Below are 72,089 nucleotides of genomic sequence, written 5' to 3'. Positions count from 1 at the left end.
TCAGGAGAAAATACATGGTGACTATTAATAAACACAAGATTTCTTCTAAGGTTGGTGGAATGTTGCAAGATTGTGGTAATCTTGTGAAATTGCCCAAAAAGCCCACTGAAATATACACTTTAAATAGTAGATTGTCTGGAATGTAAAAAAACTATTTTTAAAAAGGCTTATGCTTAGGTTACTGTTATTTGGCCATGATACAAAATGTTATCTTTAGTTTTAAAGTATATTATAATCTCATCTGGCATTGGAGCCTACCATGCATTTTTTTCTGCTTATATTTTAATTTCACGAATATCTTATAAATATTCATTTCTTTGCTCCTTAGGGTATAGATGAATGTGTTTGTGGGTTCAATTCATAATCTTAAATAGTTAAAGTGAAGTAATTTACAGCAAATTAGAGGTAGAGTTGGTGACTGAGTGCAAGTGTGTCAAATATATGTGCACATTATCATACAGGTTTGGTGTAGGATGGAGTGGGCAAGAAAGCAATCCAGTTTTACTAGAAGATTGATGCCTTCCATTTACTACTGTGATCCCTTGGGCATTGAGAAATTCAATGTAAGCTATCTTTCTTGTCTATTATAGAGGGCCTAGAAATTGTGATATTAGGTTATGCTTATTTTGCAGTTTACACATATATAAACTATACTAGGATCATATAGTTTTTAAATTTTGATTAATTCCCAGCTATATCAGTTGCTTTTCTCATGGCAATCTGACAAGAAACAATTTAAAAGCAGGAAGGATTTCTTCTTGCTCACTGTTTGTAGGGATACAATCCACCAGGGTTGTGGGAGTATGAGATGACTGGCTCAAGTCTTTCTGGATTAGAAAGCAGAAAACTCTGGTTAAAACTGGAGCTGGTCCATCCCCCACTGACCTACTTCCTTCAATTAGATCCCACCAGTAGAATTTCACAAGCTCCCCAAACAGCACTGCCTGCTGAGGACCAAATTTTCAAATGCAAGAGTCTGTGAGGAATAATTTAACTGCAAATGATATTGATGACTCTAGAGAGTGTTGGTGTGCACAGCACTGGATCAGAGAGACATCTCAATCAACTCAGTAAGCAAGTGCAAATGTTAATGGGGTTGCTGGCTATTTACTGTGAAAAATGTGCATAAAACATATGTACTTCATGATTAGGGAACATCATGGAAGAGAGAATGGAAAGAATGTAAGAGCCAGGAGATGGAGAGAAAGATGTGAAATGCAGTCTTCTGGCACAGCCATTGCAATCATGATCCTACAACATCAGAGCATTTCTTCACTGAGCCTGTGCAAAATTTAGCTTGTCACTAGCCAATCATGGATTGAGGAAGGGCTCACAAGTTCCTCCCCTATCATGCTTAACTATTTGTCTGCCGGTGGGTTTTGGTGGACAAGCAGACATTGTTTTTAGTATACCCATGTGTGGTGGTTTAAATACGCTTGGCCCAGGGAGTAGCACTATTTAGAGCTGTGGTCTTATTGGAGTAGGTGTGGCCTTCTTGCAGAAAGTGTGTCAATGTAGGCATGTGCTTTAAGACCCTCATCTTAACTGCCTAGAAGCCAGTCTTTTCCTATTGGCCTTTAGATGAAGATATAGAATTCTCAGCTCCTTCTCCAGCACCACGCCTGTCTAGACACTGCCAAGCTTTCACTGCTTTGATGATAATGGACTGAGCCTCTGAACCTGTAAGCCAGCCTCAATGAAATGTTGTCCATATAAGAGTTGGCTTGGTCATTGTGTGTGTTCACAGCAGTAAAACCTTACCTAAGACACTATGGTTGAACTTGTCAGGCTCCAATGGTCAGTTCCAAATAAATGATGGTCACACATGAACTTGGTTAAACTCAGTGAGTCACAAAATTAAAAAAAAAAAGACACAAATGTGAGAAAAGGACTATAGGAAGAAGATGGGAGGGAAACAGGAAAAGGTGGGATTATAATGATTAGAATACATTATAGGCATGTATGAAATGATTAAATAGCAAATTTATTTAAAATACAATTTAGACCATAACAATGGCAAAATTTTTCAACTTCCTCCAAATCCCTTCAAAATTCCAAACAAAACATATGTTATAAATTTCACTTGATGCTTTATTCTAAAATCCTACATTTGTCACAGAACTTCTTGAAAGATCAATTAATAACACTGAGTGTGTAACACACAGTGATGAAGCCAAGAAATTGAGTATATGGAAACCAAAAAAATACCCATTTGTGCTTATCATTTGTTCAGAAATTATACATATCAGCTCATAAATATTTATCCAAATAAATGCTCCTAACATATAGATTAAAATGTCTTGGTTTTCTCAGGTCCCCAAAGCCTTCCTAACAAATAATAATATTTAGAAAAAATATCTATCAATATATTAAATTATTGTGTTTTTACTTCAAGGGACTGTCTTCCAAAAATCATTCATGTTTCAAGTTTTTCAATCTCACTTAATTCCCAGCCAGGAAAAAAATAGCAAAGTCAAAACATGCCTCTTAAGAGGTTTAGTTTCCACAGATTGCTTTATGTCCTCATATTTAGGGTTATTTCACTACTTGAGGGACACCCACAGACCGGGCAAGGTCCCCGAAGCTAGAGTTCTTATCCTAAGAATTTGATATTTTATGTGTGGTCTAGGTTGTCCTCTCACTGTCACTTTCAGTTTTATGCAGTGCTGGAGAGCTTTCTGCATGCTAAGCAAACACTCTAACAACTGGGCCCCAAGGGTGGGGGAGGCCCTTAGGAAACGTTATCTACTTCCTTGGGTTGTCTTTTTATTGTATCTCCTTTTAGGACACAGAAATGTGACCTGTAGTCAAAGTAGACAGTTATAACTGGTCAACATGCAGAAAATAAGTGACTAAAAAGTGCTCAGCCTTAAGTGGAACATTTGTATCGACAGCCTTCCCCAAGGCACAGGCAACCTTACAGAAGATGTGAAAGAAAGAGCATAAGGGCAGAAGATGGGGGTGGGGATTTGTGAAATGCTCTCTTCCATACAACATGTGATTATACTAATGAGCTCACTGCATCTATGACTCCCCGAACAACACCAAACAGTACTAATAGGATTTGGTAGGTTAGAAGAAAAAAAAGGAAAGATTATTAATTAATTAAAAGGAGAGAACAAGGAGTGTAAGCAGAATCTGTTGGGGATGCTTAGACTGTTTACATGTATATTTTCACAGAATAAATGAAAGATTTCTGAAAAACCAAATGAATAACTAGAACAAAAAGAAAGGTGGCCTTTAAAGATTCAAGAGTTTGTTTGTAACCTCTTCACGTTGACTTTGCCATAAAGACTTCATTTTTTTCTCCTACTGTAACAAAAGGCTACTCAGACATTTTTTTTCATAGTTCACACTTGTCATCTTCCTGTTAGTTTGGGGTACTTCCTTCTCTTTTCAAAGCCTAACACTTTCCAGTCTCTAACTTCTTCTTATGAAGGATTACATTGGGCCCAGACTGGAAATGCAAGGTCATGTCCTCATCTTAAGTTCTTTAATTTTCTGCAAAGACTTTACCTCTATAAGGTAAGGTATACATGAATATCTTGGGAGACTATTATTCTGCCACACATATGTGATGGAGGAGAGAAGCCTTTTTGATTCTGTGAGCAGAATCATCATCATTTCCATTAAGCATGTCCAGTAGTCTGAACATGGCTAGAAAATGCCTTCCACACGGTGTCAAGGGGAAACAGCCTGTAGATAATGCACACAATGTACAGACAACCACACTAAATGTCTGGAAGGTTTGAGTAACTTGCCAAGAATCATATAGCTGTTAGGCCAGTCCCTTCTTGCAAAGTTCATGCTTTTATTTTTTGTTTGGTACTTTGTTGTTTTTGTTATTGTTGAAACAAGATGTGAGGTTTCTCAATCTGGCTTCAATTAACTTATGTGGTTGTGATGACCTTGAACTCCTGATAATCTTGTCTCCACCTTCTAACTGCTGAGATTATAGGTGCCCATCACCATACTTGACAAAGTTTTATAGTTTTAAACACTACCAGGAAATTTTACTTCTCCTCCTATGGTCACTGTAGCACATACAGTCTGAGACTGGTAACCTTGACCTCCCCTCTGTATGTTCCCTGTGAAACCTGTTCTTGAAGCCCTGTGACAACCTATGGGACCTGTTGCTTACACGATGCCCAACAAGGACTCAGATAGACAAGGCATGGCATCTTGCCTATCTCTCTGCCTTAGTAAACACTGGAGACAGTCATTTGACATTTGTGTAGTGATCACTGTGTAATAGGTATGGTGCCAGACTTGAGAAGTTTGCCAGTTTCATTTTCCAACTATTTGGATTCTGGGGATTAAACTCATGACATCAGGTCTGGTGGCAAGCACCTTAACCCACCTTACTGGCCCTCAGGGTCTTATTTTTTAGAGGTACTGTTTCTCACTGAGCCTGCAGTTCTGATTGGCTGCTCAATAAACCTCTGAGATCAGCTGTCTTGGCCCCCTCCCACGGTTTGCTTTTTTTTTTCAGGGTAATGAGTAGCTGTGAATTCAGGTCCTCATGCTGGCACTTTACTAATGAATTTACCTCCATAGAACTTTATTTTCTTTTTGTGAGAGGGTCACATGTAACCCAGGCTGGTCCGGAACTCACTATGTGACTCAGTTGGTAGAGCACTTGCCTAACATGCAATAATCCCTGGGATTGATTTCTGCACCACTGAAAATTGGTCACGGGGGTTATGACATGCAGGTAATTCCATCACTCGAAAAGCAGAGGTGGAAGATCAGAAGTACAGGGAGACTCGATTTTACAAGTAGCTTTGGGCTCCATTTTGACCACCCTTGAGTGGAGCCAGAAACTGTACCATGTGCCAGACACCACCACCAACACCACCACCACCACCATCACCACCTACTGATGCCTAACTTATGCCTGGGAATAGAAAGGGGGTCACTCTCTAAGATCAACATGGTGAATTGAGATTGTAGGGATATATAGGTGTATGGAAATCACATAAAAGAAACCAGGCACAAGAATTTATCAAACATTCAAGACCAACGAAATGGTCTAATGCCTTCATATGACAAGGCATACTTGAGTTTACTCTCTGCCCATCTACTTGTCTGCTACCAGACTCCAGTTGCAGTCTTTCACCTAGAAGCTGAACTCTGCCATTGCGCTCTCAAACCCTAACTTCAGCAACTCTAGCTGCAGCCTCTCCTGGTTGGTCTCCTTGGTCATCTTAATGGTAAAGGCTCTCAGCCCACAGCCCAGTTCTGTAAGCCTTTGGCACTCTGCTGAAGCCTCTTTAACTTGTATTCATTATGCAAATCATACATGTACATGTAGATGTGTGATGTATGGTATGAGAATTAATAATAGTAATTACAGTCTAAACAAAAGAGCCCGAATTCATTCACTTTGGCCTGGTTTTCAAGATAGGTGAGATAATATGACAAGTTGCTGACATTGAAAACATTAAACTTTGTGATTTTATTGCTATCCAATAAATTCTGATATGTGGAGAGACACACTATTTGCTCATCTTAGTTAACTTCAATTGTCAACTTGATAGAGCCCAGTCATATGAAAGGAGATTGTCAACTGAGCAGTTGCCTAGATTAGAGTGGCCTATAGGCACGTCTACAGGGGATTGTCTTGATCGTTAACTGATTTAGAAAGGCCCAGCGCACTGTGGTCAGCACCATCCCTGGGTCAGTGGTCCTGGGCCATATAAGAAAGTGAGCTAAGCCTGACCATGCAAGGAAACCAGTAATCAGTGCTTCACCATGGTTTCTGCATCAAGTTCCTGCTTACATTCTTGCCCTAACTCACCTCAATGATGGACTGTGACCAGGAAATGCAAGTAAAATAAAGACTTTCACACACACACATACACACACACACACACACACACACCCCGCCCATCCAAGGTGCTTTTGGTCAAGATATTTGTCACAATAACAGGCTGAAACTAGAACAATGTTCATCAACGTTTGTGCATAAGGCCATCACAAAGAAACAATGGTTACAATCGAGAAAGACCTCAGTCAACAGGAAAGCAGAAAAACAAAAGGCTGGGCATGGTGATGCTGCGTCCCTGTAATTTCAGCATTCAGAAGGCAGAAGGAAGACGATCTCTTCTTGAACTCCAGAATTCCAGGCCCATCTGGTTTTTATAGTGAGTCCCAGGCTAGCCAGGGCTGCAACTGTGAGATCTTGTCTCAGGAAACCATTAAAAAGACTAGTCATGTTAGCATATCCCAGTAATCCCATCTCTTAAAAGGTAGAGGCAGAAGGATCAGGAGTTCTAGGTCATTCTTGGTCACACAGCAAGTTTGAAGCCAGCTTCAGATACCTGAGACTTTGTTTCAATAATTCTGAGAATACACACACACACACACACACACACACACACACACACACACGTGCGCGCACAGTGGTGGAGTAGAATTGTAATGTAGACATATAGGAAACTAAGGGAGGGGTTGGAGAGGAAGAGGGAGATAAGGACATGGAAGGAGAATATGCTCAATATATAATATATACTTGTATGAAAATGACTGAAATTACTATAATTGATATGCTTAACACAGCTTAAAATTAATTTCATGTGCCAAAAAAAAAAATCACTTAACTAACCACATGCTTGAAATGGGCGAATTCCGTGGTATGTGAATAACATCTCAATAAATCTCTTTTTCTAATAAAGAGTTGTAAACTTTAGATGGATGTCATTGATTGCACACAAATTAGGCTTCAATAAAGCCAATTTACAAAACAAACAAACAAAAAAGAACCACAAAAGGGTCCAGTGGCTTGGAGGAGGACAAGAAAGAGAAAAGCGTAAGGACAGAGGTGGCTATAGTCCTATCAGCTAATGAGGAACTGTGCAGGGAGAAGAGAGTGATGAGCCACCCCTTGATCCAGATGCTTTCTCCCTCCCTACAAGCATTAGCATCGCAGCCAGGCATGCATTCACTCCCACATCCATGAGGTCACTCTGACATATCTTAATGCAGCATGTGTGCTCACTAGGCAGAATATGGACCAGGACAAACTTTCCCCTTCTGCGGCTAAGCTCAGTCAGCCTTTAGCTTGTTGGTATTCCTGTCACACAGAACCCAGATTGCCTTGGCAGACAACTGGCTGAATGTGTTTTTTTCTCCCCTTTAATCATGGGTAGCTCCATAAACAATAGGAAGGTAGGAATAAAGGCTGAGTCAGAAGGCTTGGGGCTGGGAGGCAGGCCTGAAAGATAGGGATCTGTAAGTACCTCCATAGTTATCAGTTCTTTATTTAACAGCTTACCAGAGGCTATCAGACAGTATTTTGCAACAACAAGACAGAACCATAGCAACCAGACTACAAAAAGAAGCCCAGGCTTTTGGAAAGGGCTTGGAGTCTCTGAAGAAATGTTAGCATTTTGCAGCTTCTAATTCCTTGTGGTTTTTGTTTCTTTTCAGTAGTCACTGGAAATGTGCCATGTTTTCTTTTACACACCCCCAAATGAAGATTTTCTGCAGCAAAAAAATGGGGGGCCCTCAGATTGGAATCCTTTAGCTGAGAGAGGTTTTAAATAGAATTTTTTTCCACTCACAAATTCTTGGGCTGGTATGTAGCTCAACATGCAGAGTGAGGAACGTTGGGTTCTAGTCTAAGCACCTCAAAAACAGGGTGTGGCATTGCTTGCCAGGAATTCCAGCACTCAGGGGATAAAGGCAGGAAGATCAGGAATTTAAGGCCAGTTTCCACGATATGACTAGTTCGAGGCCAACCTGTGCTACAGGAAACGCCTTCTCAAAACAAACAAATAAAAACTGAAACAAAGCTCAAAACAAAACAGAATCTTACTTAAGAATATACTTATATTCTTACTGGGTGAGGGTTGATTAAAAAAAAAATAATGATAATTTCTTCATCTTTCTTAGCTCTCTAGCTTCAGCTCTGCTGGGTCTCCTTATATCCACAAGGCTTCCTCCATTACCTACCTGTTTGCCTGGACAGAGACCTGAACCTGAACCCATTATTTCCTGATCTCAGACCCTAGTACAGCCTTCGGACAAAAACAGGAAGTTGTTATTAAGTAGAGGAGCCAAAGCCTTGCCCCTGCCTACTTAAATGAAAATACTTGGTTCAAGGCCAGTTGAGGTTACAGGGTGCGTTTCAGACCAGCCTGGATTACAAGGTCAGACCCTGTCTCAAAAACAGCACCAAGAACAAAGAATTGAAAGCAGTACTTGTACATGAATGTTCACAGTAGCAGTGTTCATAATAGGCAAATGGAGGAAGCCTAAGTGTCCATCGGGGCATTCGTGTAAGCAAAACATGGCACAGCCACACAATGAAAGATTACTGGGCTATAAAATGCAATGCCACACCAATAAATATTTGAGGTGATGCTCTTATTTTGTCATTATGCATCACACGTGTATATCAGAATATCACACTGTATCCCAAATGTGTATACAATTATCATGTGTCAATTAAAAACAAAGTACCTGGGGGAGAGATAGCTCAGTTGGAAAATTGCTTGCCTTGCAAGCATGATGACCCAATCATTCTCCAGAACCTCTATCAAATAATGAAGAGGAAAAAGCCAAGCACAGTGACACATACTTGTCCAGTGCTGGGAACTGGAGACAGAAGGATCCCTAGGGCTCACGAGTCAGCCAGCCTAGCTTACTTGGTAAGTTCTAGGTTAGTGAGAGACAGCATCATATTACAAAAAGATGCATGGCCCCCGTGGAACTATATTTGAGGTTGTCTTCTACCTGCCACCACATACATGGGTACATGTGAGTGGACATGTTGACTCACCCCTGTAACTCCAGCACTTAGGAGGTAGAGGTAGGACGATCAAGAATTTAAATTTAAGTTCCTCCTTGGTTTGAGAGAGGGCGGGGAAGGGACAGAGAGACAGGGAGACACACATAGAAAAAGTGACAGAGATGGAGACAGAGAGTGAGAAGAAAACAGAAATGTGAACAAGAACAGGTACAGGTAAGGACAGGAACAGGAGTGGTAAGTAAGGTCAGTTGGAAAATTATTTTCCCCCTAAACCTCCAGCCCAATGAGGACAAATATTGACAGCAGCGTAGTTTCTTGCAGGAGCCACTCCTTGAGCCACTCTGAATCACAAGGAAAAGTTACCAAGTAAGGGAAGGTAGAATTTGATTAGGAACCTAAAGGCACGATAAAGAACACAGTAAATATTTACAGGAGTTTAGAAATGGCTTAGCTGTAGAGGCTTCACATGAGGCAATGTGAGATACCTTATAAAGAACATTTGAGTTCATTCAGGAGTCAGGGTTTTTAGCCCCTTGTTGAGTGACTATATGACTGTGTAACTTTCTGGGTCTTGATTTGCTCATCTAAGTACATCCCAGAGGGATATGGCATCCCAAATGTTTGTGGAACATTTAATACATAACGATTGATTCCCTTAGGGCAAAAAGAAGGTAACTTTGAGATGAGCCTAGTGTTTCTCAGACTGGTATCCCCTGAGACTTGTTACTAAACCCTTCTGTTTAACTGTAGATCCTCCGGCACTTCTGGACCAGGAACTATTCTTTCTATTGCTGTGATAAAGATCACGGCCAAAAACAAGTCAGGCAAGAAATGCTTTATATGGCCTACGCTTTTACATCACAGTGCATTTCAAGGTTAAGTCAGGGCGGGAGCTCAAGGCAGGGACCTAGAGATAGGAATGGAAGCAAAGAGCATAGAGGAGCACTGCTTACTAGCCTGCTCTCTCCCGGATTTGCTCACCCTGCTTGCATTCTCATAGCGCTCAAAACCACCTGCCCAGGGGTGGGACCTCTCACAGCGTGGTGGGCCCTTCCACATCAATCATTAATCAAGAAAATACACTGCAGGCTTGCCTACAGACAAATCTGATGAAGGCATTTTTTCTCAATTGAGGTTCCCTCTTCCCAAATGACTAGATTGTATCAAGTTGATTAAAAAAAAAAAAAAAAAGCTAACCAGCTCAGGGACAGAGGTTGTGTCCTCCAGGCTGTGTCCTCGATGAGTGAGATTTGGAGAGGAAGATGCTAGAATAAGCAATCGGGAAGCACCTGTGATATAAATCAACAGGTCGCGATGACAGTCACGGGAACCATGACATGGTTCATCTTGGACAATGTCTGTTACTTAAAGTCCTAATTTAGCACTAAAGAGCCAAAGGGGAAGATCCAGGGGGAATGCAAAAGCAATTTCTGTATAGACATGCTTTTGAAAGGACTGAGCCTCTCTGGGAACTCCACATTAGAATTCCTGCTAGTGTCCATACTTGTCGGCCAGAATGCATTTCACTCTTTTTATTCCCCTAGATTTAAGTTTAACTAATAAGAACATTTCAAACTAAAATATCACAGCACACATTCGTAAGGACTGCAATTCATGCAATCCATCCCTAGATGCCATGCCATGGAGCACCCGAGTACCTACTTGGTAGAACAGAAGGCAGAACTATTTTTGTCCCTTCTGGTTGTTATTTCCTAGTCCAGCAGGATGCAGCACAAGGGCAGGGCTCCGTCACTGATCTCATTTAGAGTAAATCCTGCCAATTATTCTGATATTTGATTTACTTTACATTATTTGCTCAAACAAATAACAGGCTTTCATTTGGGTTTCAGAGACAGGATGCCATCACATAGCCCGGAGTGGCCTGATATGCACTATGCTTTCCTAGCCTGTCAGCTTGTGGTGATCCTCCTGCCTCAGCCTCTGAAAGTTCTTGAATTATATATGTGCATTCCCATGCCTGGCTGCAATATACATTTTTAATGTTTTCCTAACAGTTTACGTACCTTGGGATAACCTTCTTGTGTCTAACTTTGTAAAGAACTAAATCTCCTTTGATGTTTTCTACACTACTGCTTCTAGGGGAATTCTTCCTGGCAGCTGACATTGGCTTCCGAAACCTCAATCAAGAAGAATGTAAAATCGTTGAGGTCTAATTCTTAAATACTCCTTCTCCTCCTAGCAACACCTAGCATGATGTTAAATACTGAATGCATTCATAATTGTTTTCTTATTATTATACATGTATCTGAGATTAATGTTAATAATATGAGAAACATATGCATTATATAATAAATGTAAGCTTTAGAAGGAAGTTGTGTGTGTGTGTGTGTGTGTGTGTGTGTGTGTGTGTGTGTGTTTTAGCTCTCACTAGGAATCTGGGTGATCACAGGAATCTGGATGATCCCAAGCTAGTAAGTTAAGCTCTTTCTTCCTGGATTTTTTATTTTACCGTTTCCGGTTTTGTTTCTTTGCTTGTTTGTTTTTGAGAATCTTAAGTATCACTGGTCACAAATTTGTTATGTAGCTAAAGATGGCCTTGAACTCTTGATCTTTCTGTAGGCATTTACTTCATGAGTAGGATTGCAGGCTTTTACCAACATGCATGGTTGATGTGCAGAGGATGAAGCCAAGGGCTTTGAGCAAGCAAGGTAAACATTCTACCAGCTGATGCCTCACCCAAGCCATCCTGTGCTGTTTGTTTGGAGTAGCTTCTCACTATATAGCCCTGGCTGGCCTGGAACTGACTGTATAGACTGGGACAGTCTTGAATTTCTGACAATCTCCCTGTTTCTGCCTTCTGAGTACTAAGTTTTAAGTATTTTTAAAATTAATCGTTTACATTAAGATATTTCCAAATCTGGCTTACTTTGCTTGGTGTAATGATTTCCAGTTCTATTCCATTTTTCTGTAAATGGTGTGACTTCATTTTTCTATATGGCTAGATATAATTCCATTGTGCATATGTATGTATAAGCATTAGACTTTCTCTAGTCATTCTTTAGACTAGCTGCTTCAGCTGAGAAATGTACACAACCATATCCGACTTCAGTATTGTATCTTATCCTTATAATTTGACTAATTCCAACTGATAAGCAAAAGACAGATTTCCTATACATCTGGTTTACCCTATATTACCTACAAAGCATCCCACTGCGTCAGTGAGGCTCTTGAAGGAGTAGAAATAACAAAGAAAGAAGTGATCGTAGAGTCTAAGGGGGATACACAAATTCAACCCTCTCTACTTTTCATCAATTCTGTACTTTCTTAGCTTAATGAAAGAAGATAATAACACTGTACAAGGTAGCAAGCAGGAGAAACTTTGTATAAATGATAAATGCTGATGTAAGCCCAGAGGCTCTGGAAATTCCTGTGCCTAAGAGTCAGCCAGGAAGGTAGGCTCCTGGATGTCCATCTCTAAAATGCAAAAAAGAGGTACTTGGAGATGACTTGTTTTCTAGGCACTAACCGATCCTCACAGGAGTGAGGCAATGTATTCACATGTCATAGGCCTCTGCAAGGTCATTATGGGACAATAGACAAGGCCATTTCCCTGCCTTCTCCTGCCAACGTGTCCCATGTGAAGGTTACCAAGGGAAATGCTCCCTAGAGAAATAGTAGTCATGTCTGCAACCCTAGAGAGTTCAGTGGCGACACTATTCTGCTCAGGGACACATCTCACCATAATTTCATCCTTGCTGTCGAAAGACAGCATGGGAGCAGGTAAAGCATTTTATAAACTAAATCGAATGACCAAGGTGTTCACTTAGAGTGTTGGGCAAAGAGCCAGCAAAAGGCTGTGACTTGGATGAATGAATACAAGTTTCAAATTTTAAAGTTCCAATTGAATGCAAAATAATTAGGTTTTACCTATGTTTAGAGAAAGTCACTTTCAAGTAATTTTTCAAGGTCCTTGAATCAAAATGTATAGTATAAGCAGAATACAAGGAATATAAAAAGTGCCAATATCAGTTCAAAAAGAAGTATTTTTTTTTTACATTTGTGTGTGTGTGTGTGTGTGTGTGTGTGTGTGTGTATGTGTGTGTGTGTACATTGGGATAAAAGTACCTCATGTGTGGTAGTTAGATGACAATTTGCAGGAGCTGGGTCTTTCTTTCTGCTATATAGGTTCTGGAGATAAGCTCAGGGTTGTCCTGGTTGGTGGCAAACACACCTGCTGAGCCACCTTGCAGCCTAAGAACAATATTTTATATAAAAATGGATATCTTGCCAGAAGTCTAGTAGTGCATGTCTTGGGATAGAAATCATAGCACACACTTGACTGGAAGGTCCAAATCTTCTGAAAAATGGCTGAAAAAAAAATGGCTTTGTCACAAAGTATGTATATCAGTGTGTGGGAAAGGAGAAAATATGAGGTGTTAAGTTGGATTTTCTAGAAACAGCCCTGGAAGCATGAGATATTTTAGGTAGGTCTCTCATAGCCTCAATGGAGCATTTTTAGGGCTCTTTCATACTCATCCTATCTTGAGACAAACAACGGGAGCCATTTGTGTATTTACTTTCTAAATAAGGACATGAATTATCTGACCCAAGGCTATATACCTGCAAGTACCACAGCTGTGACCAGAACCTCATCCCTTTCTACTTGGAAACTGCTGAGCTTGGCCTTGTCATTTGTCCCATAAATGCACGGATGATTTTGAGCCTCAAACAAGGACCACATATACAATCAGGGCCTCGTGGAAGAAATAGGTAAATTGCTTGTTCTGTATACCAGCACTGGTGTGGGGCTTTGGCTTGTATTTCTTACTTGCCATACCCACTCTTAGCAATGAGAGCAAACTAAGTTATTTTTACAAAATGACTCAGCTATCTCTGGAAACATTTACAATGCTTGGAATGTTTGGTTTTTTACTAATTTCCTGATCTGTATGCACTTAGGCATTTTAATGCAAGACCTAACATGAAATCCTTTGCTATGATGGAGTTTGGATTTTTGTGTACACTCCCCTTGCATTTCAATTTAATCACAGGCAATCCTCAAGAGAAAGCTGAATCTTCTACAGCTTCCTCAGCTGGCAATGCATTTATCAGAAGTGCTCTGTGCCTTTCATCCTATCTCCTGCATCCATTTCCTTAAGCCACAAAAACACTGATAATCTAATGTTTTCCTGCACCGGTGTCTGGATATCCAGAGCCTGCTTCAAATTCTGTCATGGAATGTTCATGTATTTACTGAAGTCTCCTGCTTGAGAGCATAACAGATACAGAAGACAGTTGTTCCGGGGCCCACAGAACACATCCATATAAGTGGAAGAACTAGAATATTCCCTGTCTGTCATCTCTTCTTTTTCCTCTGATCCACAAAGGCAGATACAACAAGAAAGTGGCTCTCTATAAGCCAGGAAAGTATCCTCACCAGCAACCTTGATCTTGAACTTTGCAGTTTCCAGTGATTTAAAAAAAATGTGTGTGTATGTTTATACATGAGTCTCTCTCTATGTGTGTGGAAGCCACAATGAAGCATTGTGTATCATCCTTTATTCTACCTTTTGTCTTTTTGAGACAGCATTTCTCACTGCCCTGTAGTTCCCCAGTTCAGCTAGATGAGTTGATCAGCAAGCCCCGGGGATCCTTCGGTCTCCAGTGGGATATAGAATTTATTGTCGGATCTCTTACGCTAGATATTCTTGCTTCAAGTTAACAGTTTCCAAAAGATATTTTACCTTAAAAGATGAAATATAGTTCATATACTGCAAAGGTAATATGCTGTCAATATGAGTTCGTACGCTGTTAATAAATATATCACCCTGATGGAAGGTGTTGCTCATAAAAGGGGCAGTGGGACCAGATGGATTTGAGAAATTTCTTCTCCTTAGCCTCGATTTTGCTATTTAGCTTCAGCTTTAAGTTGCACGTTCAAGAAGTTGAGCCAGGAGGATCTGAAGTTCAAAAACATTCTTGGGTGAGTTGGGGGTCATCATTGTGTGGTGTGAGGCCCTATCTTGAAAAGGAAAAAGGAAGGAAAGAAAGAAAATGAAGAAAGGAAGAAGAAAGGAAGGCGAGAAGGAAGGAAAGAGAAAGCTTTAAACTGCTCTGTATTACTTTTCTCATTATATAGCAACATACCTGACAAGAACAACTTGAGGAAAAGAGGGTATTTGGGTTCATAGTTCAAGTGTGTCATGGTGGCCAGAGTGTGCAGCAGCTGATCATATTCATCAACAGTTCGGAAGTAGAGGTATATTTGTGCTCAGCTCTCCTTCTTACGTAGTCTATGTCCCCTGCCCAAATAATAGTGCCATCCACCGTTAGCATTGATTTTTCTACCAGTTAACCAACTCTAGAAAATCCCTAATATACATCCCCAAGCTTGTCTCCTAGCAACCTATAGATCCAGTGAAGGACACAATCAATATTAAATGTTATATGCTAGAGAGAGAGAGAGAGAGAGAGAGAGAGAGAGAGAGAGAGAGACCCATACACGGCTCCGCAGTTGAGTGCCTAACACTCTTTTAGAGGACCCAAATTCCTAGCACCAACCTTGAGTGTCTCACAAGTGTTTGGGACCCAGCTCCAGGTCTGACTCAGTTTTCTGGACTCTAGCCTTTCCTGAACTTTCATGGTGACAGCATCTGTCTACATGCAAGGTAGGCAGAAAGTGGAAACAGCTCATCGGATAAAATGTCTGTGGCATAAGCATGGGAACTTTAGTTGGTCTCGTCAGCCCTGAAGAAACAGACATAAGCAGACCACGAGTTCACTGGCCGGCTTGTCTAGCCAATCACTGAGCCCCGTGTTCAGTAAACTAACCTGTGTGAAAACACAAGGTGGAGATAAAGTAGGCAAATAAAGATACACACACACACACACACACACACACACACACACATGCATTCACATGTATGTATACACACACACATACACACACAATGAAAAGGAAGAGAAAAATGACACACTAGCTGACTATGTCTCTTTTCATCAGAGAAGGAAAAATGTTTCTTTTCAGAAATCTTGTGCTTTGGCCTCATGCTCCACACCAGGTTGTATGGCTCCTCCTAGATACAGGAGAGTCTGGGCCACAGAGTTAGACATGCTGCTCCTGCAAACAGAATGGAGGTGCTGTAGCTTAGAAGAAGGGAGTGGATTGATATTGTCATACAGATGATTGTATCTACTACTCCCAGTCTCAATAACTAATGCCTGAGTGGTTTTCCAACAGATGAGTTAAGGCATACAAAGCACCCTTTTTGATTGGCATCTGCTATCAAATCGTCTTCCTTCTTTCCTTTCTTCCTTCCTTCCTTCTTTCCATCCATCCTTTTTCCTTTTTTAAGAGAACAGGAGACTGGATAATGGCCTCAAACCCACTATGTAGTTGAAAGCACCTTTGAACTTCTGATCCACCTGCCCCAATCTCTTCAGTGTTGTCTTAGGGTTTCTATTGCTGTGAAGACCACACCAGATCTTATAAAGAAACATTTTATTTACAGGTTCAGAGGTTTAGTTCATTTATCAGCATAGACAGATGCACGGCAACACACAGGCAGACATGGTGCTGGAGAAGTAGCTAAGAATTCTACATCTGGATCTACTGCAGATTCTATGCACATAGTATGCTAGCCAGAAAAAGGCCCATCTCTGTCTTATATGTGTGTTGAAAGCTTGCTTCTAGAGCAGTGGTTTGCAACCTTCCTAATGCTGGGATCCTTTAATACAGTTCCTAATGCTGTGGTGACCCCTAACCCCACCATAAAATTATTTTTCCTGCTACTTCATAACTGAAATTTTACTACTGTTATAAATCATAATGTAAATATCTCTGCTTTCCAATGGGCTTACGCAACACCCATGAAAGGATTGTTTGACCTTCAAAAGAGTTGCTACCCACAGATTTTAAAATGCTTTAACTGTCTATAAGGACTGTTAGATGTCCACGAGTGTTAGATGTCCGTGTTAGATGTCCAACCGCAGCTCAGAACAGACCACTCCAGACCACTTGGTTCCAAGGGGGGGAGGTTTATTCAGGAGATAGGGCAAAGGTTGGGGGGAAAAGATGGAAGAAGAGAGAGGAAGAAGAGAAGTAGAGGCCGGCCATGACCACTTGGAGAGAGAGGAAGAGAAGGGGGAAGGGGAGGGGACAGAGAAGCTAGAGGCAAGAGAGTAAGAGGGTAAGAGGGTAAGAGATTAAGAGAGGAGGGGGCAAGCAGCCCCTTTTATAGTGGACCAGGCCTACCTGGCTGTTGCCAGGTAACTGTGGGGAGGAGCATACCTGGCTGTTGCCAGGTAACTGTAGAAGTGGAGTTTAGACAGAATACTAACAAGGACAAATCCTTTAGGATCTCTATTTTGAACTCTCAGAGTTTCCCTGTTGTAAGTGAAGCTTTTCCTGGCATAAGGCTTCTGGGGGCATTGAATAAATATCAATGACCATAACTTTTAAAACTTTCAAAAGTCTTCCTTATATGACCCGTGGAGGGGGGGGGGTGTGAGGAAATGACACCGTGCATGATGGTTAATCTTGATTATCAACTTAACTGGACTTAGAATCAGCATGGAAACACACCTCTGGGTACTTCTATAATGATGTTTCCAGAAAAGTTTGATTTAGGAGGGGCAGTCTACCTTGAATATGAGCAGCACCACTCTGTGGGTTGGAGAGAAAGTAAGTACCAGCATCCATCTGCCTCTACTTCCTGACTATAGGTACATTCAGGCTACATTTGCCTCAAGCTCTTGTTACCATGTTGTCCCTATGTTGATAGACTGTATCCCTCCAAACTGAAAACCAAAATAAACCTTCCTTCTTGGAGTTTTTTTTTTCTAGTGTATTGTTACCTAGTAACCAGATAGCACATCTTCTCAAAGTCATACTGTAGCACCATCTAAAAATGACATCCAAATCTGTTCCATTCTCTGGGGAAGTGCATCTTTGTTTGACTCAACACTTACTATGAATTAGAATTGGGATTTAACAATGGCCAGTGCTGACTTGTAGTCTGAGAGGTAACAAATGATTTTTATACAGTACAGTTACAAATTATCTCTATTTGTTTAAAAATAATAATCCCCATAGATGGAGTTTTATTGCATGTAGGACATAAAAGCGTTTAGTATCTATCTCGGCAATCTTACTTCAACATTTTCTCTACTATCTGTGTGTCAGTTTCTCCTACATTCTTGTTTTTACATTACTCAATTAAATGAGGCCTTTATGTGTGCTCATCATATATTACTATCAAGGTCACACTCCTAGCTTTTGGAAATGTTTCTTGTCAGTGTCTTAGCTGTTCTTGTAGAGAAAACCAACTGCAGTTTCAGGATCTTAGCAATGTGAAGATTATAAATCGCAAAGAGGAGAACCCCACTGGGATTGTAAGTGGTATTTAACTTGATCCTTGCCTTCAGCTGTTCATAAACAGTGTCTAGAATGGTATGTTGATATTGGACTCGAGAACAGAATCAAAATAAACCAAACAATGCAGAATGAAAAAGCCCTATGCAAACAAATGAAGGAGCATAGAAATTATACAGTTTTCGAAATGAAATGGCATGTGGTAGTGGTGACCACCCAGGGAGCATCCTTGTTGCTTCTAAATTCTGTATCTCTGTAGGTACTTGCTTTCTTTCCAAGCCCAGAATCTATTTTCAAGACCATGTCCATTGGGTGGAATTTCTGCTGCAAAGGAAAACAAGCCTCATCAAGTATCGTTAAAGTATTTTCTATTCATGTGTTTGCATATTGAGAAAGGCTCTCTCTATTGGTGAGCTCCAGGTTCAGGGAAAGACATGACTTGAAAAACAGATAGCAATAAAGTGAAGAGGATTTGAGGATGACCCCTGATATTAATCTCTGTCTTTCACACACAGAAACAACATTCCCCATATACCACATTTACAAAATAATATAAAATAAATACTAAAGGGGGGAGATAGACACTGGTGTAAAGCCTTAACATACACACAGTATACACAATAGTATAAAAAGAACCATGCCTTATATGTCCAGAGAGAAAGGGATAGCAAATAATGTGTTGGAGCATCTTCAAATTGTATTTGTAGTAAAGCAATGGATTCAATGTGGGCTCCTTGATGTTCCTGTATCACTAGCCCACTAATGTGGTGATCTTATTTCAAAAAACCTGTTAGATTGACCAGCCTCCCATTCCTCCTTCCAGAGAACACTCACTCAGTTCTAATAATGACTGCTGTTTCTCTTAGGATCTGAGAAACCAACTCTTGGACAATATCAGACAAGTGTCCATTGCTCAACAGTATTCCAACGCATCTGCTGGTGCTCATTCAATTCTTTCTTAGTCCTTAACAATGTGTTCACGAGCTCAGGTTAAGTTTCCTCAGTGTCCTAAAATGTCTTTTGTCTGAACAATAAAACCAATTTTAAAAGAATCAAACTTGTCAATGATTCTCATCAAAATCTCATCTGTCTCTTAAGGTAATACTTTCATTTTTCTCTGCCGGAATCTTCCTTCCTTTGTCTAAAGACACAGATGTTCTGTAGACCTTTGAAATTGACATAACTCTCTCAGTTATTGGTTTAATATAATTTTCTTATGTTGGGGAGAAGCTCACATGTAGCCCAGGCAGACTCAAACTCAGTGTGTAGCTGAGGCTGGCCATGTTTTCCTGATCTTAATGCCTCCCTTCCCCACAGACTGAGATAATATGCCATGTCCAGCAAAATGACAAACAGAAGCACAGCACTCAGGATATGGTGGTGATAGTGTTTGCTTTTTTTTTTTTTTTTAGATATTTTATTTACACTTCAGATGGCATCCCCTCTCCCCATTCCCCCCCACCCCCCTTAGGATAGTGTTTGCTTTTGAAACAGCATCTCATTATGTCCCCTAACTTCTCTAACACTTGCTATGCAAACCAAGCTGGCATGGTATTTGCCATAATTCTCCTGCCTCTGGTTCTGAATTACTGAGATTATAAGCAAGTATGTGCTACCATACCTGTCTCAAAAACCTAGTTTCGAAAATGGTTGTTGACCATACTTTTCTAAAAATGGGATAATCAATTATATATTAATAATTGACAGAATTTGGGGGCCAATTTCAATATTTTAGGACTCAACTAAAATGTCAGTGGTCTATGCTGGTGTTTCATCTTGTTTGTTTGACTGGTTGGTTGGGTTTGTTTGTGTTTTGCTACAGGATGACCTGAACTTCTGCTTAACTCTTACCTGCTATGCCAGGTATATACTATCCTTGCGGATGATACTAGGGTTTCATGCATTGCTAGATAAGCCCATTTCCAAATGAGCTACATCCCCATCCCCTTGTGGGGAGATGGGGGAAAAGACTCACTCAGTAGCCCAAGATGGCCTGGAACTCCTGTAGCCTAGGCTACTCTTGAATTAATTCATGGCAATGCCTCTATCTCCGGGTTGCTGGGAATATAGAGGATTCAACCCCTCCACCTTACACAATTAAACTTTGATGAACCAGTATCTAGAGACATGGTTCTAGATATTTTGTTTATGTCTTAAATACCCCAGAATATGAACTGAAAGCTGTTCACACATTGCTTAGGGAAGTTTGAATGTTCATGTACAGAAAGTCAGCCACTGATTTAGAGATCGACCATTTCTCTACATCTCACCCCATGGGTCTTTCTCCTGAGCCTCCTTTCTCTGCTCTTTGTGAATAAATACGTGTGAAGACAGCACTGAATACAAAGTTAGACTGTGGTGATTTATAACAAGAGGCTTAGGGGGCACTGATAGTCATCAAGGATTACATGCCTATAGTGGAGATCTGGGCTTAGAGATTTAAAAAAAAAATTCTATGGAGGGAGAAACAGGGTGTGGAGAAAAATCAACCCAGGACAAAGTCATTCCTCTAAGCATCTCCTGTGTGCAAGAGTCTTGGGTGCCCTTGTGATAAAATTTGGCATTTAAGAAGAGGAAATTAAGACTTGACACTTAGCCAGGACTGGGAAAGCCCAAGTTAAAACATCTTTCTCTGTCTTCTAGTTACCAAGAAAAGTGAGTCAACAGTCATAGCCTTTAAGTCCAGGGTAGGGAGGAAAGGGAAACAGCAGGAAACATATAATTCAACTTATCACACTTTTATTGGAGACCTGCTTTTTAATGACCAGGCTAGTAGCTAAGAAATGGTGTAGGGGGAGGGAGAGGGAATGTTTTCCTTGTGGAAATTGCAATCTGGCTTCTGTCACTGCTTGTTCTGGGTCTCAACTGTCTGGAAAGAGTGACTAGTACTTCAGTCTGGGCCAAGCTGAAAGGAATAAGGTTAACAATGCTCTTTGTGCCCACAACACCACAGATTCTCTCACAAAAGAGTAGAGGTGCCACCGCCTCAAAACTTTCATTGCACAGGACAAAGCCCCCTTGCAAAGAATGATGTGGCTGAGGACTGGGGAGATGGCTGAGTGAGTAAAGCAGTTGCTGTGCAAGCATCAGGACCTTAATTTGGTTCTCCAGCACTTACATAAAAGGTGAATATGGCCTTGAACATGTGTAACTCCAGCAAAGGGATGGAATGACGTGCAGACAGATGCAGATCTGGAGCTCACTGAACAACCAGAGTATTGAAAAGGACAACTCTAGTTTCAGTAGAGAACCTGTCTCAAAAAATTAAGGAGAGAACAACTGAGGAAGCCATCCTAAGGTTGACCTCTGCTCTCCCCAGCTGTACAAACAGGTTTACATATGAACATGTACTCTTACATACATTACTCACATACACCTAAAAAAATATGGCCCAAGATGTGAAGGTTGCCAAAGATAAACCACCTGCCATTAAGGGGTTTGTTTAAGTTCAAGAGTTGACCAGGTTTGAAAACTGCTTCTTTTATGGCTTGGATCATTGTATAAGTGGGGGTCACTGCTATACATTAAAAAAGTAAATGGGTTGAAGGCATGCTATCTACAGTGTGGGACATGGTTTATAGAGAGAAATTCTGGGGTCTGGAAAGATGGCGCAAAGATCAAGAGTCCTTCTTGCTTTTGCACAGGACTTGAGTTAGTTCAGTTCTTGTACCCATATCTGGTGACTCACAACTACATGTAGTTTCATCTCCAGCTCCAGGGGATTTCCCCTACACACGCACAGACACACACACACACACACACACACACACACACACACACACACACAAATAAACAGAAAAATAAAAATACAAGTAGATAAAGAGAAATCCCATTGCCTCTCTGGCCATAACAGTGGAAAATTACCCCAGCTATCTATGCTGCAATAAAAGAGCTCTGGGAGTGCCGTGTTTGGGCAAATTTCATCAGAAGGTGTGCTCAGGGAATACTAGTGCCTCTAAAATTAGTCTAAGACAAACATCACAGGATCAGAAGAGTAAATCTAGTGAAATAAACACTACAGCACAAACTCAGCCTGAGCTAAACAGAAAGTAAGTGTATTTGCATGCTTGTGTCTCTTCCTTCCTCAAGAAATGTAACTGAGAGTGCGTAGGGTATTTCTCCATTTTCTATCTGCCACGAGTAGATATTTAAAAGGCTAAACCACAGTGTTAGAGTTCCCAGTTACAACTGCTTATGACCAAAGCCAAAGCCAAAAACAAAGCAAAACAACAACAAAAATAGCAAAAACAACCAAAAAGAAAATCCCACAAATAATGAAAGGTCTATAATTTAAGATAAATTCAATCACTTTTCTTCAAAGCACTCATCACTCAAACAGGTAAAGATGTATCCATTGTGATAGTCATCATACCTCTTTTATACAACCTGATAGAAGAGACAAGGAACAGGCTGGTTAGTTGGTTGGTTGCTGTTTTGGTTGCTCTAGCATCCCAGACTGGCTTTGAATTCTCTATTTTAGCCTAGGATGAGCAGACCTTCTGATAATCCTTCCCTCCCTGCTTGAGAGACTCAGGCTAGAGAATCAATATTCTCTGGTTTACACGTATAGTTATAAAGTTAACTTTATAGAGGCCGGACAGATGAGTCAGCTGCTAAGAGCACTTGCTGCTCTTTGAGAGGAACAGAGTTCAGTTCCCAGTACTCAAAGAGGACAGCTCACAACTCCCTGTGACTCCTGTCTCAGGGGAACTGATGCCATCTTCTGGCTCCTGTAAGGCCACTGTGCACGTAGGAATAGAATACACTTATCTATAAATAAAACAAATAACTAAAATCTGTAAAATTAAATTTCAAGTTGGGTGTGCTTGTATACACTCCTATAACCCTAAAACTTGAGAGTCTGTAAATTCAAGGCCAGGTGAGTCTATACAATCCCAGACTATCCAGGGCTATATAGTGAAGCCCTGTCTCAAAACCACCACAAGCAGGCAAGATGGATCAGCATGTAAAGGTGCTTGCTGTCAAACTCAGCAATCTGAGTTTGATCCTAGGGGACTACATGGTGTAAGGAGAGGACTGACTAACATAAGCTGTCCTCTAACTTAAACACACACACACACACACAGACACACAGACACACACACACACACACACACACACACACACACACAGAGGGGGGATGGAGAAGGAGAGGAGAGGGAAAGGGAGAGGGAAAAAAGGAGGGAGGAAGAGAGAGAGAGAAGGAAAGAGAGAGAAACAAATAAATGTAATTTTAAATGTTTGGATAAATTTCTGACCATGTGTGGTGATGCATGCGTTTAATCCAGAACTCAGAAGGCAGAGACAGATAGACCTCTAAAAGTCCGAGACCAGCCTCTCTATACAGCGAGTTCCAGGGCAACCAGGGCCACATAGTGAGACTGGCTAAAAATAAGTAAATAAACTAACTAACTAACTAAATAAGTAAATAAATAAATTTCTATTCTCTGAATTGGCCTCAAGCAGCGGTTGGATAGCTTGGCCTCATGACATTGCTTATTTTCTCACTGAAGATTCTTTTTGCCATTTTTCTTTCTTAATTTCCCCCAGGATGCTATGCTTTTATTGTTAGGCCACCCAGAGATGGCCTTGATCCTGTTGTGTCATAAGCTTGCATTCTTGAGAGCAATATCCCCTGGCTAGGGTAGGGCCAAGGAAAGGTCAAGGCAGAGGAAGCACAGATGTCAGAGATCTGAGAGCCTGTGTGGATTGAGCCTTTAGCTAGGCTACAGCTGCTGCCTTGGCTCTCCCCCACTTCCTCCTCTTGGACAAAGCTTTAATGATACAGTGTTCCTGTGAAAGGCACAATAGAACACAGTCAGTTACCTAGAGAGGAGCCAGCTGAGGTTCCTGTCTGCCTTCAGGTATATGGACAAGAATGTGGTCACGTCTGTAAGCCTTCTGCAGCCTTTGGTTATTCCATTGCCTAAACCCATCTCGTAAAGGAGTAAAGGACTGTGGGGGGTTCAAAAACAATGTTATCCTTATGGACTATAAAGGCTGTTTCAGTGATTGCAATTCAGATGGGTTTTTACTAACCTTCCCCTAAATATACTCTTGGGCAGAAGTAATTTATGGAGTCAAAAAATCTTCCGATTAATAGACTTCTTCTGCATATGTGACCTATCAGATCAATAGTTAGATAATAGTTTGTAAACTTAAAAGGAATCCAAGGCCAAAGGCCATGTGACTTGTCTTAAGTTTGTGCTAATAATGAAAGATATATATATATATGTATATATATATATATATATATATATATATATATATATATATCTGAATGGAGTCTTTGGAGAAAATTAATTCTGTGATTTTGGAGGAAATTTCCTACAGCTAAGGCTATGAGATCAAAGAATTTGCATGTGGTTACAGTCAAAGGGAATTAGGGCCTAATGTGACAAGAAAGGTGCTCATGCCCACAGTCCCAGCCACTCAGGAATCTGAGGGCAGAGGATCATTCATGAATTTGAAGCCAGGCTGAGCTACATAGTGAGACTCTGACTCAGGAGTATAAAGAGAAAGGAGGAAAAGAAGAAAGGGGGTAGGAATTGGAGGAGAAGGAATGAAAGCAGAAGAGGAGGAAGGGAAGAAGGAGGAAGAGGAGGAGAAAAAGAGGAAGAGGGGAAGTCAAGGAGGAGGAAGAAAAGGAGGTGGAGATGGAGGAGGGGGAAGAAGAAAAGGAAGAAATAAAATGTGCATGGCTTAAGAGGTTTCGGTGAAAATAATCACAATGTAGTGTTTTCAAAAATATTGCTTCTTACATTTCCAAAGTCTTGATACGAAGATAGTCAGTCCTTGAAGACTGACTAAATAGAAGCTGAGGGGCCACTAAAGGAATTCAAGCATATAGGTAAACTTAGCTACATAAATTTGACACAGGAAGTTGATAATTTTGCATTCACAGGCTAAATAGCCTTAGGAAGTGAGACTGTATCCTTCACTGAAGGTGAGCCTGAGAAAACATTTGTCAGACACCTAGAACATTCCTGGTCACACAGCTTTGTTTTCCTTTAAAGCTGTCCCCATAAAGATAAGAAAACCGAAAGTCTGTTGTCTGTCTGGTGGCCAGCCTTAGGTAGGATTCATGAAAATGTCCTCAGTTCCGTCCACATTACTTAAAAGCACAGATGAGCCTGCTCCTGCTTTTTTACAGCCTACAAGCAGAAAATGGATTTGACCTTGGAAATAATTTAAAAAAATCAAAGCAAAAATACTAGTTTATGGGATTTGAAAACATATTGAAATTCAAATTTCAGTGCCAGCAAACAAACTTTATTTGGACCATGACCTGTGTTTCCATATTGTTGGTGGATGTGTTTGGATGCCTAGAGTACAGTCAAGTAGTTATAACAGAAAAATTTATACACACACACACACTTTATTTTTATTTTTATTTTTTTGGTTTTTCGAGACAGGGTTTCTCTGTGTAGCCCTGGCTGTCCTAGAACTCACTCTGTAGACCAGGCTGGCCTCGAACTCAGAAATCCGCCTGCCTCTGCCTCCCAAGTGCTGGGATTAAAGGTGTGCACCACCACCTCCCGGCCACACACATACTTTTAAAATGTAATAAATGAACAAATATACAATATTTTGTGTTCTACAATCTATATCTGCTAGACCAGAATCTAAAATATTTTAAAGATTTATTTAATTTTATTTAAGTGTATGTATGCATCTGTGTGTATATATGCATGCAAACAAAAATGATGAATATACTGGATTCCCTGAAAATGGAGTTGCAGACAGTTGTGAGCATCCTGGCAGTGTAGGTGCTACTAACTGGACTTGGGTCCTACAGAAGAGAAATAAATACACTTAATTGCTAAGCCATCTTTCTATCCCTAGAATCTAAATTTTAACACGATTCACAGGTTACCTGAGTATTGCTTGTTTTTTGAGAGGCATTAGTTTAAGAAAGTCTGCTAGACTTGGGCTCCTAGAAATCCAAGTACACAATTGCCAGTGGTAATTCTTTGGTGTCCATGAGCGAAATGTTCATCTTCTTGTCTCTAATGCAGGGCTAAATTTGCTATCTTGGTCAATTTGAGCTGCTGCAACAAAAATGCCCCAGACCAAGCAATGTGAACAATTTGTCACAGTTCTGGAGGCTTCCAGTGCGCAGGGTACTGATTTCTTATACTAACTCATAAGGAAGGAGTGGAAAAGGGGTACTGTTTCCTTTCTAAGAGTACTTTCAGGAGGGCTACATTATCTAATGTCTCCAGGAAGCTCCCATCTGCAGTATCATCACATGTATTTCAACACATGAATTTCAGGAAGGCACAAACTTCCAGAGATATCATGTTCAAGTCCACTGCCATCACCTCTCTTGCTTTTTGGACAGTGCTCTCATTGAGAATAAGATAGCAACACTCAGGTGCGATGTCTCACACCTGCCATCCTTACAGGAAGGGAGCAGAGGCAGAGCAATAAGGAATTCAAGGCCAGCCTGAGTCACAAAAAAAGTTAAAACACAGCTGGGGTTACTTGAGAACACATCTCAAAACAAACAAATTAAATTAAAAGCAATTATGAACATGGAATTGCTTGAAAAAAAATGTTTCCTACACCATGGTTTGGAGATCTCATGAAGGATAATGGCTAATGTCAGTAGTAACTCTGTGTCTAGTCTTGCTCTGCTAATTTCTGCCAAACTTTCCTCAATGTCGCTACAACTCTTAGATGAGAGTACGAACATCAGCCTTAGCTTAGATGAAGAAACTAAAACAAAGAGAATTCACACTCTCACAAATGGCTGAGGCTATCTATATAGCTCAGTTGATAGGGGTCTCGCCTACCATGCCCAAAGCCCCAGTTTCAATCCCTAGTACTGCACAAACCAGAAAGCGTAGTGTATGCTTTAGCTTCTGCACACTGGAGATGGAGTTATCATGAGAATCAAAAGTTCAAGGTCATCTTCAACTGTGAGGTGAGTTTGAGACCGGCTTGGAATACATGACGTACCATCTGAAATCAAACATTTTCAACCAGAGATGACAGATTTCCTAAGAAAGAAAAGTAGAATTTTTGTCCTAAAGTTCTTTCTTTAAGCTAGCACTTAAAACATAGTACTGAGTGTGAAAATATCATAGTGAGGCCCATGATGTTGAATGCTAGCTGGAGAAAGTAATAGAAATAAAATACAGTATTGAGGCATGTCAACAGAGGAAACCATTATAACAGATAACAGTCTCAAAACATCCTGAACTCACAACAAAAGTACGACAAGATAAGAAAACACAAAAAGAGAAGGAAAACAAACAAATAAATAGTTCCTTATTGACTACAGACTCAATATCTCAGTGCACATAAACCAGCCTGTGCTGTGGAGAACGACAGCCAGACCTTGTTTCCCCTCGTTGAATGTCAACCATTCACTAAAACAATAGGCACCATGACTGATAACGTTTTATCTTCTCAGATTCATTCTATTTCTTTTTTTAATTCTAAGTGTTTTATGAAAATATATTAATTATATATAATAATAATTGTTATTATGGTATTTTCATGTATGCCCATATGTTGATTATATTTATCCCTTTGCCACTCCCCTTAATCTCTTTCCTATTCCTGACTACACCTGGTTCTACTTTCACATCTGTGTGGGGGGAGGGCGGGGCGGGGAGAAAGAGAGAGTCCCAATGAGTTCTATAAGTTCCATTTGTTACCTATAGAATCATGGGTGAGAATTTATTTTCATCATTGTATTTCTTCTAAAATAGAGTTGAGAGCTAGGGGTGAAGAGTTCAGTGATGGAGGGGAACTTGTCTGCCAAGCAAGAGGTCCTAGATTCCATTTCCAGGACTGAAAAACAAAAATAGAAGAAATCGAAACTAAAGGAAAGCTAAGAGCTTTAAGTGTGCCAATTACGTGTTTACTTCAAGAGGAAGGAGAGCGTGTGCATACACCAGGGAGAGCATGCGATGGTCAGAGGACAACTTGAGATCGCCAAGGTCTTCTTCCATCAAATGGATTCTAGAATACAACTGAGGTTTCCAGGCTTAGTGACAAACACCCTTCCCTTCTGAGGCATCTCATTGGCCTGAGACTATTTTCTGTTTGAGACAGGATTTTGTTACGCAGTTCAAGCTAGTCTTGAACTTACATTCCTTCTGTTTCAGCTCCGCCTACCAAGTGCTGGTATTATAAGCACGAATTACATTTATTGGAGATTGAGTCTTATTTTATTTATTTGTTCTTAATAGTTTTAGACTTTTGAGATGGGGCCTCAAGTTAGCCTCACACTAATGCAGGCTAGGCTGGCCTTGAAATTCTGATTCACCTATCTCCACCTCTTGAGTACGGACATTTACAGTTGTTTACCCCTATACCTGCTCAAGTCTTAAGAGCAGAGACTTACAGTGTCAATTATATGCATACAATTTACCTGCTGGGATAGAGATATGGAGGTGTTTTGCACATTTCCATGGGATCTAGTCTGATCCCTTTGGAAGGAGAATTCTAAGGCTTCGAAGTATTTCTAAATAAATATTCTTACATTTGGAGACCTCTTGAAAATCCCCATACTTCACAGCCTTGAGCCAAAGGTCTTATCTCTGTTTGCTCTGTGCAGGGAACCATTCTAAGATGCTTCAACAGTAAAGGGTACTTGTTGCTCTTGCAGAGGACTCAGGATTGATTCCCCTTCTAAAATCTCCAGTTCCGAAGTATCCAACATCATCTCCTGGCTTCCTCAGACACCAAGCACATGTGTGTGTACTACACCTACCAACTATTTTGTTGGTAGGTGCGAACTCATGCACACAGAATTTTAGAAAATTAAAGTAAATGTTGAGTGAGATATCATCTTTCCAAACAATTCTTTTGGGCATGGGGAATTATTATTTTTCTAAGCTATGATTTAGATTAATTGGGCTATTATTCACTGGGAAGATATGGAGAATTTAAGCAAGTCCCTTAAGATCATTCAGGTAGTAACTAGTAAATTAGATTTCTTTTGTTTTGCAACAGGGTCCCTTGTGTACCCGTCTGGCCTCAAACTCATTGTGTAGTGGAGGGTCAACCTTTACTCTTGATTCTCCTGTCTCTACCTCCTGGGTGCTGTAACTACAGAATTACATCTAAGTACCACCATACATGGTTTCTCTCCTTCCCTCTCCCTGGCCCCGTTTCTCCTCTTCCTTCTCTTACCCTGTCTCCTTCTCCTCTTCGTCTTCCTTCCTTCCCTTCTCTATACTCAAGACAGGCCTCAAATTTACAGTAATTCTCTAGCCTCCCCACCTCCCTGCCATGTTGGAGTTACCATTGAGTACAACAGTTAGTTGTGCTCAGTTTTAGATTGGATTGCAAATTGAAGTAATTCATTCCACATTATTTAGAGTAACCATGAGTAAACTGACTTCCTAGACATACTAAAAAAAGAAAAAGAAAAGAAACTTAATTTATTTCAATGAGATTTTAAAGATACAGACTTAAAGCAGAATGTGGTATCTGCCTTGGTGAAATACTGGTGCCACCTTCTAAAATAGAAAAAGCAGAGCAGCCACAATTATGTAAACTTCCAGATATTTTAATGCTTGGTATTTGGGGACTATGCGTAAGAGTAAGGACTATGTGAATAAAGCCATTGAACCCAGGTTTATGCCAAATTTAAAGCATTAGTAGTTGGTCTGAGGATGTAGCTCATTTGGGAAAGAGTTTTCTCAGGTTCCTTGAAGCCCTAGGCTCAACCTCTAGCACTGCATTGTTGGGAGCCGACTTTAGCAGAAAGCGGCTAGATCAACTTTGCAGCCATCTGGAACCATATACCCTGATGAAAGACTTGGTTTTCAAAAGCCTATAACAGCTGGAGCACACTCAGATAAATATATTGTTTATCCCACATAGCTTGTTTTGCTGTTTAGTGACCTCAGTTGTATGGTGCATGTGGCATGAGTTCGTGGGCTCCTGGCAGGGTTTATAAGCTGCGCCAGGGAAGGGATCGCGGGCTCGCCATCTTGACTACCAACTGCTAAGCATCCTGAGTAAACTGCTGTGAGAAGGAACCGGTTGTTCCGTGTCTTAATTCCTGCTGGTCAGGGTTGGCGCGGCACACTGCATAAAAGCCAATGTGGTGGTACAAAGCTATAAGCCTAGTGCTTGAGAGATGGAAGAAGGAGGATCGAAAGTTCCATGTCTTTCTGGCTACATATCACCCTGTCTCAAATCCCTAACAAAACTCTATTTGTTAGGATGAATGTCATAGTTATCTGTGCATATAAGGACAAAAATCATTTGTCCTTATACCCACAGATAACTATGACATTAGTCCCTTTTCAAGGAAGCTTCACTTTGAAACAGCAGAAAACCACAATCATAATGCAGAGTCATGGAGTTCAGTTGCAATAAATGCATTTACAACAACACTCCTGCATGGATAACATCACAGCAAATGGGGCAGAAAGACTGTAAGAGCCAGAGGGTCAGGGAGTTTGTGCAAGATTGTGTCTCCTAGTAACATCAAAAGCAACATTCATAAAGTCTCACCAATATAACTACCTAAGCATGAGCTGAATGAACAAGAATGATACCAAATGACCATACCAAACTGCATAGGGAAAAGCCCACAAAGCCTAAGCCCTACACAAAGAACTAAACATTACTAAGTAAAACTGGGGACAGGAGAGGAGGGCTGGCTTGGGGTTTCTATTGCAATGAAACATCAAGACCAAAAAATCGAGGCGGGGAAGAAAGGTTTTTTTTTTTTCAGCTTATATCTTCCCATTGCTATATATCACCAAAGGAAGTCAGGACAGGAACTCAAGCAGGGCAGGAACCTGGAGGCAGGAGGTGATGGAGAGGCCATGGAGGAATGTTGCTTATACTTCCTCCAACAAGTCCACACCTACTCCAAGAAGGCCACACCTTCTAATTGTGCCACTCTCTGGGTGAAGCAAATTCATAGCACCACTTTGTCTTCCTTAGGGAATGGCAAAGCAATTGCTTGTGTAGTGCCAAGGAGTGAGCCCTGAAAACATATATACAAGTAATATTATAAGTACTGATCAGGATATATTTAGGAATATATGAGTATATGCAAATCAGTATATGTATGCAATAACAATTAGTGAAGACAGAGTCCATGAATTTGAGGGAGAGCAGGGAAGAGGTATATGAGAGGGTTTGGAGACAGGAAAGGCAAAGGAGATCTGTTGTAATTATGTTATCATATAAAAATTTTTTGTTAAAAGTAAATAATCCAAACATAATACAGACACACACACACACACACACACACACACACACACACACACACACACACGCACGCGCGCGCACACACACACACAAAGTAGAAAAAATGAATTACAGCAACTGAACACAGAGGATCCTGTCCGAAATCTCAGCATTTGAACAGATGTAGAAGGTGGAGTGAAAGTTCAAGGCCAGTGTGGTCTACAGAATTTGAGCTCAGCTAAAGTTACAGAGTGAAATGCTGTCTCAAACAACCAGACACATTACATACGCATAGCATAGCAGCTGCTGGGTTTAGCAACACAACGCACTGGGTGGTAGTCGTTGTTTCTAATGTATAGCCTCACACTAGAAGTTCATACATATATCACTGACCTGGGAAGACATTCAAATTAAAAATTTTAAGGACCTGGTGGTGCACCCCTATAAATTTAGCACTTGGGAGATGGCAAGAGGAGCCAAAGTTTGAGGGCAGCCTAGGCTACACATGAACCTATCTATAAATTTTTTTTGCAGGATAGCATCTGCTAAATTGACTATGTAAAGGAATTATCCTTCATAAACTGGGAGCCACCCATATTGCTCTATAAAAGTGAATGCTGAGGCTTAAGAGATAGTTCACAATGTCTGGAGGCATTTTCAATATTTTTCAGTGTGTTGTTCTTATCTAGAAGTGTAAGGATGCTGCCAACATCCTGCAGTGCCCAGAACAGCTCTCGTCAAAACAATTATTTGGCTCCAAAAATCAACAGAATAAACTGAGTATGACAGTGCTTACATGTAATCCTAGCAGCATGTGGGAAGTGGAGGCAGGAGGATCAGGAACCTTGTCCTCAGCTACAAAGTGAATTCAAGCCCAGCCTGGCCTACAAAAGACCTAGTCTGAAAAGAAAATAATTAAATGACGAAAACATTACCTCCTTCTCCATATATTGGGCTGGGGAGATGGTTCAATGGTTAAGAATACTGGCTTCTCTTCCAGAAGGGCCACATTCAATTCCTAGCACATACATGGTGGGTAGCTCACAATTGTATGTAGTTCCAGCTCCAGGTGATCTTATGTCGTCTCTGTCCTTCTTGTGTATCAGGTGTGCACGTGGTTCACAGACTTACATGTGGAGCATAGACATATATGCAAGCAAAGTGCTAATACATATAATAATACAATTAAAAAATCAACAGGACAAATACTGTGAAACTCAGTTTTATGGAAATAAGAATAGGTATCAACTACCTACTACTTAAAATTAAAGGACTCTTTAAGAATAGTCAAGGATAAGGCAGAAATGATGGCACATACTTGGAAACCTAGGACTCTTGAAACAGGGGACAGCCTGGACTATGTAGTACGTTCTAGGCCAGCCAGAGATGCAAAGCAGCATAAACACATAGACACAAGCTAAAGGAGAGAGGAATGTTGAATGTTGGAAGTGACAAGTAAACATAGAATTACAGATGAATGAATACTGCAGGGCTCTTAAAATCACGTGGAAGGACAGGTACTAGGTTAGCCTTCACAATGGAGCTCAGTCTGAATGTTCTAGAATGAAGCGCTCATTTTCCTCAGCTATTAAGCTTCCAGAGCAGAGGAAAGGGTAGCCCATGGCTTGGGTTCTGTTTTATCTGGCTGTGAATACCATGCATCTTGTATGGCTTTCCGTATTGCCTGAATTCTGTCAGGGACTCAGGCCTTCTCATTTTTGCCTTTAAAAACATTAGTGGAAATCTCTGGAAAACACAATTCCAAGTTACATTAAATTATGAATTTTTTAATACAGAAAATCTCTGCGGAGGATAGAACATCCTATCTAAATGTGATCTAAATGAAATGTCCTTGAAGTCAGACATAGTGGTGCATACTTATAATTCCAGTACTCAAGAATCTGAAGCAGGAAGATCACTGCAAGGTCCAGGCCACCCAGGGCTGCAGCACGAAATTCTGTCTTAAGAGATGGAGGAAGGAGAAGGTGGAGGAGGAAGATAATGAGGAAGAGGAGGCAGGTGGTTCTCTCTGTCTCTCTCTGTCTCTCTCTGTCTCTCTCTGTCTCTCTCTCTCTCTCTGTCTTTCTCTGTGTCTGTCTCTCCCTGTCTCTGTCTCTGTATCTTTCTCTCTGTGTCTTTCTCTGTGTCTTTCTGTCTCTCTATCTCTCTCTGTCTCTCTCTGTCTCTCTCTGTCTCTCTCTCTCTCTCTCTCTCTCTCTCTCTCTCTGCCTGTCTTTTCATAGCAATAGGAAAGTAACTAAGACACCTGGGATTTGTGGAGTGTAGAACATAGCAGTAAAATTTCTGGTTTATTGAGGCGCAATGAAATCTTCAAGGGGACAAAATATAGCATCAAAATACGGAGCTAAGTGATAATAAGAAAAACACCACCATCCTTCTTTTCAAGTTTCAGAAACCAAATCCTCTGATGGTAAACGTTCCCCATTAGTCAATTTGCTTTCAGGCTCCAAGGCGAAGAGGTTAAGCCGGAAAAAGTTTTAGAATCTAAGCTGCAAATGAAATGTGGATAGGCACAAGACTATACCACCTGAGCAACCATGGTGATAAGTAAATGTGATATCCTCTTCTTTAAAGACTTTTAGACATGTTTTGAAGAATAGACTCATAAAGCCCATGATGACTTTGAATTTAGAATGTAGCCAGAGCTGGCTTTGAACTGCGGGCCCTCCAGTCTCCATGCACTGAATGCTGCCATTACAGGCTCATGTCGTCACATCCAACTTATATAGTGCTGTGCATTGAGCTTAGAGCTTCATGAATGCAAGACAAGCACCCAGCCAAATGAGTTATGTCCCCAAACCTTAACATGGTTTGGAAGACATATTTTCCTGTAACGTTCCTCTGACCTGGTCTAGTGGAACAATGATAAGGAAAATGATGAGACACAAAATAATTTTAATAAGGAAAAAGGCACTGCCCTCTCCACTCTTTGTAAGACAGGTAATTGCATCTACTAAAATAAGTTAGCAATAGATGGATGTGAGTTAATTATGTATGCAATTTAAAGGGAGAGTAAATAATTTATAGGGGAGAAGAATGAGACTCAAGGATATTCAAGAGGCTACAATATATTTTACCTAGACTCTGGGAACACTGTCATTCCTAGTAGTCTTTACTGTTATAACCAGAGCTCTTTGGCATCTGTCACGGATAGACACCAATGAACAGAAAAAGAAGCTGGATTTTTTTTTTTTAAACTGAGCTTCATTTCAGAGAGCTGGCAATCCCTAGGAAGACAGGGGATTAATATCCTAAGACGTCTGTTTCTCGGGGTGTCAAGATGATTCTGTGGGTAAAGCACTTGCTTCACAAGCTTAAATTCAATCCCTGGGACCTACTTGCTGGAAGAAGAGAATCGGCTCCAGCTCCTCCAAACTGTCCTCTGACGTCCACACATGGTGAAAGCATGGCCTCTCATTAATAGTAATAGTAATAGTAATAATAATAATAATAATAATAATAATAATAATTTGTCTTCCATCTTGTTTGTAGCTGGCATATTTAAAAAGAATAAAGTAAAAGAATTAGCAGTTGAATGTCTCCTATTTCCTAGACAATGATCCAAGTTTTAAGTCATTTCATTTCCATAGTCAATGATGGAGCTTATTCAATCTAAAGATGATGACAGTACCATCAAGAGGTTAAAGAACCCCCACAAAAGCCATTGCTCAGGAAACATCCCAAATAAAGAAAGATAGCAAACACATCACTTCTACATTCTAATGAAAACTAGTAAATTTCATTGTAGATCCTTTCCAATAGAACTAATCTATGTTCTAGGGGGTTAGCGGGATCTAGCTAATATTTTTTAAAGATTTTGTTTAGTTTTATTTTATCCATGAGTGGTTACCTGTATGTATGTCTGTGTTCTCTCTGAAGTGCCCAGAAAAGCCATTTAAGAATTGAGCCATGTCTCCAGCACCCCCAAGAAATGAGCTTTAAAGAAAACAGAATGCTTTTGTGGTAGCCTGCTAAACATGTCATCATAATTTGATTGCTAGGGAGATATAACTTTATGGGGGCTCAAGGAAAAATGAACACCTTACAGATAAGCCTCAACCCTACACTGCCCTTTTCAGTATAAGCAAGGAGCAGAGGCCCCAGAATGTGCCTATGATAAGAGTGAGTAGGCTTTAAATTCAAGAAGAAATCATAGTGTGGCCAAAAAGCTCATCAGGGACTTTAGATCTTCTGGATCTTCTGGCTTGCCACCAACCTTTAGCAAACGCCCAACTGTGATGTCTTTCAAAATAAATCTAGCCAAGTGTAGCACTTTCCCTAGCCTGCCTTTCATTAAAACAGTCTAGAAAAAAAATGATGTGAACAGCTGGGTGGAGGAGCTAGCCACTTCTGGATTTGTTCCTTGTTTCGAAGTGGCTATGAGAAGTTTCCCAGGATATGGATCCTCTGGGAAAATGGTTAGCTCAACAGTCCTAGTCAGAGGCCTTCCAATAAAGCAGCTTAGAGTGACGTGATTATGCAATTGTATGCCATGTTTCAAGGAGACATTGTAAATGGCAATAAACAATTTGGCTTTGTGAAGCAATCTTAGGTATGAACCATGCCAGGAAATAAGCTGGTTGGGTATCTAGAGCAGATGGGCTTGTTCTGGCTTTTGTAGAGAAAGAAGAGTGGAAAGAGAACACTTAAAGGCTATGGTGAGAAACAGAACATTGGACCAGTGTGATGGCTCAGTGGAATCAAGCAGCTGGGGACTTAGGTTTGAGTCCTAAAACCCATAGTGGGAGGAGTTACCTAAAAGTTGTCTTCTCATCTCCTCTCTCACCATGGATTGTGTATGACATCTCTCACACATTTACATCATATAACACACACTCACACACACACACACACACACAGACACACACAAATACATTTTACTAGGAGATGCTAGGGTGACAGAGGGGCTCTACCGCTAGTGGCTTCTATCTGGGTACATTCTAGGGATTGAGTTTGTGCTTTGGCTTATGCAGCTAGCACTTTGTACACACTGAACCATCCTCCCCAGCCCTGTGCTTCTTTTGAGATACATTCTTACTATATACGTTTTAAGGAGTTGTTATTTTGTTTTGTTCTCTCCCTTTCCCTTCCTTTCTTTCCTTTTCTTTTCTTTCCTTTCCTTTCCTTTCCTTTCCTTTCCTTTCCTTTTCTTCCCTCCCTCCCTCCCTCCTTTCTTTGTTTCTATTTTTGTTGTTGTTGGTGGTGGTTTTTTTTTTTTTTTTTGAAAGTCTTGCAGTGTCTGATGTGGAACTTGCTAAACCAACTATCTATGTGCAGACATGTAGAGGCATTCCTGTATAAGTCCACTCATGGACTGCATTATGAGCCAGATCAGAGCTACAAAGCAAGAGTGTTTCATCTTTGGCCTGCCAGAGACATGGTTCATTGGCTAAGTGGCTAAGTTTGTGCGTTTGTGTGTGTGTGTGTGTGTGTGTGTGTGTGTGTGTGTGTGTGTATGTTTTCAAGACAGGGTCTTGTGTGTCTCATGCTAGCTTTAGACATTTGTGACTGAAGATGACCTTGAACTTAATCCTTCTTTTTTCCATCTCCCAGACACTGAGATTATAAGCTTGCTTACCTAGTTCTGCCCCAGGACATTATCATTCTGCAGGCTAGGAAGATGGCTCACTGGGTAAAATACCTCCTGAATAAGCATAAAGATCAAAGTTAGAATCATGATTTCCTTTCAAAAACCAGACACAGTGTTATAATGGAAAATTGGGAGGAAGTGATGGGCAGAGCCAGTATAGTTCACTGGCCAGTCAATCTAGCCAAAACAGCAAGCTCAAGTTTCAGTGAGAGACTATCTCTCGCAAAAATCAATCAGTCAGTCAATCAGTCAAAAATCAATCAATCAATCAATAAATCAATCAACAAAGTTGAAGTCATTCTTGGTTACATACTAAGTTGGAGTCCAGTCAGGGCTACAGGAGACCTTGTTTCAAAATTAAACAAAAAGAAACAAATAAAAAAATACAGAATCCAAAAACCATTTTCAAAGCATTTAATGTACTCCTGTAGTCAAAATGTTTTATTAGCTGATAGGATTTTATACTAATTGTTTATTCTTTCACAGTTTCTTTATTATTTAAAAATGAACAATGCTATTGTAGACAATGATATGCAAGCATGTGTCGATAATAACATTGTTTATAATAGCCAAAAGTTAAAAAAAAAAAGTCCTTCAGCAGATGAGTGAATAAATAGATATGATATATGTGCTTACAATAGAAGATTACTTGGCCATCAATAGGAAACAAGTACCAATATACAATATAATATGGGTAAATTTTAAAAACATGAAGCTTTGTGAAAGAAGCCCGTCATCATAGGTCATGTATTTCATGATTCCTTGTACATGACATTTCTAGAATCTACAAATTCACAAAAACTGGCAGCAGATTGGTAGCCACCAGAATCTATAAGAAGAAGGGATTGAAGACTAAATTCTATTTTCTTTTTGGGTTGAGGGACACCACCCCAAGCAATATAATATGATTATGTCTGCCTATGTTACAACAAAACTTTATTTGTGGACACTGGCGTTTTACTTCGAAATAATTTTCAAATGTCATGAAATATTTATCTTCTCTCTTTTTTTAGAAACATAAAGTCTTTGAAAAAATATAAAAAGCATTATGGAAAAACTATATAAATCTAGGCAGTTAGGTGGGATTTAGTGTGAGGCCAGAATTTACTGGGCCCATCCTTACTGGAAGGCAGGCAACCAGGGGTGGCATTCTAAAGAGAAAAGGTAAAGCCTATTTTTACTTCCAATTTAGAGTGGAAGATGAGGGGAGAAGGATGGGCATATAGTATTCAACCCCCCCCCCCATTGTCTCTATAGTGATCTCTACAAATTCCTGTTCTCTGTAGACTGAGGTAACATCTCCAATATATATATATATATGAACTTATGAACTGTGGAATGCTTTTGAAAGTACACGCGACTCCTAAGGGGTCATATAAACAAGCCAGACAGCTACAAAAGGGGAGCAGCAGTAGGAATACCCTGAATTCTTTCTTTTAAGATTTACTTATTTGAGTTTACCTGTATGAATGTTTTGCCTATGCGTATGTCTGAGCAGCATTTGTGTGCCTGGTGCACACAGAGATCAGAAGTCTGATTCTCTTGCAAGTGAAGCTACAGATGTTTAGGAACAACCTTTGTGGTAGCTGGAAACTGAACCTAGGTCCTTTACAAGAACAGAAGGCACTCTGAACTGCTGAGTAAGCACTTGGAACTTCTGAGCTCTCTCTCCAGCCCCTTCCCCACTGTACTGAACTTCAGAATGTGATGTGATTAGAAATCAACTGCAGAAGGCTTTGTATGTCAGCACCCATTAAAATCATGAGCTTCCCTACAAGGCATTCAGCGGCAAACTACATGCCAACCGTCTTGGTGCAAGACTGTCACAGATTTCTCAAGGTAAAAGCAAGACCTGATTGGTATCATTGGCTTTAATTAATTGACTCTGATTTAATTTTAAACCTCCTACTTTTATTTTCTTTTAAACTTTTTATTTTTTATTTGACAGGGTCTCAAGTAGACAAGACTACTGACTTCCCTTGAACTCCTGAGTCATTTGCTTTTAAATCTTCTGAGTACTGGGATTATAGGTATGTATCACCATAGCCAGATTCCTTCTCGTGAACGCAATTTTCTTAGACTTTTACTGCTGTGAACAGACACCATGACCAAAGCAAATCTTATAATAAGGATATTTAATTGATGCTGGCTTACAGGTTCAGAGGTTCAGTCCAGTATCATCAAGGCAGGAACACCGCACTGTCCAGGCAAGCATGGTGTAGGGGGAGCTAAGAGTTCTACATCTTCACCTGAAGGCCAATAGAATACTGGCTTCCAGGCAGCTAGGAAGAGGGTCTTAAAGACCATGCCCACAGTGACACACTCCCTCCAACAAAGCCCCACCTACTGCAACAAGGCTACACCTCTTAATAGTGCCACCCCTTGAGCCGAGTATATTCAAACCTCCACAGCAATTAAACCCAAATCTGAGTATGATGCCAGTACATTATTGAATGGATTAATAAAACCCTTTGGTTCTCAACTTACATCCTATAAAAGTAAGTGAATACATTCAAGATTTAAAAAGTAAAAGATTAAAATTACTTTGATAATACATTTTATCAGTCTCTTAACTCACAAGTATTTTTTTAAGATGTATTTATTTTATTTATATGCGTTCATTGTAGCTGTCTCCAGATACATCAGAAGAGGCATTAGATCCCATAACAGATGGTTGTGAGCCACCATGTGGTTGCTGGGAATTGAACTCAGGACCTCTGGAAGAGCAGTCAGTGCTCTTAACCACTGAGCCATCTCTCCAGCCCAATTCACAAGTATTTTGATGCTTTAATTTTATTCACAAAAAAGCAATAAGAAGCTACAAGATAATAAAACTTCAGTAATTTTTTAGTTTAATCCTTTTTTATTCGCTATTTTATTTATTTACATTTCAGATGTTATCCCTTTTCCCTATCCCCCTGCCCATTAATCTCCTATCCCGTCCCTCCTCCTCCTTTTCTCGTTTAGACAACATGCAAGTATTAAAGTCAGTTCTAGGCTGAGGAACTAGCAATACAATAGATGAAAATAGTCAAGGAACAAGCAAGACAATAAACCTAGATAGTCAAAGAACACACAGGACAATAAACAGAGTCCCGTGATCACTCTGTGATCACTATTTCTAAGGGCTTATCAAGCCAAATATTTAAATTAATGTCTTTTATTGGGCCTTTTTGGTTTTTAAATTTAGATTTAGCCATAAACCATAGCCATAAACTGACCATAAACCATAGCCATAAACTGACCATATAGGTTTTTAAATTTAGATTTAGCCATAAACCTAGCCATAAACTGACCATATAGCGAAGTCTGACCTTAAACTCCTCCTGATCTTCTTCTTGGCCTCCTGAGTGGTGGGAGCAGGTACCTGGATCACAATGTTTAGCTCCAATTCTTTTAAAAGTGCATATTTCATGATGCAATGACACCCAGTTTTAATCCCAGCACTTGGGAGGGAAAGGCCTGTAAATTGGAGGCCAACCTGATCTATAAATAAATAAATATAGCTAACATGTTGACTAACACATGCAAACATCATGACGGCTAGCTTTGAAACATTTTCTTCACTCCAAAGGAAACCTATACCTGTTAATAGTCACTATCCCCTCAGTACCTTGCAATCTCTCAGGTACATTCTGGTTCTGGTTTCAGCTATTCTAGATGTTAGTATTCTGTCTAAACTCCACCTCCACAGTTACCTGGCAACAGCCAGGTATGCTCCTCCCCACAGTTACCTGGCAACCGCCAGCTAGGCTTCATCCACTATAAAAGGGGCTGCTTTGCCCCTCCTCTCTCTCTCTTAATCTCTTACTCTCTTACCCTCTTGCCTCTCTGTCCCCTCCCCCCTCTTCCTCTCTCTCCACGTGGTCGTGGCCTCTACTTCTCTTCTCTCTTATCCTTCCACCTTCTTCTCCCCACATTTGCCCTATCTCCTGAATAAACCTCCTCCCCCTTGGAACCGTGTGGTCTGGAGTGGTCTGTTCTGAATTGTGGTAAGACTTCTCACAACTAACACTGGTGCATGGGCTGGGTTCGAATACTTGGGGAACCTCCGTGCTGCTGGCTGCTGCAGCCGCTAGCTGCTGTAACCAGGCAGGACCAACACCACATGGCCCGCCTCCATCACCGCCCGCCATCGCCTCTATGCCACGTGAACTCCATCGCTACTACCTGCCAACACCAACTGTGTGAATTTCCACTGCTGCTGCAGACCAACTACGCCTGTGGCCCACCACGTGGTACTCTGCCACGTGGGTTAGGTAGCCAGACAGGCCCACACAGACCTCGAGGTTCTATTTTCCTGATACCAGACTGCATAAGCCTGCAAACACACACTGGCATATTGATTGGTAAGGAGATTACAATTGGCGGGAGGGACCCTAGACGCCTAGATAAGGCCTGGCCAGCCTTCCCTGGGCTGAGAGGTGTTGGCATTTGTCTGCCCCAGTCCCTATGACTGGCCTCCTAGCTGAACTACTACTTAGGACATTGGCCACTGGGTGACTCCCCCCTCAAAAGCAGTTTACAGTCTCCCTCCTCCGCTCTGAGCTCTTGCAGCTGCTAGAAATCCTGGTACCAGGTTAAACTGCTTTCCTCGACCTCCAGGAGTTCGAAAGGCCCCTAGGTAATCTCATGACGACCTGATTATCTAGCCTGTTGCCTGACTTCTTACAGCCTTTCTATCAGGGCACTGATATGATAGCTCCATAAGCCCCCCATGTCACCCAATGGGTGCTACATTGTCTTCAGCTGCACCCCCAGACACCCCACTGGGTTGTCTCTTTAAAACCTTCAGATCTCTAAAACTAACACCTGATTTGAGGCCTTCCAAATTGATACATCTCTGCAATAAGGTCTGGATTTGGTACCCTCTAGATAATGGTTTAAAATGGCCACCTAATGGCACACTAGACCCAGTCATTTTAAAGGGTCTTCATACATACATACATACATACAGCAGTCTGGTAAATGGAAAGAGGTTCCCTATATCCAATCATTCATCTACTTTCGCTCTAATCCCTCCATGTGTTCTGCCTGTTCCCCACCCCAGGACTTTTTAGCCACCCACCACTGATCAGAGTAACTATCCACATGGTCCCAAGAAAGATTTCTTGAGCTCAGAGCTAACCCTTTTCTTCCCTGACCCTCATTCTAGAGCTCCCCTTGGGTGAGACACTTCCCCTTTCCTCTTGAGAGTTTCTTTCTCACAGATGAGTACCCCAGGCCAGGCCTGGACAGACTGTTCTCTCTCTCAGGAGCACTGGCTACAAGCTCTAGTACCTAGAGTGTCTGTCTCTCCCAGGGGTCAGTCCTCCACCTGCTAATGTAGGCCTCTTCCCCTCCTCCGTCATTTGCGGCGACTGTGACCATTTAGTTCAGCTGGTTTGCCTGAAAAGCAGCGGGTCCGGAACCCTGCATGCTCCCTTCCCCTCTGGTCCTTAGCTCTGCTCTGGGTCTACCCTTTACATTCTGCCAGGGACCCTCTCTGAGATTTGTTTTCCCAAGTGTGCAACCACCCACGCAAAGGGCTTGGCTGCCCGCACAATCGAGTGAGTCTCTCTCTCTCTCTCTCTCTCTCTCTCTCTCTCTCTCTCTCTCTCTCTCTCTCCCTGCCTGGGACCTGTAAAGTGAGTGTTAGCAGTGCCTTCTGCCACAAGAACAGCTGTGATATGGGGGGACTTGTGCCTGCTTTTCCTTGCCCACTGCAGACTCTAGCTGCCAGAGGCACCAGGCAGTGACTTCCGGCTGCTAGTAGGAAGTCTTGCCCTGCCACCACAAAGGACCTGACCTGCAGCACCAGTGGCTCATGGCCCCGACCCGCCAGCCATTTGATCATATGCTACTATTGTCAGCTTTCTTATTCTGGTCCTAGCCAAATGTTTCTTTGCTAATACAAGAATGTACTTTTCTCTGCCTACAGAACCTGACAAAGTTACTTAAGACTCTTTCCTATCCTGTCTTAATAGAGTTTTACTACTGCTATTAAATTCTATTCAGTTACAATTAATCCTTATGGCTCTCAATCTTGTCAGAAATCTGCTAATACTATATTTAAGTATGGCTGACAGAATTCCCAAAGCCTGTAACAGTTGACCCAAGATGGTTTCAGAAGACTTGGACACCTAGAAGATACAGCCTGGATTGTATGAGATGATACAGTCACTAACAAATGCAGTGGACTAAACTGGATACTCTGAGTCAAATGACTTGGCTAAACCAAGGTAAGTCATTTCTCATGTCACATGTATCCATTCCACAGAGAAAAAGCCCTACGTCTTCTGCGCTTGGAAGCCAAACTGACTTTATGGAGACCACAGGAACTGTTAGCTAGTGGACTCTGTCATTTTTAAAAATAATATATAATTGGTAGATTATTGTTTACTCTTTTCAGACTTCTGACTACATTGACAGCTAAGCTTTCACAGATGTAATCTGTTACCTCATTACCTAAACTCAGTTGCCATCAATTAAATGCTTCATATTTCCTCTTCTTGCTATGCCACTGTCCTAATATTATCTGAGTTCCTATAAACTTGCCTACTTCTAATAAAACATTCCACTATACGATCCAACAAAGGTTCATCTTAAAGACTGCTCATGTTATTAACTCATGCTGTTATCTCTTTTGTAAACTTACAAGCTACAGGAAACCCACTCAGATCTACCTCTCACGGACCAAATAGATGCCATCCAGATAAGTACATCAGCCTAAAGTTCCCACTTACTACATATTCCAAAGGGTGGGATACCTCTGGGTTTCAAATGTACAACTTAGAAAAATTTTCTTTCCCCCAAATGTACTTAATCTTATTCCCTACATCTTGTCAAGCCCAGGCACATCCAGAACAGCTCCAGAGAAGCAACCTCCAGATGCTCCATCTCCTGTCACATACACAGCTGCTTCTACTGGACCTGTTCCTTCTGACCTATCCTCAGATGGCTCCATAGACCCTGGACAGCAGGAAACAGCCAACTCTCCTAAGACCGGACAAATATCCCCCATATCCATTCTTCTGTGTTCCCCCTAGAGACACATCACCCCCAATGCCAGCAGGAAGTAGCCAGATATCACGACAACCCTATTCCTGCTTCACCGTCACCTCTTTCTAATTTTTCTTTTTAATTAAACCAAAATGGGGGAATGTTAGTATTCTATCTAAACTCCACCTTCACAGATACCTGGCAACCGCCAGGTAGGCCTGATCCACTATAAAAAAGGGCTGCTTGCCCCCTCCTCTCTCTCTCTTAATCTCTTACTCTCTTACCCTCTTACTCTCTTACCCTCTTGCCTTTCTGTCCCCTCCCCCATTCCTCTCTCTCCACGTGGTCATGGCTGGCCTCTACTTCTCTCTTATCCTTCCACCTTCTTCTCCCCACCTTTGCCCTATCTCTTGAATAAACCTCCTCCCCCTTGGAATAAACCTCCTCCCCCTTGGAACCATGTGGTCTGGAGTGGTGGAGTGGTCTGTTCTGAACTGTGGTTGGACCTCTAACAACTAACACTAAACATTTCTAGTAAAGAAACTCATACAATTCGTGATCTTCTGTGACAGGCTACTTTCACTTAGCCTAACACTTTCAAAGTAAACCCATGTAATAATTGAAATTAGTACTTCCTTTTTAAAGCTGAATATTAATGACTCCACTCTATTATCTATCACATTTTATTTACTGTTCACCTGTTACTAATGGGGGTTGTTTCCTCATTGTGATGAGTAATGTTAATTGATAACCCAACAGAATCTAGAATCACTGGGAGATGGGTGCCTAGGCGTGTTTGTGATCTTGAGTACATTAATCAATGTGGGAAGACCCAATTTAACTATAGGCAAGTCTATTCCCTAGGCAAAAGATCCTGGATTATATAAACAAAGAAAGCAAGCTGAGCAGGGTGCACACATCACTCTGCTTTCTGATTGTGAATGCAATGTGACCAGATGCTTTATATTCCTCTCCCTTTGACTTTCCCACCATGACATACTGGACCTTTGAATTGTGGGCCAGAATAAGCCCCTTTCCCCTACAATACCCTTCTTGGCTATGACAAATAATATCACTGTGACCATTTGTACGGATGTTTCTGTGCAGATGCATGTTTCCATTTCTCTTGGGTGTAACTCCCAGGAGAAGAATTAACTGAGTTAAGTCACAGGCAAACAGCTTTAGAAAGTGGCTCTACTGTTTTATATTCTTAGCAACAACAGTGTGTGAAAAGTAAGCACAATGTGGTTCATGCCTCTACTCCAAGCACAGAAGAGACTGAGATAAGAAGATTCCCATTGAATTCCAGGCTAGCCTGGACTACATAGTGAGATCAAGGTTATCCTGGGCTACATAATAAGACAGAAAATAATAAAGGAAGTAACACAAAACATTAAACTGTATTTGAGTTGCAGTTTGTCTATACCCTCACCAACACTGGTTTTTGTGCTTTGTTTAAATGAGAATTACTGTTATGGGTGTGGTTTTTATTTGCATTTCCCTAATGACTCATTATGTTGAACAACTTCTCATGTGGGTATTAGCTACTCGAAAAGCTTCTTTGGAGAGATGTCTACTTAAAATCTTACTCCCTCTTAATTTCTGTGTTTTTCTGTTTTTCTTTTGAGACATAATTTCCCTATGTAGCCCAGGCTGTCCTGGAACTTGTTATTTCACTCAGTCCCATTACTGTATTATAGGCCTCATCTTTCTTTCTTTCTTTCTTTCTTTCTTTCTTTCTTTCTTTCTTTCTTTCTTTCTTTCTTTCTTTCTTTCTTGTTTATTCATAGTCAGGTCTCAGGAATCCAAGGCTGGCTTCAAACTCCATATGTAACCAATGACAACCATGAACTTGTAATCCTTTTTCCTGTTTCCAAGGTCTAAGTATAAAGATATAGCACCACAATCAGTTTGATTCTGCCATAGGGATCAAACCCAGGGATTCACACATGCCAAGGAAGCATTCTGCCGACTAGATTGTCAATCCATTTCAAACTCTTCATCACATTTCATGATGACTTCTATTATCTATCTTTTTAGCTTTTTTACTTAAAGCCTCAGCTTTCCACCCTGTACGTATTTGGGAGTTTCATGAAGTGCTACATACCTGGTACCCAACAAGGGGTCTGGAATACCGTAGACACCCCCATCAATGCCATGACTAATTGCATTATCTGCTTGCTTACTGTGTAAATGCAGCCATCGGAAATAACAGGAGGCTCCTGCTTCTATCTATATCATCGTCTCTTCTGAGCTCATTGAATCTCTGTACAATCAGCTTAGACTTCTGATAGCATCTTACCTGAGTTTAGCAAGGACATGCACTCCTTTTGATATTTGTATGTTCATTTAGTTTTGATGGTACTAGTGTAAGAAATACTAGATATGAGGCTTTTCTCATCAAATACTATAAAACTTGTGTTGTAAGACAAGAATATATATATATATATATATATATATATATATATATATATATATCTTCTGTGCCTTGTATGACTTTTATGCAAAAGTTTTCATCCTCCTCCTATCCAGTAATACTTTGGTCATATGAAAGCTCCCAGCTACATTCCAGGAATTTGGTGGCCCGGAGCAGTGACCCTTTTCCCCTTAGAGCAACAGCCCTCTCCCCCTCCCTCCTTCATTTCCTCTGCACACATTCTTTACAGACTAGCCAATCAAGTAAGACTCTGAGGTCAGACCTCAGCCAAGGAGGAAATGACACAGATACCACCTGTGTTAGAATAAAACCAAGCGCACTTCCTGTCTCTGTGTGTTCATTCCTCTGAGCACAGCCTCTTGATCAAGATTGAAGTTTTGCCTTGTCTCATCACAGTCTCTTTCTTTTTGACCATGGAATGTGTTTATAACACTGAGGTCGAAATCGGGGACCCTAGCATGTTAGGCAGGCATTCTACCATCTAACTCTCCTTCGGTCTAAAAAGCCTCTTTCTAATTCCACTATTGAAACATTGGTTTGAATGAACTGATGAATCTTTGTTCCATAAACTAGATGTGTTCGTTGGCCCTATGACCCTTTTACCCATACCTATGCTGCTTGATTCTCTGATATTCCATAGTACATCAGAGCCGAAGGAAAGGGAGGATGGTGATGACTGTGTTCTAAAAACATGTTCTTTCAGAGCAATATGAGAGGAGGTGGAGATTGAATGATTTTTGCTTGGCTTGGGCTTGACAAGTCAATTCCACAACACTGTACAAAGTAGTCCTGAAACTTAATCAAATAACACAATTGTGAATGACATTTGGCTTTTAAAAAAGGGAGTTTCTCTGAAGTATTCAGACAGCAATCACAAAAGTTATGAAAGAATGCTTTGGGCTTTCACGTTGAAAATCAGACCTCACACCCACTGGTTCTTCTTCTTGCTTGATTCCACAAGCACTTCAAGATTTATGAGACTGGATGAGCAAGATTGGTAAGCAAGCCTCATGATACAAGTTCAATCTTCAGGACCCATACCATAGAAGTGGAGAACCGACTCAAGTTGTCCTCTGCTCTCTGAAAGCACAGGGTTCAACAACAAAAGCACACACAATTAATTAATTAATGCCAGTTTCTTTTAAGTCTCAGTGAGGTCATCTGAAAGGAAGATCAACTTGGTAAAAATCAAGAATTCAGTGAACAAAGGGGACAATGAGTACAGGCTAAGATTATCGAGGTCCACTAATATCTACTGCTTCAGGCTAGGATCATAGCACTTTAAGAAAGATACTAGACAGGATATAAGATGTGGCTCATCCCCTCTATTATGACAGTAGCTATGTTTCTTTTCTGTTGTTATGATAAAATACCTTAACAGGAGCAACCTAAGGGAGAAGGGGATTATTAGGTTCACAATTCCAGGTAATAGTACATTATGGCAGGGATGCCAAAGTGGTAGGAACTTGAATCAACTGGTCCCATCACATTCATAACCAGAAAGGAGAGAGTCACAAACACATATGATTCTGCTTAATGCTCCATTTTACAGTCCAGGGTCCCTGCCCAAGCAGTAGTTCTTCCCACAGTTAAGATAGGTCTTCTTACAAGACAATTGCTTAGAGGCATTCTGTGATATTAATCCTAATCTACACAACCTCTCACAGGTGTGCTCAGAGGCTGTCTCCCAGGTGTCAATTTGGCAATTAATATTAACCACCACAAGCAGCATCTTGATTTAACATTTTGGACTCCAGATACTTTCTGGCCTTTCAAGATCTGGCATTATACATTATATCCCATCACTCTCCATGTATTCTATTCTGGGGGTTGAACCCAGAGTCTCCTATACGTTAGGCAAGCACTCCAGCAACTGAGCCTTATCCCATTTTTATATTTTCCATAGTTGAAATGTCAGTATAAGAATTCTTATCACTGGGCAGAGACAGGCAGACGATAAAACAGAGCATTGTTTCAACCTTAAGTAGAGCTGGGCGTGGCAGTGCAAGCTGCACAAGACCCCCGTCATAAAATTAAGCAAATAAAAATTAGAATAAAAACAAGCAAATTATGTAGAAAGAACAAACTCTTGAACAAATTCATACTAAGAGAGCTGGAGGTGATGGTTGATTTAAACTTACTTCCTCTTCTTTCTTTTTCTTCTTTTGGTTTTGAGACAGGGTCTCACTATGTAGCCCAGGCTAGCCTTAAACTCACTATACAGCTCAGTCTGAACCTGAATTTTCAATAATCCTTCCACCTCAGCTCCCTGCATGGCATATATAGGCATTAACTACCACTGCTGACCAACTTTCTCTCAATACATGTGAACTTTAAATTTTTTCTACAGTGAAAGGATAGGAATTGGACAATTTCTTACACAATAATGATGAAATACAGACATAAGGAAAGAAGATCTTGTGTTCACAGTCAGTGTGGTGCCTGGGACCTAGAGCAAGGAGCAACTAACTGCCTTGCTCTGCTTTGCTTGAGGGCTTCTCCCTCCTCCCCACTGGCCCTGTTCTGTCTGCTGATCTTGTGAGTCATCCTTTGCTCTGTTTCCCACCACACCCAATCCCCTGGGTGAGTTACTTGCTCACTTCCTTGCTTAAAGTTGTTGTCCACAGTAGATCAAAGTTCAGACTGTAGAAATTTTATGCAGCATTTCAATGACTAGGCTATTCTTTTCTCCCATGGAGTTATTACCTACTATGATAAGACATGCAATCCTTGCATCTCCTCCTATAGTACTGCACATATGCCTTCTGGACACACCTGAAAAGTCCCTCTCTGTGGGGATTTTATGGACCTCCCTAACTTCTATCATAAGAATAAACAGCTTCAGCTGGGTGGTGGTGGCGCACGCCTTGAATCCCAGCACTTGGGAGGCAGAGGCAGGCGGATTTCTGAGTTTGAGGCCAGCCTGGTCTACAGAGTGAGTTCCAGGTCAGCCAGGGCTATACAGAGAAACCCTGTCTCGAAAACCAAAAAAAAAAAAAAAAAAAAAAAAAATAAAATAAACAGGTTCTGATCTGGTCCTGGATGAAAAAGAATGCCCTCCTTAATGCTCTTCCTGAAAGGCCAATGACCCTTCTGCCTCTCCCTTCTACCACCACCCTTTTGAGACGATAGAGGTTTAAATTAATCTGGACTGCTAAAACAATGAAGTACTGAAAATAACCTAGATGTGCAACCAAAGGGAATGAGGTGAGAAGCAACATTGCAAGTGTTATGAGCTTAGACTCTGGGGTAGCAGGAGAGCTAACACTCAGTAAAGTACTTACCTTGCAAACATGAGGTCCTAAGAGTTCAGCCCTTAGAACCCATGTTAGAAAAATGGCTAAGAATTGGAGGGAATGTGATCAAAATACATATTTGAATTCTCAATTAATAAAAGAAAAGTGTTAAAAATTGAGTGTGCTGGTATATACCTGTAACACTGAGTGTCTTCAGGCAGCGAGGCTAATTACTTGATGAGGTGTCAGGCCAGTGAGAAGTTTTGACTTCAACAGATCTTCAAAAAGATCCCTTCAACATGCCCCCCCCAAACATAATTAAAAGAACAATTTTCAGTATTGCAGGACAGTACATATAATTAGTGTACTTTTATGTTACTGAGACAGGGTCTCACTCTGTAGCCTAGGCTGGTATGAAACTCATAATTTCACCCAAGCTGATTTAAAATTCATGGGCAATCCACCTGCCTCAGTTTCTCAGTGCTAGGATTACAGGAAACCACACACATCTTTGTTCCCCTTTTTTTTTTTACATAACTAGATCATCTACATAGGTAGGTTCATAGTTATATTGCTATTAGTAGTTTCTAGTAGAGAGTTTTAAGAGCTTTTACTTATTGATAGCCAATTTCTCTTTTTATCTAGCATTTTGTATTAATTATGAATTACTTAAATGTTTTAGAATAAAGAAAGGAATTTTCTGCTTACCTCATAGGATTCCATAGCTTCTGGTTTCACGTCCTCTTTACAAGGGAGGCACATATGGTTCAGACTGCTGTTTATTTGCTTGCCCTGCTTTGGGGTGAACTATGTTTAGGTAGAAGTTGACCATTCTGGTTTTACTCTTCTTACAAATTCGTTTCCTTCAGTATCTATTTTTCATGTAAGCTTAAGGGGGCATAGTTCAGCTCAGGCAAGCAAGAGGATACAGGTATTTTGCCTTCTGGTTCATCAAGTAACAGTTTTGCATCGCCTATATTTACCAGAACTCAAAGTGCTTGATTAGCTTCAGAATATTTGGTACCAATTCATAACCAATGGAAACATTTGTTCTGGGGATGCAGCTCTCACTTGCCTAATGTATGTGAGGCCCTGTACTCAATCTTCAACATCTCATAAAACTTAGCATGGTATCTGTCTATCCAAGCATCAGTAGAAGCAGGATTATCTGAAGTTCAATGTCATCTTTAGCTCCACAGTGAGCTCAAAGCCAGTCTAGAAATACATGAAACTATACATACACACATACATACACACATACACATGTGTGTACTCATTTATAGGTATATGTGTATGCGTATGTGTGTGTGCATTAGAAACCTACCACAGGATTTAAATAACAGGGTTTTAAACCAATATGCCAACAGAGAAACATCTACAGGTTTGAACAATAGCATTTGATAAATTAACATGAAGAATCAGGTTAGTCCCAATTGGCTCCTGTTGGGAGATAAATTTTACATCATGCTGTTTCTATTCATATGATGCCACAGCAGTTTGTCAGATTCAGAAGAGAGCTCCAGGTCGCCTGGTTGTCTGTTAGTACACAATCCAATTATCTGCTATGGAGACTTTCTAGGGATGAGTGTTTGGTTGCTACTGTTTTTTTTTCTATAAAAACAATGATTGGCCAGGTAATGGTGGCACACACCTTTAATTCCAGCATTCAGGAGGCAGAGGCAGGCAGATCTCTGAGTTCGATACTAACCTGGTCTATAGAATGAGTTTCAGGACAGCCATGGCTATGTAAAAAAAAATCCTGTCTCAAAACACATACACACACACACACACACACACACACACACACACAATTGATATTCCAGCATCATTCGTTGATTTATACACAAATAATCAGGATAAATTCTACTTTTGTCCTGAAAAAAATATTATTATAATGCTAAAACCAGTCCATGTGTCACTAGTAAGAAAGGTCCCAATGATATCCTATAAGAACAGGACCTGAGGAAAATGTCCCCAAACCCCACAGCTACCAGCCTACTCCTGCGTGGAGAGAACCTTACTGAGGAGCAAGGTTAAGAGTTGACTGCTACTTTTGTTGTCTTCTTGTTGTTTTGAGACAGGGTTTCATGTCACTGAGGCCAGCCTTGAACTCACTATGTAGCTGAAGATGACCTTGATTTTCAATCCTCCTGACTCTCTCTCTCTCTCTCTCTCTCTCTCTCTCTCTCTCTCTCTCTCTCTCTCTTTCCTAGGATTTCAGGCATGTGCCACCATGCTGAGGGATTGAACCCAGGACTTTCTCTGTAGCTAAGCAAGCACTCTAACAAATGAGTTACTTCCTCAGCTTTTGACTTTTGCTTTTAAGTGTACTATAATACATGTATATTTCTCATTAGCAACCTTTCCTTCCACTATCTGTAAAAAGAAATCACATATATGCTACGGAAATGGCTCAGTTGTTAAGAGTGCTTGGTGTACAAGTATAATACCTGAGTATAATCTCCAAGAACAAATGTAAAGGGCTGAGCCTAGTTGTGTGAGCCTATAACTCCAGCCATGGCCACAGCCTAGGTCCCTGTTTGGTGAAAGACCCCAATTCAATTGAATAAAAGAAGAGTGGCAAAATAGAACACCAACATCCATGCCTGGGTTCTACACATACATGAACATGCCCATATACCACACATACATACATCACAAACATACATGTGCACACACACAAATAATAATAATAATAATAATAATAATAATAATAATAATAATAATAACAGGAGTTTTAAAAATCACCCCTAAAAGCCACTATTTTTACATTTAAAAATATGTTATTGTTTATAGAGATAGTATCTCATTTAGTCAAGGAACAGAACTCCTGATCCTCCTGCCTCCATGTCCCAAGGGTTAGGACTGCAGGCATGAGCCACAATGCCTACTTTTATTTTGTTTTGTTTTTAAGACAGGGTCTTTGTAACTCCAGAAGTCACTGTGCACCCAGGCTGGCCTCAAATTCAGTTGACCTCTTGCTTCAGCCTCCTGAATGCTAGGTAGAATTCCATGGGTGAACCATAGTGCCTAACTTGAAAGTCACATTTAAAAAGTAGCTTTTAAAAAGTGAGGATTGGTGAGATGGCTCATGAGGTAAAGGAAGACCCGAGTTCAAGTTGTGGGACATACTTAAAGGCAGAAGGAAGAAGCTCTACACACATTACATGGTGTGCTCATGCCTATGTGTGACTAACAATTTTAATAGAATTTTTCATTCATAAAAGGGATTTAAAATACCCAACGAAAGAAGATTAGAAAATGAAGATTATCTTCAGTTACATAGCAAGTTTGAAATGTTTGAGGTCAGCTTGGAATATTATGAGACTCTTGTCTCAAAACAAACCAAAAATTAAAAAAAAAAAAAACTCAGATTAATGAATCTGAGCAGGAATGAGCAGATAAATGAGGAAATAGGCTTAATGTTCAGTAAACATTTCCCAGCATTCCTGCACTTATGGCAATGCTTTTCTTTTTGTCTAGTTGTGTGGTGGCATCTCTCTGCTCTGATACCTTACCATTTTGTGTAGACTTGGACATAAGTGTTGCACCCTGACCATTCACAGATGTGCCCTAGTGGTCGCTGGTCCTTGGATGTTCCTTTTCTTAGTCTTACCCACTTACTCGCTTGTACCAGAATAATCTGGTCGCTTATCCATTTATTTATTTCATTGTGATAGTCTTACTTTGTAGCCTGAACTCACTGAGAATGACCTTGAATTTACGATTCTCCTGCCTCTACCTCCAGAATGCTGGGATTACACTCAGCACATAAGCATGCATGTAATGTACGTATTACCATGCTCAACTCCAACAGAGGAATAATTTTTGTTGTTGGGTTCTTTCCTTTTTTTGAGACAAGATCTTACCCTGCAGCCCAGTCTCAACTAGAATTTCCTATGTAGATCAGGCTGGCCTAGAGTTTGTTATAATGATTTTTCCTCTTCCTCCTGAATGCCGGGATTACAAGCGTGCACAGCCACACTTGGGTGCAGTTGAATCTTATACTCGTTGGGATACAAACTATATCATTTCTTCTTATTTTTTTTATTCATTTGTGTTTGCAGTGTGTGTGTGTGTGTGTGTGTGTGTGTACACGCATGCACAGCAGGAGAGAGACAGAGAGAGAGAGAAAGAGAGAGAGAGAGAGAGACAGACAGAGAGAGAGAGAGAGAGAGAGAGAGAGAGAGAGAGAGAGAGAGACAGAGAGAGGGAGAGAGAGAGAGGGAGAGTTCAGGCTTGCACATGACACATCTTGCATGTGGGGAATCAGTACCCTGTTTCATGGCATACTCCAGGTTAGCTGACTCACACTATTTTTGGTGATTCCATTGTCACAGGTTTGCATCTCACCTTAGGGCTGCTGGGATTTCTCATTCACGTCACCAAAGCTGGCTTTTTAAAAATTTGGGCTCCTGGAATTAAATTCGGATTGCGAGCCTTATGTAACAAGCATTTTTACCCAATGAGCCATTTTGCCATTCCTGGACAATCTCTTTTAAACTTTTCATAAATGACAATACATCTTTTCAAATGTAAAGTATTCAACAGAATGGAAACAGATACATAAGACATTTCATTGGGAACATTGGTTCAGAGTTGTCCCTAACTAGAAATAACCCAAATATTCTGTCAAGAGCTGAGTGTGTCAACGAACTTGGTACAACTATGCAAGGGAACACTACTTAGTCACACAAAGAAATAAACAGTTGATATTTAAAAAAAAACAATATGAATGGCTCTCAAAACAATTATGGAGAGGCTGGGCATGTGGCTCAGACGGTATCATAATTGACTAGCATGAATGAGGACCTGGGTTTGATCTCAAACACTGTGTAAACCATAGTGGAGATACATACTTATAATTTCAGAGTTCCAGCATCTCCTCAGGAGGGGCTGAGGATACCAAGTGCCTGTCACATGTGATACCTTGAGTTCCATGCTCAGCAACAGCAGCACAGAAAGAGGAGGAAGAAGAAGAGGAGGAGGAGAAGGAGGAGGAGGAAGAAGAAGTCAAGTAGCAGGGAATGTTGGTTGTTGTTTTATTTTTCCATAAAAATAACTATTTACCCAGTGGGACAAAAGTGAAAAAAAATAAATGCTTAAAAACAAAGAAAAGAAAGAAGGAAATGCTAAATTACTGTATTGTGACTGACTTCTAGAACCAAACACAAAACATTAGACAGGATGATCAGAAGTTCAAAGTCATCCTTAACTACAAATAGAGTTTGAGGTCAGTTTGGCCTACAAGAGACCTTGTGACAAACACACACACACACACACACACACACACACACACACACACACACACATCAATACAGAGTAAAAACTGCAGAAGCCAAAAGCCACATGTTATTGAATTCTGTTTGTGTAATATTGTTTAACAACAAGAACAACAACAACACACAACACACTGGGTATGGTGGCATTGCTTATAAAAACAAACCAGCATTTATGAGTTAAGAGTAAAGTTTAAAAGTATATATATATATATATATATATATATATATATATATGCATTTATGAGTTAAGAGTAAAGTTTAAAAGTATACACACACACACACACACACACACACACACAGAGAGAGAGAAAAAGGAAAAGAAAAGGGAGCAGAAGGGAAGGGAGGAAGGAAAGGAAAGGAAGGGAAGGGAAAGGAAAAGGAAAAGGAAAAGGAAAAGGAAAAGGAAAAGGAAAAGGAAAAGGAAAAGGAAAGATATAATGACCAAAAAACAAATAAGTGCTTGCCAGGAACTGGGAGTTGGTGGGAGGAGACTGACTTCAATAGAGGCAAGTGTAAGTTTATAGGATAATATAAATCATCAGTGTCTTAATTGTAGTGAAACTTACAGACTATGTTTGGAGCTCTGACCTCATAGAACCGTACACATAAAAAGATGAATTATACATCATTAAATAGGTCATTAACAATAAACATTCTGATTCTACCTACACAAAAGGCATTTGTACTGATTTGTTCACCATTCTGAAATGAAGACTTAATTGTGTTAGTGTGACTAAAGATGGATCCATAAACAATATAGTATGGAAAGAAGCCAGTCCTCCAGGACTGTGGAGGCCTCTGAGCACAGGTTCCAGTGGTGCATACACCAAACTTGAGACTAAAGGAACCTCAGTCTGGGCTGCAGCTCAGTTGTTAAAGTGCTTGTCTAGCAAGCAGAGAGCCCTGGGTTCTAGCCCCAATATGACATAAGCTGGGCTTCAACATCATCATTGGCCTCTTGAGTTCTAAGTTGGCCTGGGTACATGAAAAAAAGTATCAAAAAAATAAAAACATTAAAAAAGGAAAAGAAAGCAAGAAAAGAAACAAATAGAAGGAATTTTGAATTCAAAAAAATCTAAAAAGGAAATTTAAATTTAAAATTAAATTAAATTTTAAATTTTAAAAAATTTAAAAAAGGAAATTTAAATAAAAAAAAAAAAGACTCTATGTTCATCTCTTCAACGACTCCATGTGCTTATTTGAGTAAGAAGTAAACCATCAGAAAACTGTGACAGGTCTAGTAGTAAACTTATTGAAATAACTCATGAAAGTTGAGCTGAAGTAAAGCAATACGAGTAACTTAGGACTAATTACCATTGTATTGTTCTCCAACTCTAGAGAAAAAGATGAATTTGATTTGAAAGCCAGTTCCAGAACAAGCCATTCAACAAGCTCTCAAATGGCAGAGGAGGGGCATGGGTAACTCAGTGGTATAATCGAGTGCTTAGCACTTGTGAGAGCTTGAGTCCACTTGATGAGCCCATGCCCATCAAGAGCAGCACAGAAAAAGAAAAAGAAGAAGATCAAGTAGCACGAAATGTTGTTGTTTTAATAAAAAACTAACTACTTACCCAGCAGGGCAATAATGGAAAAACAATTGTTTAAAAACAAGTAGAAAGAAAAAGATACTGCATTACCCTATTGTTACTGACATCCTGGAATGGATGCTAAACGCATTTGCTGACTCAGACTATTTGGTGTCACCTGGATCCGGCCAACTCTTTCCTTGGTGGGAAGTACGGAACAACGAAGAGAGTGAGGATTTTAGGGAAACGCAGTCAAGAGTGAGTTGGAGGAACCTAGATCTGCACTCCTGATTCCCTCCCTCCAGTGTCATACCCTCAAATCCTTAAGAGAGGACTGGAACATGTCTCACAGAAAATGCCTTCAGGGAGGAGTAAAATGTTCTACACAGAAAAAGAGCCCTTTTTAAAGAGAAGAAATGGTAAGATGGAATAACCTGGACACAAAGCCAGAACGTTTGCGCACAAGGAATGTTGCTCGCATGAATAATGGCTGCTGTTAAGTCCACCTTGTGGATAGACTAGCATGGACATTCCTTGTTCGTTAGAGTGGTGACGGCACTACTACACTCCTTAAAATACCTTCTCCTTCTCTGGTTGCTTTCACAAAGCTGCTTGGGATTTCTAGAATTCAGTGGCACTCCAGAGGGGAGCAGCTGGTACGCAGGAATCCATGTTTGAAGGGAGCTGGCAGCTGGAAGAGCAGGAGGGGCTGCTGGCTTTGCGCCTGAACTGTAATAGATCTGTCCCTTGGCAAAAGATGAGACTTCTTCAGATCCCTCTGCCTGCCCTCAGCCCACAGAATCCACATACTTCTCGTTGCCTGCAGTTTTCATTTCAACTGGGACCTCGTCACTAAGCAAAGGTTCCTCTTCAAATATTTGCTTTCAGAGATTCTGTCAGTGTCAGCACCGCCCCAGTACCAGGAAAGACCAACTTAAAAGATACAGCTTGGTACAAAGTGATGTTAAGCACGTGCTTCTTATGGACATGCGTATGTTCAGTTCTTTATACCCCATGTCCTTCTAACATTCAATATTGCTGGTTTACTCAGCTGTACATGTGGCACAGGAAAAGGCTTTTTTTTTTTTTTTTTTTTTTTTTTTTTTTTTTTTTTTTTTTCCGTACAAGCATGGGAACATGCATTCTGATCCACACAAAAAGGCAGACTTGGTAGTGCACATCTGTAATCCTAATGCATTTACGTAGTTATAAGAGAAAGACACAGGAAAATTCCCTGAGCCAGCTAATCTGGATTAGACAGTGATAAAGAGACCCTGTCTCAAACAAGGAAGAAGACAAAGACTGACACTGGAGGTTGTTCTTCAACCTCCACATGAGCACCATGACATGTGTATATGTACATGCAGTGCACAGAAGTGTTTTTTAAAAATGTTAAGAGTGGGGTTGGAAAGATGGCTCAGTGGTTAACAGCAGTGACTGCTCTTCAGAGGTCCTGAGTTCAATTCCCAGCAATTCCCACATAGTGGCTCACAACCATCTGTGATGGGATCCAATGCCCTTTTCTGGTGTGTCTGAAGACAGTGACAGTGTACTCACATATATAAAATAAATAAAAATTAAAAAGAAAAGAATTGGTTCCCACATGTTTTCCTTATTAAAACAATGTTGAGTGCACAGTTGGGGGTAGGACTGGGGCTCAAGCATAGGCAGAGCCCTGAATTTCACCCCCAGTATCACATAAAACCAAATATAGTGATGCAGACTGCTTTAATGTAATCCCAGCACTTAGTCAAGTAGTGGCACAAGCTACAGAAGTTCAAGATTATCCTCAGCTACTTTAGGGTACATGAGATCCTGGCTCAAAACTAATTAGATCAGTAAATGAGAAAGACTCCACAGTCTAATAACAGATGGGATAGGAGACTCTAGAGCTTTGAACCACATGACAGCAATGCCATGTGATTGGCTGGATAGTTAGTCAGTGGGCACTGCTGATGGACAGAGGCAGAGAGGAGGCAGATGCCACATATTAGGGCAAAACAAAGGAATTTTCCATTACCTTTCTCTGGACTTGTCTGCAGCAAAGTGTTTGCCCTTCAATGGCAATGGATCAACTGGGGACTCTAGGGTAAATTATCAAGGTAAATTAGTCTCCTGGGGCTGCAATAACAAATGACCACTGACTAATGGTTTCTATGCAATGAAAGATTATTTTCTCCCAGTTCTAGGAACAAGGATTTTGAGATCAGTATCTCTGGGTCATAATCACAGTGTAGCTGGGCTGTGTGTACCCAGGAAGCTCTAAGAGAACATCCGCATCTCTTTTTTTCCGGAATCTGGTGCCTGCATTCATTAGCTTGTGGCCTCCTCTAAGTTCCACTGCTGTTGCATTGCTGTCTCTGGTATGCACATTCTGAAGCTCCCCCTTCTTTCTTTACTAAAAAAATGTATTTTATTTATTTAAATATTGATTGGGTGGGTGGATTTTTCTAGACCAGGTTTCTCTGTGTAGCCTTGGCTGTCTTGGAACTCACTCTATAGACCAGACTAGCTTTGAACTCAAAGATTCCCCCTGCCTCTGCCTGGAGTCTGGGATTAAAGGTGTCTGCCACCACAGCTCAGCTTCTTCCTCCTTCTTATAAGGAGCTATGCTAAGTATTTCAGGCCCTCCTAAATATTGCAGAAAAATTCATCTTAAGATCTTTAACTTCAGAGCTGGGGTTATAGCACATTTGGTGAAGTGCACCCTAATGCACATGAAGGCATGGGTTAGATGCTCAGAATAAACTGGATGTGTGTTAATACATGCTCGTAACCCCAGCATTCAGAAAATAGAGGTAGGAGAATTGATAGTTCAGAGTTATCCTGGGCTACATGAAATTCTGTCATAATTGGGGCTGGAAGTTTAATTTCATCACATCTGCAAAGACTTGTCTCCACTCTCCCCCCCCCCCACACACACACAAACTAACATTCACAGAGTGATACCTTAGGATATCATGTTTAATCTATTGCACAAGACCAGCCCCTGCCTTGGTCCTGATGCCTACCAACAGAAGCAAACACTGACCTTTAGCTGTCAGGAAGAAAGATACAGTCAGTTAAAAGCCATGTGTGTGGTTCTGTATGCTCTCTGATCCCCCTTCTAGTTTCACGGGCTGCTGGTTTCCTGCTTGCACAATGACTCTTTGAAGAAGCCCCAGACAGAGCTTCCTGTGAGTGGTGGCTACAATGCATCAAATGAAAAAAAGGCAGGCTTCTCACTGGGAAGGGGCAGCAGATTGGGGGCCACATCCTTCTTTGTGCTGGGGGCTATGCTGTTCATTATAGGATATTTAGTGGCATCCTTAGATTTGACTCAGTCAAAACTAGTATAATTGTTACCTCTACACCCCAGCTGTGGCAACTAAAACTGACTCCAAACATCCTGTAGAGAACTAATAACTCACTCATGAACCTCACTGTTTTATCGACTGATGAAGGCCCTTTGTAGTTCTTAGGCACTAGGCTGTCTTGTATTCCTCTTCTTGGGGTTTCTCCACTTTTGAAAACAAAAAGGACTCTATTTTTGGGTCTCTGCTCCAGACACTCTGTTATCCATCCCATTGGGATGACTTCTAAAGTTGAACATCCTAAAGCTGGGAGAACCCCTAAGTAAATGGCCCTGCTAGGGGTCCCAAGCTCCTATCCAAAAGACCCTTCCGGATCTGATCTCTTGAAGTCACTGGGAACTCAACAAGCCTAGGATCTCACACAAAAGGACACCTCTCAGTTTTTTTCCCTTGGAGTCCCAAAAACTGGTGGAGGTTGGTACTTTTGCTAGTTGGGTCCCCAGAAGGTGGAAAACCCAAGGAAATATCTCAGCAGAGTAGGGGCCTGTGCCATCCTTCCTCTCCAGATTTCTTAGTTCTACTCCTTACAAATTAGAGTGCCACGAGCAAGTTACATTATCTCTATGCATCAGTTTCTTTAATATATATATATATATATATATATATATATATAATTATAATTATATATATTATATAATTATAATATATATTTCATGTAAATAGTGTAAAGTCAGTAGCTACAATTGAAGACTGTTTTTCGTTTTCCTAAGCAAATTTTCTATCCTGGCTCCTTTCCTTTTACAGCCACACTGTAAGTTCCCAGGCAGCTCCATATGCATAAAGCTAAGGCTGCTTTGTAGGAAGGAGAGATTAAAAACACTTCCGGAAGTCTTGCTTTTCAAGTACTCATACCATAAGTGTAGTTGAATGAAGCAACAGTATAGCCAAATATAGACAGAACAGTATGAGCCACGGAACCTCACTCATGATTGGCTCCCACCTTTGCCCCAAAAGAACACTGTGGCTCAAATGCCGCAGTCCCAGGAAGTCTTGAAATCAACTGAAGGGTTTTTCAAATTCATTCTTCAGCGTTTCAGTTGGACCCCAGCCCAGTGCAATTGATGGCTAGAGTGGCCTGAGTCTCAGGTCCAGGGCTGACATTTTCAACCCTCATTTGACAGGACATAATTAGAGGAGAAGCCATATTCCAGTGTTGCTGACATTTGAGCCTCTGGAGTTTTCAATCCCAGCCGTGGATTGGATTTCAGTTTCTTTCTTGCGGCACTGCCAATTTGTACTGTTGTAAACTGAGCAGCCAGCAACCTCTGAAAAGGCAGCTCCAGCATGACTGGTTTTCAAAGGCCCATTGAAAGCTCGGAGCTTGTAAAAGGATGTGTTAGATGAAGCTTCAGTTGGCCCCTCTAGGCCGGAGCTGATAAGATGCTTTGCAGCTTCAGTTTCCACCAAGTGCTTTAAAACACGGGTGTTTGTTTTCGGGCCCGTGTAATTGTTTGTTATCTGTCCCACAGCAGTGCTTTTACCCTTGTGAACACATCATGAGTCCTTTACCCAACCAGCACAGAAGCTCTGTAAGGATGAACGCTATTAACCCCGGGATCAGTTCACGAACAACCCGAAGCCTCATTAGATTGCCATCTGTGAGAGATCTGTGCACCTAAGCCAAGGCTGTACTTCCCTTTCAACCGTTTGCGCATGCCTTCCACGGCCTGGCTTCCAGGGTTTGGATAAACAGGAATTGAGCCTCAACTATCCCTGGGGAAGTGGCTAGCTATTATTATCACCAGTGGAAAAACAAACAATAGTTACACGCTACAGAGAACAGAGCCTGATTGCCTTCACCTTACAGACCACATAACCTCCAAGTTCCACTAGCACACTTTTCTTTCTTAACAGGAACGAAGTACAAACATACATGTGCCTTCTCACGGAAACTTCCAATCTTACTGATCCACCTCGTCACAGACTCTGACTTCAGTATGTGTGGGTTTGGGGAACATAGAGAAATTTTGGACGATGTGCTTTTTCAAACTTACTTTGAATGACTTCTAGACTGATGCCACTGTAAAAATCAGTGGCTCTTCCAAAGTGCTCATTTCTCTCCAGAAAGTACCATCAAGCCTACCTCTGATAAGTTTTCCCCTTAAATCTTAAAATCCCAGATATGGAGCTTTTCACTACCATTTAAGACCACTGCATGATCACCATCAGCCCTAAATTCCAATGATCCTTTACTAAGAAAAATAAAGCGAGCCTAATATGGTCATAAATTAGTGTAGCAATTTTGTTGATCTATCAGACAACCCATTAACCCTGAATATTTTAATTCAAAGATATAGGTTTGGCTGATATTCAGAAATACATTAAAAAAAAAATTAGCCAGAGATATTTATTAGAGAAAAGAGGTCTGCCTCTTAAATATCCTCCAAAAACAATTGAAACAGACTGATGACATGTTCTTATAATGAGCATAATTGTTAATAGTCATGTTCCAGAAAAATGAGAATATATGAATAAAGTTTCTCACAACATGAAAAAAAGATAAGATGATATGGGTGTGCCTGGGTTTGTTGAAAGAGAAGTGTGTGTTTAAGAAAACATGTAGACAAGGAGACCAAAACTATGTCCCAGCACTTGGGAGTCAGCGGCAGGAGGATCAGAAATTGGGAGTCACCCTCAGCTACACATCAAGTTTGAGGCCAGCCTTGTGTACATGGGACTCTGTCTCAAATATAAAAGAAAAAAAATACATCAGAATAACAACAAGAATTTCTCAGTAGCTGAGGGTAAAGCTTATAAAGGTTTAATGCCCCTCCCCAACAATTGAGCTTTTCCATATTGTCCAAATCCCCCATGTGTACGTGTTTTTTACAATGAAAAAGTCCACTTAGGAAAGTAATACCCCACACGAGCTTGCTGTTCCTTAATGAATTAATAATATGAGAAGGGAGAAGGGCATCATACTAACAGCCCAGAAGACAAGACGGAGACGAGAATATCAGTCTTGCATCCATTTGAACTTTATTCACTCTTGCTTTAAAAAGAACTTTCATGATTATACATTCCATGCACCCTGCAAAAAGCCGCTACTTTCACATTCAGACTAGGGAATAAAAAGCTCACTCAGGCAGACTGCGATGGAGGTGGCTGTTCTTGCATCCTAATTGAGGGACTATGTGCCTCAAACCATTCTCCTGACAGATTAAAAGAATGAAAACATCACCAGCTGCCAGAGCACAGAGAAGGAAGGGACCAAGCGAGGGCGTCTAGTGTCTGGCTGAGACATCCTTCTGTTTTCTTGAGTTAACATAGGGGAAGAGAAAGCCTCCAGCCATTGCACACAACTTAGAGTGCACGCAAGCAAAAGCTGCAGCGTTCAAGGGAGGGGCCCGGCAGGCCCAAAGAGAATGCCTATTTTGGGACTTGTGGTTGCGACCACAGTGTTCTTCTACCTTCAGTAAGCTGCTCATGTTGTGATCAGAACTTTGACACACCAATAGACACTGGGTGACTAGATGCTAATTCTTTTTTTTAAAGAGGTGGTGATGTTTTGAGACATGGCCTCAAGTAGTTATGTAGCTTAAGATGGCCTTTAAGCCTGGATTCTCCTGTCTCCACCTCCAAGTGTCAAGATTTCAGTCCTGTACCACCACCAAGTGTCTCAGGTATTTGTTCTGAATAGACACTAGATAAAGCAGGAGAGGTTGAACATCTTCTGACCTTATATCCCAATTACCCTTGCCAATTACCTTTCTGTTGGTCATCTATCTTTTCCTATCTTAGACAAGTAAGCCCTTCTGTTAAACTATGTTGCTTTCGTCCACAGAGGTGTCCCAATTTCTCCCAAAGGCTTAGATGGAGGCGCTAAACCAGATCTACAGTCTCCCCTCTGTCGTCTTGTATCTGCATACTAATGGGAGTATCTTAAGTATTCATAAATACCCTTCCTTTCCTAACTTGAAAATAGCAAAGAGACAAAGAAAATTACATTGTACCTTGCCATCTTTATTCTGGTCCACTTGACACAGCAAGTTCCTAGAGCTTTCTCACAAGCAATTGATAAACGGTACTGGTTTCAGTATAATGTTCTGGTAGATGTGTATTCAGAAATGTTCACACAAGATGCACAGAAACATTCCCAAGACTCTAGTACTCATCACATGCAACCCCTTAACATATAAACAGAACTCATTTGCTTTCTTGTTCATATTTCCTTTACACATAACAACTAAAGGTATCACACAAAGGATGGCAAGCTGGGTCCAGCTGAGAAAAAGCCTAGTGTAAAGCCTTTTCTCAATTGCTCTTAAAGAATCCCTCAGGTGCAGCCATTTTCCCTTGAGCAGGCATCCTCATGGCTCACTTAGGGAAGGGAAGGACATTTTACACTCCCATAGCCAAGAGCAATCTCTTTTGGGAAATGAAGCTAAAAGGGAAGCCCTTTTAGCTGTCTTCTGTTATTTATCTGCTCTCAATCCCAATCAATGTTATTTAGCACTGCTGAACAAGCATTAAGGGGGAATTTGAGAGAGCTCTAACTTCTAAGATGCCCAGATGCTTACACACCAAGCTTTCAGATCCTAGTAGTCTTGGGTGAAGCATTTCCCTCCAAGGCAGTTGATGCTCATATTTTAGGATGGACTCGTATGAGCTTTGCAAGCAGGTTACAATTCCATTATGAACCATTAATGTGGACTGCAACTACACTGTCAGACTTCAGGATGATGCAGATTGTGCAAGAGAAGGGGCAGCCTGTGTAAAGGTTTTTGTATTACTCCACTGAAGGTTTTTGTTATCTTTCAAAACTTCAGACAAAGAGCAGGCAGAGGAAACAGACCTAGCCTACAAGATCTTAAACGGAAGAGGATGTCTCTTATTCTCCTTCCACTTTCTGATTTCTCATTCTCAAGGGTATTCAGTTTAACAACCTTAGAGATACATGGGACTATTGCCCAATTAAAAGTGACTTATGCTGGATGTAGTAGCACATAACTCTTAATCCTAGCACTTAGGAGGCAGAGGCTGGCAGACCTCTGTGAGTTTGAGGCCAGACTTGTTTACACAGTGAGTTCCAAGCCAGTCAGAGCAACACAGTGAGACCCTGTCTCAAAGAAACTACTTATATAGGGAGCTAATACTTGACTGACAATCTGTAGCCACTACTGGAGCCTGTCTTAAAACTACCATGGCTATCATTATCTTAACTTTCTTTTTTCCTCTATGATGGAAATGGAAATAAATCAACAACATGTGAGCAGGTTTTCTTCAGTTCTAGGGCATCAAACTCAGAACCCTGTGTACTCTAGGTAAGTGTTCTACTGGTTGCATGACTGGTGATCTACTAGTATTCCAAACCTTTACATCAACAAATAAATGGGTAAGTAAAACAAATGTGGGATTCATTGCCATTTGCTCTTGTGTCCCATAGAAATTCAAGCTCATCAAAGCCGATCAAAGAGAAAAAAAGGGCAAGACAGTCTTGGGTAAAGTGCAAATAGCAAAAGCATAGCCCAACTAATTGCATGAAGCTGAAAAGAGTAGCCTACACAGCTAAACGCTCTAGGTTGGCAATGTGGACAGGGGAATAAAATTGGTAGGGAAATAAGCAGAACTCGGCTTCTTTGGGTTCCTTCCGGGCTTAATGTGGGTGCGTCCTTTCCTGCAAGGCACCTGCATGCTCTGTGACATGACTTCCGGCCAGAGACTTCCTGTAGAAGGGGAAAAAATAGATAGTATTGCTGCTTGCCTCCTGTTTTGTGTTGTGTGTGTGTGTGTGTGTGTGTGTGTGTGTGTGTGTGTGTGAGCGTGCTCTGGTCTAGCATTTTCTCTTGTTTTATGCTTTCAGTAGGATCTCAGCCAGCGGTACTTGCTATCCTGAGCTTCATGAAAATTTTCTTTACATATACATCTGCTTGGACAATTCTAAATTAACTAACATTTAGACTGATGTTATAATAGAAGTTGTTCTGTCTTGGAGGAGGACAGAGTCTTCAGTATCAAATAACACCCAAGCTCAATAATATAAATACTTGGGTCCCCTCATCACAGAATCATGAATAGATTTGGACACTAGAGAATCATCAGTTCTCTGATACAGACTTACTGATTTCATTTATTCTACCAAAAGGAGAAAAAAGTTATTCATTATCTGCAATGCCACTGTAAGCATCAGATTGCTGGTAAATATTACTTCCTCTTTTGGATTAAAGGGCAAACCCAACAGTTTTAAGAGCTGTCACTTTATTTCTAAGTTTGTAGAATTTACTAGAGATATTTGGTGACTTAGTGACAATCTTGACACCAGCCTGTGCTTAACTGTTCTAGCACTATTGTTTCTTTCCTTCAAGGTGACTGTGACTGTAGAGGTCATAACCTCGCATCTTTGTTTTACAGATAAGGAAACAAGTGATCAGAGTTATGGAGATAAGTGCTGACACCAGATGTCTTCAAGTCCACTGCTGTCCAGACATCCCACCAATGCTCTTTGTGCAAACCACACAATCGGAGGTCAGGACTTTCTGGATTTACATTCTCAAAGGATCTTGGGCTTCGTGTTTTAATAATATTCAGTTTCCTACTAGAAAAGACAGTAAGCTCCATTTCCTCTTCTGGACAACAGATCAAAAGAGCTATGGCTTAGGAGTACTGGAGGATACAGATGGCTTTGCTGGACTTGAATTTTTACAAATCATTTATTGTCCTGCATGTTTTAAACATTCATTTTGTTCTTTTCTCTCAAACTGTAGAGCAGTAAACAAAGGAGATAATTTTTTCAATGAGACAACAACGACAACAACAGAAGACACCTTTGAATGTTCTTTTCCTCACTTGAAATTTCAATTCATTTAGCCAAGTGATGCTGCTATCAATTTTTGTTATTACTGAAGTTTTAGTGATTTCACTGGGCATACAATAATCTTTAGAAGGGCAGAAATTACAGTGAAACATATTTAAGGAGAATGAAAAGTCCCTGTTCTTATATAGGTCATGCTTACATTTATTTGATGATTCCTATGGGGTGAAACAGAGGAAGGAGGAAACACTACTAATGGGATTGTGTGGTTATTGTTTGATCAGACTATTGTTTTGGTTAATTGCACCAATAGGGAGATGTGTCAAGTGGTTTTATATTTAGGGCTGGAGGTAAGATAAGGATTTCTTCATCTGCTAACACTGGGGGTTTGATAATTCTGTATTGTAGGGTCATGATAAACAGGATGACATTAGGAGCAGCTCTGTTTCTACCTAGTCAGTGACAGCTCCTCCTTCCCACCTCTCTGTTCAATAGTGACAGGCCAAGGCAAGTCTCACTATGTAGTCTTGGCTAACCATAGCATAGCCTTGAATTGGGGGAACAATCTTCGATTTTGCTGGGACTTCTTCCAAGTACTGGGACTACAAGCGTGTAATGCCTGTGTTATATTGAGACTGTGTCTCACTGTTGCCCACGATGACCTTGAACTTGCAATCTTTCAGCCTCAGCCACCTACATATGTGAATGACAGGCTTGCACCACCAGGAGAATCCTGCACTTCACCTCAGACACCTGGTCACACTCTACCACCATTACACTCAGTTTCCTGAAACTTCAGACAAACTGAAACCCAGTTTTGCCCTTAATGACAGTTCTGAGGGAAAGGTTCTAACGTGTCTTGTGTCTGCACTCTTTTCTTTAGCTTCAGACTGCAGGAATCTCTAACCACAGTACAGATCCAAATGTAGAGGAAACACCGTAAACATTATAGCCACTTGAAGCTCATGGCATTGTATTCTAATCTCAGGGCCCTTTATGCAAGTTCCCTGTGTAAGTCTGTGGCCTGGCTTTCTCAAAGCAACTTCCTGTGCTTGTACAAAAATATTTCAGACAGCGATGCATTTCTAAACTCTTGTCCTTTCTTTTTCTCTGTTCCTTTTTTTTTTTTTTTTTTTTTTTTTTTTTTTGCCTTTCTTAGACTTTCACTCATGCGCTAGCTCCAGTTGTCTGCCTTTAAGTAATGGTATTTCTGTGTTCTTTGGAACTTTCATGGTCATCATTAACACTATGCAAATTATTTTACATTCACTTACTTTTTTATCTATTTATCTACTTATTCATTCATCTATTTATTTATTTGTGTGTGTGTGTGTGTGTGTGTGTGATGCATGCAGGCATCCACCTATAAGTACCATGGTACACTGGTGGAGGTTCGAAGACAATCGTCAGGAATCTGTTCTCTCCTTCACTCATGTAGGATGTAGGTCTTGGGGCTCTAATTCAGGGCATCAGTCTTGGTGCTGAGTTCCTTAACTAGCTGAGCCATTACGCCAGCTCCTTGCAAAAAAAAAAAAAAAATGAATAAATGCATCGTTAGGAAGACATTTCTAGAGCTGAGGGTACAGCCCAATAAGTAGAGAGCCTACCAAGCATGAGTCCTCATAAACCCAGTGTTGTGGCTCACAGCACTGAGGAGGTGGAGGCTAGAGACTCAGGAGATCAAGGTCATCTTTGACTACACAGTGAGTTCAAAGCCAGCCTTTCAATAATAATAATAATTTTTAAAACATTGTTTAAAGAGAAAAGAAAAAAGGAAAGGAAAGGAAGGAAGGAAGGAAGGAAGAAAGAAAGAAAAAATGACAGAAAGAAAGAAAGAAATTCCAATATTGTCCTCTACTCTGCACTCATGAAAGCTGCTAGGACCTAAATAGACCTAGGATAAAAAAACAGAAGCAAACTTTTTTTTTCCAAGACAGGGTTTCTCTGTGTAGCCCTGACTGAAATCCAACTGCCTCTGCCTCTCCAGTGCTGGGATAAAAGGTGTGTGCCACTATGCCCAGCTATGACATTATTATTAAAGGTATTTCCCCTAACAGAAAATGTTTCAAGCTTTTTTCACCTTCTTTATAAGTTCCTTTTTATTACTAATTTTTTGACATTGGCAATCCAAGTAATGTATTTCATCATTGAATCTTTATGTGTGTGTGTGTCAGATTAATAGCTTTCAATCCAGATCACTTCCTGCAGGCTCAAAGCTCATGTGACTTGTGATAAAGGAAACTAGTTTTAACTTAAGCCTAAATGATCTGAGGCCTCCATGGAATAAATAAACATTAGCAGAGAATAAAAATCCATAAAGTTGCTTCTCTATTCGATTTGGGACTTCATTTTCTGTGGATATTTCCCTCGATTGATTCTGTTGGAATGTGTAATTCTTTAATATTTGATTTTGTAGGACTTTTAAAAAATTAACATAAATCAAGCCCAGAACGCAGAAGCTTATTAAAATCCTTTCTTGATGGAGCTATGTTCTAGTTTTTAGTGAAGAGAGGATAAAAAGAAAATGCATGCAATAAAGACAATAAAATACACAGTTTATTAAGAAGGAAAGAAGTTTAGTAAGAATAGAATAAAAGAAATGGTGGGCCTGACATGGTGGCACATGTCTTGAGTCCAGCACTCAGGAGGCAGAGGCAGGGTGATCTCTGTGAGTTCGAAACCAGCCTGATCTACAAAGGGAGTTCCTGGAGAGCCAGGGCTGTTACATAGAGGAACACTGTCTCAAACCCCCTACCTCCAAAAGAAGTAATGGTGGTTAAAGTGGATATAGGGTGGAGATAGGGAAGGGAAGATAGACTTCTTCAAAAAAGAAATCTGGGGATGGAGAGATGGCTCAGCCTTTAAAGGCTAGGCTGACATCCAAAAAAAGAAATCTGATCCAAGACTTACGAATCAACAGAGGCAGCCATGTAGGTATTGGAAGAAGTCTCTTCTAGTCTGGGCAAATGGCTATGATAGAAACTTGTCTAGCAAGCTCTAGGTCATCAGTTAGAAGATAGTGCTCTTGGTTGGTCTCTTCCAAGCTAAACCAAGCTAAAGGATCAGTCAGTGCAAAGGAGAGTGGGTGATGACCAGGTGTCTGGCAGAGAAGAGGAATCTCATAGGGCCCAGTGTGCTTGGTGAGGGAGTAGAGGGAGTTGGAGACATGTTTTTTTTTTTTTTTTCATGTATTATTTTGTGTGTGTTGGGAGCAGGGCACACTCGCACTACTGTGTACAAGAGCAGGAATCAATTCTCTCCTTCTACGAAGTGGGTTCCTGGGATTAAACTCAGATCATTCCTTAATGTCAGATTTCTGTACCCTGAGTTATCTCACTAGTCCTTGAAAAGGGATTTTGACATATATTTAAGCATGGGAGCTGACAGAAAGGGAGACACAGGGGGAACAAATAAAACACACCCAAAAACATGGGTGTGGGTTTCTTAGAGGCTAGTTCCAGTTAATTGTCTTGACTTAACCTATATAAACATTTTTAGTACATTCTGAAGTCTTATCTTTAAAGACTTGCAAGGGAATTTAAATGACTCCAGAGTGGTTCCTAAGGTATGTTGGTTAGGTTTACAAACTGGGAGGTAACAGCCTAGTTTACAAAGAATGGCATGGCAAGATAGGATCTCCTTACTGTGAACAAAAGTTTATAGTCTTATTTGTGAGGTTACCTGAAAACTGCAGATATCCAGTTAGGAAGGACATCATATAGGTTTAGGCCTTAAGCATGGCTCATTGTTATGATAATAAGCATATTTTCTAGAGAGATGGCAGTAGAGTGAATACTGCTTATCCAGTTCCTAGCAACCACCAGAGAGCTCAGGACCACATGTAGCTCCAGTTCTAGGGGATAAAATGCCTTCTTCTGGCAGCCAAAGATGCTCACACACATGTGCATATACCCTAACACATAGCTGTACATATTTAAAAATTAAAGACAAATCTTTAACAAAAATCTCTATCTAAAAGGAATATTGTCTTCACCTAGGCAGCCTTCGCAGTAGATGTGATTGGTGCTAGAATCCTTGAGTCTCAGCTGGTGAGACGTTTCAAGCCAGCCTCCCTTTCAATTTCATCTCTAATAAGTTCCAGAACTATTTTCATCAGCTCAAAGGGACACCCCATACCCATCAACTGTCATTCTCTGTCTTCCTGTCTTCCAAATTCCTGACAACCAGCAATCTTCTTTCTGTCTTTATGGCTTTGGATTCCCAAGACATTCCATACAAATGAGGTCATACAGTATCTGACCTCTTATGACTCACCTCGTTCATTTAGCTCACGATGTTGGCAGCTCATCCACATAGCAGAATATTTCAGTACTCATCCTTTTTTATGGCTGATCTATGGGCATACCACAATGTGTTCATCCATTTCTAAGTTAAGTGTGTTCTACCATGTGGCTAGTCTGAATTGATCTATTGTTATAATTACAGTTTGTTAAGTAGCAAAGAAAGAAAACCTCAATTCTGTTTTACACAATGCATAGTGGGTTGTTTTAGAGAAAGTGATTCATAGTAAAGCGAGATAAACATAAATAGGAGAACAAATAATGCTTTTCCTGCCTGGTTCAATGGACTTGACACTCTGCCCCAGGTTACTACCTGTTTGTACATTTAGAATATACAGAACCATTTCTTTAACTCTCATTACATTTTATTTATTGTGTGGATGTGCATGCACATATACCACACAGACCCCCCCCAAACAGCTTATGGGAGTCACTTCCTTTTGCCATGTAGGTTTTGGGCAGCAAATGTAGGTTTGGGCCTTATCTTGCTGGTCTAGAATCTTTAATCTTCGATTTTCCCCCTATTCTGTTGGCAAATAAAGGCCAATCAACCATTACACATGTGTTCTTGTATCTGAAGGGTGAATATTTCTCATAATTTACACAAGGATTCTTGTGGAAGATGGACCATGATATTTTAAGAATGAAATTGAAAGCAAACATGGGCGAACTGAATGACATGTGGTGATAGATTACATCCTTAAAAGAGAAAATGGCCCAGAGAAGGCAATTCCCATGCACCAAAGTTTCTCCTTGCTTTTGAAAATAGTTCCAGCATGCTGGCCTTTCAGCCACAAACGAGCTCTGCATGATGGAAATTACTCATGTAAAGAAAATGAGAGGTGTTCCAGGTGGCTCTGTCTCCAGGCTCAGCAGGCACATGTTCCTGTTGGAAAGGCGGAGGAGGTCCTGCTGAACTCCTAATTTGGGTTGAAGCTACAATTTTGTCTCTGCAGCAGAGAGTATTCTTCAGATTTCCTCTCTGCCATTGCTCTAAAGAAACCAGAGGCGGAAACAGGAAAAGATCTGTGGGATGACTAGCCCTGCTGTGTCCCTTTTCCCAACCTCTTCATCAACTCCAGGGAAGGAGAGTTGCCTTTTTGGTTTCTGGAACATGATGGGATGTGGACAAGATGACAGTAATAGGCTGAGAGGAGAGGAAAGGAGAAAAAGGGTGGCACAAAACATCTACAGAGTAAAATCAGCCTCCTCCACTCAAATATGGCATCCATATCCATCCTTGGTACCCTCTTGGCTCACTGGATGAAGGACATGTGAAGTACAGCCAGTAAGGGATGGGATCATAGCCTGGCATGCAGTTTGTAGGTTATCACAGACTTATTATCCAC

General features: G+C 40.7%; 1 long non-coding RNA gene across 1 annotated transcript; it reads left to right on the top strand.

The window, feature by feature from the left end:
• The first annotated feature begins 22,092 nt into the window (after positions 1-22,092).
• Positions 22,093-45,245, top strand: LOC143435491 (uncharacterized). Its single transcript, XR_013105837.1, has 3 exons — positions 22,093-22,138; positions 38,822-38,903; positions 43,703-45,245. It is a non-coding gene; the product is annotated as an uncharacterized LOC143435491 (long non-coding RNA).
• Positions 45,246-72,089: the final 26,844 nt, after the last annotated feature.

The sequence above is a fragment of the Arvicanthis niloticus genome, chromosome X (assembly GCF_011762505.2).
Source record: "Arvicanthis niloticus isolate mArvNil1 chromosome X, mArvNil1.pat.X, whole genome shotgun sequence".
In the NCBI taxonomy this organism is placed as follows: Eukaryota; Metazoa; Chordata; class Mammalia; order Rodentia; family Muridae; genus Arvicanthis; species Arvicanthis niloticus.
Note: the sequence above shows the minus strand (reverse complement) of the source record. Positions and strands in the feature narration are given on the sequence as shown.